General features: G+C 34.4%; 1 protein-coding gene across 4 annotated transcripts; it reads left to right on the top strand.

Moving 5' to 3' along the window:
* The first annotated feature begins 42,753 nt into the window (after positions 1-42,753).
* LOC126717943 (uncharacterized) lies at positions 42,754-62,732 on the top strand. 4 transcript variants are annotated; one of them, XR_007652789.1, is made up of 5 exons: positions 42,754-43,157; positions 44,010-44,198; positions 44,367-44,533; positions 46,248-46,318; positions 47,232-48,029. XR_007652789.1 is itself a non-coding variant. In XM_050419946.1 (5 exons), exons 3-5 carry the CDS (start codon positions 44,472-44,474, stop codon positions 62,621-62,623), a joined length of 753 nt encoding a protein of 250 aa, XP_050275903.1. In that variant the 5' UTR covers positions 42,754-43,148; positions 44,010-44,198; positions 44,367-44,471; the 3' UTR covers positions 62,624-62,732. The 4 variants fall into 4 exon arrangements, 2 of the variants coding, with proteins under 2 accessions (XP_050275903.1, XP_050275902.1); XM_050419946.1 differs by lacking the exon at positions 47,232-48,029 and adding an exon at positions 62,004-62,732 and having other exon boundaries at positions 42,754-43,148; XM_050419945.1 differs by lacking the exon at positions 47,232-48,029 and adding an exon at positions 62,004-62,732.
* Positions 62,733-72,089: the final 9,357 nt, after the last annotated feature.

Below are 72,089 nucleotides of genomic sequence, written 5' to 3'. Positions count from 1 at the left end.
GCTTTATTTTAAAGCTTTCAGTACTTTAGTTTAAAACTCAGTTTATCTTTAGTACTTTGTGTACCTTGGTTTTATAGCTGTTTCTTGATACTTTTAGTTATCTATTACTTTCTGCCTTAGTTTCTTTAATGCATCATGTGCTTGTTGGACATGCAATTAATTTTTGCGTTGCTCTTATTTGGTTACGTGTCCGGATGATCATTTACTAGTTAAATGCTCATTGTGGTCATTTCTTAATGACTGTTCCTGTTTGATCAAGTTATGCTATATGTTCTTATATCTCTTGTTTATCTTGATCACCTTTTGCTTGTTCTATATATGCCTTGTATTCTACTTGTCTCGTGCTTAATGAAGTTATTTGTTATGTGCAAGTGCTTCAGGATATAGGCGTATATGGTTCAAGAGCTTCACAGGTTTTAGATTTAGGTGTGAGTGAGTTTTGCCTCTGTTCCTAAATTCACGTTTAAGTCTAGAGTCTGTTTAGGGGTTTTGTCATAGAATAGCCAAGGGGGAGGTTGTAAAGTTGTGATTTCCAACTAGCCTTTGTTAGCTTTAATTCCATGCCAAATTTGGTTGTATTTCTGCCAATCATTTATATGTATTTATGTTGGTTTAATTGTAAGGGATAAGTGTGAGAGATTGGTGAAGAATCAAGCATGCAATGAAGATCAGTGCAGTTTCGTGACTAGCTCGCGAGTAAAGGTTCCCGCGAAAAGGTCACATGTGAAGCACATGATTAGAAGCTAAGAGTTATGCCAGCCTGTCATTTCGTGAGTACTTCGCGAGAAAGGCCATTTCGCAAGGTAGCCACGAATCTCTTTGTTTGGCAAAAAATAAAGAGTGCTTTCCTAAATTCTTTACATACACTATATATACCCTTAATACCCAAGAAATTGTACGGAGTGTTTTTCTAGAGAGAAAACCCTAGCAAAACACTTGAGAGTTAGAGATTGTCATACCCACAATCATCTACACAATTTCTCTTGGTTTTCCTCTACTCTTACCTCTCCATCTTCATATCCTTGAGGGGTTTTTAGCCCAAATACTTACCTCACCCATTCTGAGTATTGAGAGAAGTTTTGGTGCCTTTGGGAGGCGTTGGAAGAAGCCACTAAGTGGCAAATGTAATTTGGTAGAATTGTGGGATCCGGATAACTAGTGAAGAGAAGACTCTAAGAAGTCCATTGGTAGTAAGAGCTTGGAGGGCTCAAGTACATTGGGTAGATTAGGCTTGGAGGGTCTTTTTGATATTTGTGTACTCCAACTTATTCATTAGTGGCTTGATTTTGGCTTGGAGGGCCATGGAGAGGTTTTTCGCCGAGTACTGAGGTTTCCTCTTCGATAACATGTCTCGATGTTATCTTGTGTTTGCATCTCTCTTTCCTACTCTTTAAGTTTTACATTTATTGCATATTGTACTTGCTTATGGCTTAAAGTAGTGTTACCGGTTTATTGCATGAGCTTTACTTTTGTTCTGCACTTGGATAAGTTATGGTAAAAGCAATTAAGCTGTAATTTAAAATTTGGAGTCTAAACAAGCATTAGTGTTCTCACACCAATTGAGTTTTCAATTATCATTCTTAGAAGTTTTTAGAGAGTAAATACTGCTTTCAACAATGGGTTTCTAAAAAACTATCATAGTAAAATAGATATTCATATGATAAATTGCTATAAGTTTTTGGGTAATCATTCTCATAAAGGAGATTAACATTGTATGATATATATTTTTTTAGTACATAATTTCATACTTCTTTAAATAGAAGTTCTATTTTAATTTTCTTACTTAAATGCAGGGACGGAACCAAGATTCGAAGGGGGGGGGGGGGCAAAGTATAAATACAAAAAAGTTTATGAAAATCAAAACTAACATCTACTGAGAATTATGCATAATCATATCCCAGTGAATATTTTTAGTGAGCGTATTGTCTGTTTTTAATTTTCAAATATTTGCAATAACACCAGCCATTAAATCTCCATTTTCATATGACTACTAGCAATATGGGAATTCACTCCTTTCCCTCAGTTTTCTCCATTGAAAAAAATCACAACACTAAAACCCTAATTCTTCACAAATTTCAAGCAATTATTCAAAATTAGAAAAAACCCAAAAAGGATTTAAAAAAAAAAAAAGCACTGAAGATTTCTGAGACACGTATTATATTTATTTCTGGTACAGTGCTATATTTTTTTCAAAATATTTTTTTGGGGGGGGGGGGGGAAGTGGTGGTGGGGGGGCAATGGCCCCCCTCTGCCCTAACATGGGTTCGTCACTGCTTAAATGACAGCACAAGCCCTGTACGTACCCAAGCTAGGTTTTTTTTTTTTTTTGGGAGAAACAATCTACCCAAGCTAGTATATACAATTCTAAAAAAAAAAAAAGAAGAAAAAAGAAGAAGTTGGTATATACAAACAAGAGAGAATTTTTTTTTTTTTTTTTTAATTATCATATTTTAAATCGGCCCCCAAGAATAAATTTCAGGCTTCGCCTCTACCTGACTATCGTGTATAAGACCATAAGCTTACTATAAATCCAAAGCAAAGCCCAAAATGTGAAACTTGCGGATCGTACTAGTAAAACATTGAAGAGTTAGGTACTGTTAGAAAGAAACAGGCTTACGACAAGAATCTACCCCACTCCGATCTGGACTATAGTAATCAGGATTAAGACACAAATCTACTGCAATCCATGAATTCTTTGCTTTCAATTATCTAGATTTTGTAGACATCGTCAAGTGCTTGTTCAATTATGTTCGACTATTTTTCACTTGCATGCATATATGTTCCACCGAAGTCACATGCACAGGTGTATTTTTTTTTTTTTCCTTCTTTCTATTTATTGCTCAATGAAAACAGCCCTAATTAATGAGTTTACCGCGAATCTCGTCTCAAAAAAGAAAAAAAGAAAAGAAAAAGAGCTTGCTGGGAATGTGCTCCTCTTTGTTTGTTTTAAAAATAAATCAAATATATTATACGAGTATTAAAATGGAAGTTGAGAGAAAAGTTTAATACAAAAATCTAAATCAGATTCTAATTCAACTTCAATTTTGTGCCAAGTATCCTTTTAATTACCCACTAATTTGATGCCAAGCGTTTCTATATTTTAAATATGCTTCAATTTGTACTAGTTGTCATTAAACTCTTATTTTGTACCAAGTGTATCTAAATGTAGATTCATATTACCGCATATCCTTGGTGCGATGGTCATTTCACAAGTATAAGTGCTTGTGCGGTGTGGAGAGGGTAAGGACTGGGGTTCAAGTCTCTAGGAAGGAGCTTTACACATATATACACTAAGGGTACGTTTGATATACTAAATGAGAATTACGACATGAATTGTAATCTTTATCACTAGGAATAAAATGTGTTGTAATGTAATAACTAAACCTATTCATAAGTTTGGTTGTGAGTTATAACATTATAATAAAACTTAAGATTTATTTTAGGAAATATCTTACTCATACAATTATATTTACTTAAAAATTGTTATTTTTTAAATTTCAGAGAGATATATGTTATTTTTTATTTTTATAATTGTTAGATGTATATGGAAAGTTTGTTTATTTGGAAATATATTAAGTTTTGAAACTATTACACTTACTAAGGAATAGCTAATACAACATTTTTAAAGATGAATAGTATTCCTCATTTTGAAGAATAGCTATTCATAAGGAATGACTATTCCTTATGATGATACATAGAAAATCAGTAGGCTGAATGCTACGGGCTTCAATGATCAAGTAATTACTTGGAAGGCCTGAAAAGGAAAACACACGATCAAAGGTGACCGGGGCGGACCAGCCAAGAACCCTCCAATGCTTAAGTTAGTTTCTCTCTTAAACTCTGGAGTTCCAACTTTTTGGGAGTTGTCTAAAAACTTACCTTCATTTGATATAAATGAGTGTTTATATAGTGTGTACTTGAAGCGGGTTACTTGTCTCATAACTTCCCTTATTTTTGAGGAAGTCAGAAGGTTCAGGATTAACTTTCACAACCACTATAGGAGTTAGAATATTCAATTTTATCTTCCATAACCATCATTGGAAGTTAAGTACTTAGTAAGAAGTTGTAGCAATGAACTTGGATCTTACTCATGCCTTGGAATAGTAACACGTGATTCAATTCACTAACTCTTGTAGACAAACTTTTCTGGAATTCTCCCAAGTGTCTGGGTCATCCATGTGTTTTCCTCATGGATGACTCGTGTGCCTATGGACGACTGTCATACTAGGTAGAGCTATTCTTGCTTTCCTAACCTGGATGACTCTCATGGACGAAATGGAGTTTGGTTCGATTTTCAATTCACTATCAGTTGACCCCTTGTCCAAGGGTTGTCTAGAGCACTGTAAAATTTGCTGTTGTTCTTTGGACGTGTCCTTATGTTAGTTGTTAGATGTCATGCCACGTGTCACGACCTCATTGGTGATTAGAAGCGTCGATTTACCTTTTCGAGGAATATGCCACGTGTTGTTATCTGGTTGGTCATGTTGTTTCAGATGCCAAACTTCACTGCCTATAAATAGTGGAATTCCTCTCCTACCCTTCGCATTTCCTAAATTTTCTCCCTTGACATTCGTCGTCCAGTGCCTCGTCTAGAAGTATTCCCGCATCCTTAGTCCTTTTTCGTCTAGAGCCAGGTACTCTCTTCATCCTTCTTCTTAGGTTTTCCTTCAAATTTCAAGATTTATAAGATTGTCCTTTTTTCGTCTAGTAATAGCGTTGACAAGGCTATAGACGTGTACCATGATACTACTAGTTTTAGTGGCTCCAGTATTGATAGCAGTAGTGGTAGTAACAGTAGTAGTGGGGGGAACACTACAGACGAGGAATACACGTCTGGTATTCCTAGGATTCCCTTAGAGGTTTTTTAGGAGTAGCTTAGGACGAGGGCAACATCTGGGTTTTGGGCTGGTACCTTAAGTGCTCCTTCGTCCACTCTTCAAGACGAGGTTGAGACGGTATATAGTTGTGCTGTAGGAGTCCACTCTAAGATGGATGAAAAGAGGTTAACATCCCTTAATAGTTGGTACCAAATTCTAGATGACCTAAACCCTAGGTTAGCTGCTCGTGGGGAGTGGTGTTGTTAACCCCGTTTTGGCGTAGGTGTTTATGAGGCTTACCTTTTAGGGGGTCTTAGGTTGCCCCTTAATGCCTTTTCTAGGGAGTTACTCACCAGTTTAGGTTTAGGAATATGTCAGTTTAATCCTAATGCATGGAGGCTAGTCGTCTCTATGCAAGTTTTGTGGAGGGAGGTATTTGAAGGGAATCGTCGTCTTACTGTGGGCGAGTTCCTCTATTGCTACAAGCTCTCAGAAATTAACCAATCCCTTGGCTTTTACCAATTCATAGCCAGAGGGAAAGATTGTAGACTAATAAAATCCCTTGTCACATCAGATAGGAATTGGAAGACGGAGTTTTTCTTCGTCTTTGGTTTTTGGGCTGGACACCCTGTTGAGGTTGGTAGGGATCCATTTGCCCCCTATACTAGAGAGTTAAGGGCCTTGAAGGTATGTTTATTATTATCATTTTATTATTGTTATTTTATATATATATATATATATATTTTGTTTATAATTGTCTAAGAATTCTTTGTTTTTTTTTGTTTTTGTTTTTGTGTGTGTGTGTGCAGGTGTTAGACGACCATCTTTGAGCAGGTTCTATCTTGAATGCGTCCAGAAGGCTCGTCTATATATTGATAGGGCTTTTCACTCTTTAGTTACCCCTCTATGTCTTGCCATCTAGGGACTTGGTCTTGAGCCGTCTACAGAAGCTTTAGCTCACAGTAGACGTGAGTCTTCTTCTTTTTCCTCTCTCTCTCTCTCTCTCTCTCTCTCTCTTTAAGAGTTTATTTTAATATCACTTCTTGAGTGATTAACGTTTTTCTTTTTAGGGATGGCAACCATGAAAGAAAATAAAGGCAAGGAGGTGGTGGACGAGGCAACTAGGCAGGAGGTCTAATCTCAGCCTTGTCCTGCCATTGGGGATAAAATTTTTTTTTTTTATCAAAAGCAATTGACTTGGAAAATCTTCCAAGCCATTGCAAGGAGAAGAGGGCAAAGCATAGGTCGTCCAAGCTTGGCCTTCCTACTCTTCCTACCTCTCAGCAACCGTCCATTCAAATTCAAATATAGATTCGTCTGAACCTGCTAGAGTTCCTCCATCCAAAACTGCTGTGCCTGTCTATCTCAGCCTTCCCAGAGAGTTCCTATGAACCTTCTTGAAAACGAGGATTTGGCTTGGGAAAGGTTTGAGAAGGCTGTGACTAGTGAGGACGTGGCTGTGTGCTATGACATGTCCTTGAAAGAATTTGAGCTCTTTGCTGTTCATGATCTTTTCAAGGTATGTAATTACTTTTACCTCGTCCTGTCATAGTAATATATGTATATATATACATTTTCTAACAAAAATTTTAATCACTTGTGTAGGTAATGTCAAAGTTCATCACTACGTCCAAGTAGGCCACGGAGATGGAGAAGACGGGGATCTTGCTTGAGATGAGGATCTAGGAGGTCAAAAATGACTGCAAGGGGTGGGCTGAGGTGGCAGCCAAGGCCAAAGACAAGGCCAAGGAGTTGTAGAACCTGGTTGAAGAGCTCATAGCTGATATTGTAGAGAAGGATACTCATCTTGAACACCATCAAAAGTGGAATGGCGAGCTGAGTACCCTTCTTAATAAGGCAAAAGAAGACATGGTAGTGGAGTTCAGACCCTTTAAACAATTCACTGATTTGCTGGACACCAACTACACGGCTAGCTTTCAAGACTTTCGTATGGACGCTATGGAAAAATTCCCTGAAGTTGACTTTAGCTCCATCAAGCTCAACCATGGTGCTACAAGCTCTCTCCTCCAGACTAGTTTTGAAGATGTGAATATTGAAGATGATACCACCACTCAGTTTGTCCAGGATGACCCTAACGCTGGAGATGACCCCCCTCAGTGAAAGTTAAATTTTATTGTCTTAGTTTCTCTTTCTTTCTTTTTTTTTTTTTTTTTTTAATTTTTAAATTTTTTTTTTTTATGAGGTCCGTTGTTTTGGACTGTTTGAGTTATTCAAGTACATTTTACTTGTCCATAATATTTAGGATGAGCTTCTAAACAGTTGCCTTTTAGGCTTTATTTTATAAGGGTTTTTGGATGGTGGTCGTCTACACTTTTCTAAACTTTTATGAATAAATGTTTATTTCCATCACTTTTTCATTTACTATTGAACATGTTATTGTACTGACAAACTTTTCTTTATATACATCATCCATTATATTGGTTTCAAGTGTGGTTCGTCCACTCATGAAGGCATTTGGCTCGTCCATGACAAGAATTTACTCATGTTTAACATCTTTACCATTCTTTAAATTTTGCAAGTATAACTCATCTAACGAATGACATTGGTTTTACCACCTAAGACTTGATAACTAGTTCTATTTTTCGTCCATAGGACTCATCTCTTAGGCAAGACGTTTCCAGCTTTTTACTCGTCCAAAGATTGGATTGTTTTAGCTGGTTATACTTATCCATGGACTTTGAATATTCCTGCACGCGTGCATTTTCACGTCCATTAGTTGGATGAATATGCTTCAGGCTTTACCTCGTCCATTGTTTAGATGAGTGTGCCTTAAGTTTATTTTTCTTTGCTTTATCCTTATTTTAAGGAAAGCTTGATAGACATTATCTCCTTGCATCCAGGTATTTTACTCGTTTTAGGCCGTTAGCCTTCTTGTGGATGAAATCATGAAAATTAGAAATTCATATATCACATATATTGGAAATCCAAACTATATATATGTAACATAAACATCGTCCATAAGCATGGCACATGCTTTAGAAGCTAGTGCCTTTTAGGGAATTAAAAATACATATGAATCATCTATGACCTCATCCACAGCGCATAGTTTAAAAACTAATACACCTTTAGGGAATTAAAATACAACACATGGTGCTAATAAAGAACACATTTAATGGAAAGCAAACACATGTAACAGAAAGCAACAAACTTTATTTCGTCTAGAGTGACAACGTCTAGGATGATTTCGTCCATGATGCTTGTCTAGGTTGACCCCTTACTGATAATATCTTCTTAAATACTCGACATTCCAGGGGTGCTCTAGCTTTCTCCTGTTCAGGGCTTCCAAGTAATATGATCCTTGCCTTTTGCAATTAATAACCCTGTAGGGTCCTTCCTAATTAGGTCCCAGTTTCCCATGGGCTGGATTTCTAGTTGTCAAAGAAACCCTTTTTAGGATGAGGTCTCCAATGTTGAAGCGCTTGGGTTTGACCATTGCATCATATTGTCTAGCCATGAGGCTTTTATACCTCGCTGTCTTTTGCTCTGTGTTCATCCTTACCTCATCTATTAGATCAAGGTTGAGGCGAAGTTGCTCCTCGTTATCCTCGTCCTGATACTTTATCATCCTGTGGTTTGCCATATGCACTTCTGCAGGTATCACTGCTTCATTTCCATAGGCTAGTTTGAAAGGAGTTTCCCCTGTGGGGGTCCTCACAGTCGTCCTGTAAGCTTATAAAACTCTTGGTAGTTCATTTGACCATACTCCCTTTGCCCTCTCAAATCGAGTCTTAATGATTTTCAACAAGGATTGGTTTGCTACTTCTGCTTGTCCATTTACTTGTGGGTGGGAGGGTGAGGAATAATGATTCTTGATTCCAAATTGCTCACAGAAGTTCCTAAAAAGTGTGTTGTTAAACTGTCGTCCATTGTCTGACACTAGTACCCTAGGTACCCCAAACCTGCATACAATGCTCTTAAAAATGAAGTTTTTGACATTCTGTTGTTTGATCTTTGCTAGGGGCTCTACTTCCATCCACTTAGTGAAATAATCTATTCCTACTACTAAAAACTTCATCTGCCTGGTTCCAAGTGGAAAGGGGCTCAAGATATCTAAACCCCATTGCGCAAAAGGCCATGGGGCCATCATCGGGGTGAGATACTTCGATGGTCGTCTAAGGACATTGCTGAAGCGCTGACATTGGTCACACACTTTGATGTAGGCCTTAGCATCTACTTGAATAGTTGGCCAGTAGTAACCTGCATGGACGACTTTATGGATTAGTGCTCTTGCTCCTAAGTGGTTTCCACATGCTCTTTCACGAACTTCTCTCAACACATATTTTGATTCATTCGGAGCTAAGCACCTTAAGTAAGGCTGAGAGAAGCCCCTTTTATATAGTACTTCATCTATGAGGACATACTTGGCAGCTTTGATCCTCAATCTTTTAGCCTCATCCTTGTCCTTCGGAAGTCTTCCATCTTTGAGATAAATTACTATTGGAGTCATCCAATTTTCTTCGCCTTCAACCTGTTATATTTTTGGAAGATCTATGCTCGGCATGTATTGGACTTTGTCATACTCATCCATAGCTCCCTCTACAGAAGCTGCTTTTGCCAAAACGTTTGCTTCCATGTTTTCCTCCCTCGGGAGTTAAACAAAACTGGCTTCTTTAAATTTTTTGACAAGCTGCTTTACCCTGCTTAGATACTTCTTCATCCGATCCTCCTTAGCTTCACATATTCCATTCACTTGATTGATAATCAACTGTGAATCCCCTTGGACAACTACTGACTCCGCCCTTAAGGACTAAGCCAATTTCAATCCTTTAAGGAGAGCTTCATATTTAGCTTCATTATTGGTGGTTTGGTATTGTAGACGGGCTACATATTTCAGCTTATCTCTTTCCAGGGACTTGAGTATAATTCCAATTCCTCCTGTATATAACGTGGATGAGCCATCCCATTGACAACCCACCTTTGAGCTTTGTCCACCCCGTCTTGCTCACCTTGGTTGGGAGTGAATTCTACAATGAAATCCGCCAATACCTGTACTTTTATCGCGTTTCTTTGTTGGTACCTGACATCAAACTCGCTGAGTTCTATGGCCCATTGGATTAGTCGTCTTGCGGCTTCTAATTTGTTCATCGCCTTCTTTAGTGGATGATATGTCAAGACATTTATGACATGAGTCTGAAAGTAATGCCTTAACTTCCTAGAAGCCATGACCAAAGCAAAGACTAGCTTTTCCATCATTGGGTTCCATCCTTCTGCCCCTTTTAGCGCTTGGCTTGTATAATAAACTAGCTTTTGTATCTTCCCTTCTTCTCTAATCAACGCTGAGCTCACTACATGTGGGGACACCATTAAATACAAATATAATTCTTCACTCGGTATAGACAAGCTTAGTAGAGGAGTTGCTGTGAGGTAGGCCTTGAGGTCTTGAAAGGCTTTTTGACACTCATCCATCCATTCAAATGCCTTCTTAATAACCTTAAAAAATGTTAAGCACTTGTTAGTAGCTTTAGAGACAAACCTGTTAAGGGCAGCAACTCATTCGGTGAGAGAATGGACTTCTTTGATGTTCCTTGGTGGCTTCCTATTCAGTATTGCATGGATTTTATTGGGATTCGCCTCAATTTCCCTATATGAAACCATGAACCAAAGAAACTTACCAAACGAGACTCCAAAAACATACTTGCTCGGATTCAATTTCATGTTATATCGTCTAAGCGTATCAAAGGTCTCTTGAAGGTCGTCCAGATGCTTTTCCTCATCCAAACTCTTCACCAGCATATCATCTACATAAACTTCCACATTCTGTACAATTTGTGGACAAAACATATGGTTAACCAGCCTTTGATAAGTTCCTCCCGCGTTCTTCAAACCGAAGGGCATCACCTTGTAGCAAAATAAACCTTGGCTGGTAATGAAAGATGTCTTCTCTTGGTCTATCTCGTCCATCCTTATTTGATTATAGCCTGAGGTGTCCATAAAACTTAGCAATTTATGACCCACAGTTGAGTCCACTAGCTGGTCAATATGTGGCAATAGATAGCTATCCTTTAGGCAAGCTTTGTTCAAATCGGTGAAGTCAACACACATCCTCCACTTGCCATTAGCTTTCTTGACCATCACCACATTGGCCAACTAGTCCAGGTAATAAACTTCCTGGATAAATTTCACCATGGTTAACTTCTGGACTTCCTCTTTAATAGCATTATCTCGTTCGGGAGCAAAAACCCTCTTCTTTTGATGCAAGGGCTTAGAGGAAGGATATACGCTTAGACAGTGAGTGATTACACTTGGGTCAATACCCCGCATATCCTCGTGACTCTATGCGAACACATCCATGCTCTTCTTTAAAAAATGGATAAGGTCTTGCTTCGTCTTTATTTCCATGCTTGTTCCAATCCTTGTGAACTTGTCGGGGTTGCTTTTGTCCAAAGGAACATCTTCCAACGCTTTCGTGGGCTCTGTGGTAACCCTTCTCTCATCTATGCTCATCGTCTGCACATGCTCGTCCATGGCCAACATGGCTAGATAGCATTCTCTGGTGGCTAATTGGTCTCCTTGCACTTGACCCACTCCATAATCTATTGGGAACTTAACAGACAAATGGTAAGTAGATGTTACTACCTTCCAACTGTTTAAAGTTGGTCTTCCAATGATAGCGTTGTATGACGATGAACAGTCCACGACAAGAAAGTTTACTTCTTTGGTTATCTATTGTGGATACGCTCCTATTACTACAGGTAATGTAATGGTACCTACGGGCTGCACTTTCATCTCTTAAAATCCTACTAAGGGTAAATTTACTGGATGAAGTTGATCTCGTCCAAGCCTCATTTGCTAGAAAGCAGGGTAATATAAGATGTCCGTTGAACTTCCATTGTCCACCAACACCTTTCTAGTTGTATAATCAGCAATAAGCAAAGTGATGACGATCGCGTCGTCATGTGGGTGGTGAACCCTTTCAACATCCTCGTCCATGAACGTAATGGCTTGCTCGTCCCATTACCCTCGACCTTGGGGATCGTCCTAAAAGTTGGACATTTTGCACTACCTTCAAGTACATCTTTCTTGACTTGGAAGATTGTCCTGTTAAGGTCCTTCCAATGATAACTCATATTTCTCCAAGCGGGGGTTGTGACGACTCTTCTAGCTTTCCCTTCAACTTCTTGTCCTTGTGATCTCGTCCAAGGAAATTTCTCAATTTTCCTTGCTTAATGAGATTCTCTATCTACTGCTTCAAATCAAAACACTCGTCCGTGTCATGTCCATGATTTCTGTGGAAGCGGCAATACTTGTTCCTATTGCACTTGTTGGGATCTCCCTTCATCTTTTCTGGCCGCTTCAAGGTAGGATCATCCTTGATTTGCATAAGCACTTGTTCAAGCGGCATGTTCAAGGGCATGTATTACTGACTTTGTGCTGAAGAACTTGCCTTCTTGTTGTCTCGATCTTTCTTCTCTCCCATCTGTGCCTTCTTTGGACGAGGACCCTGTTTAGGGTGGAGCGAGAGATCTACTTCCATTCGCTTGGCTCTCTTCCTATTCTTAGCTATAATTGCGTCTTCTGCATTCATGAAGTTTTGGGCTGAATGGACAAGTTCAACCATGGTTTGAGGCTCTTACTCATAAAACTTATGGATGAATAAATCAGAGTTAACTCCATTATGGAAGGCTGTCAATAACCACTTGTCGTCCATCTCGTCCACCGTCAGGGCTTCCCTGTTGTAACGAGTAATGAAGGACCGCAAGCTTTCATTTTCCCCTTGCTCTATGCTTAACAGGTTGGACGAGGAACGTTTATGCCTTTGTCCTTCGATAAAATTGTTGACAAATAGCTTGTTCAATTCTTTGAAAGAACTCACAGTATTAAGAGGTATCTTGCTGAACCACACTCGTGTTGGCCCTTTGAGGGTGGTAGGGAAGGCCTTACACATAATCTTCTATGGAACCCCTTGAAGGTGCATCATAGTCTTGAAAGTAGCGATATGATGAAAAGGGTCACGCGTTCCATCATATGAGTCCAAGGAAGACATCTTGAACTTAGGAGGCAAGGGGTGACTATTGATGGAAGCTGTGAAAGAGGATTTTGTTCGATGAACTAAACCATCTACGAGATTTGCCCTTCTCATGTTCTCCCACATCTCGTCAATGACCTTCCTCATCTAATCCATCTTCCTCTCCAAGTGTGGTACCCTTCGTGAAGCGGTATCCCCTGGTTTTTGGGCTCAACATTTCCTCCTTTATCTTCTTGACTCTAGGCTTATCTTTCCGCGTATCTTTCATGGCGTTGCCTCCTTAGACTAATCTCCCTAATCAACTCTTGATTCTGACATGGCGGCTGCCATGGACTGTACATGTTGGATGGAAGGCGGTTGCATGACAGGTGCTGACTGTCGATCATGGTGGGGATTACCAGAAGCATCCCTACTCTCCTAGTGGCCTGGGCTAGTGGCCCTTGATCTTGTTCGAACCATATAGCCTTTTGTCGGAGAAAGATAAACTACAAAACACAAAATTAATCCTTCCCATAGACAGTACCAACTGATGATACATAGAAAATTAGTAGGCTAAACGCTCTAGGCTTCAATGATCAAGTAATTGCTTGGAAGGACTGAAAAAGAAAACACACAATCAACGGTGACTGGGGCGGGTCGGCCAACAACCCTTTGATGCTTAAGTTAGTTTCTCTCTTAAATTTTGGAGTTCCAACTTTTTGGGAGTTGTCTAAAAACTTACTTTCATTTGATATGAATGAGTGTTTATATAGTGTGCACTTGAAGCGGTTACTTGTCTCGTAACTTCCCCTATTTTTGAGGAAGTCAAAAGGTTTAGGGTTAACTTCCACAACTGCTATAGAAGTTAGAATATTCAATCTTATCTTCCATAACCGTCATTGGAAGTTAAGTACTTAGTAAGAAGTTGTAGCAATGAACTTGGATCGTACTCATGCCTTGGAATAGTAACACGTCGTTCAATTCACTAACTCTTGTAGACAAAATTTTTTGGAATTTTCCCGAGTGTTTGGGGTCATCCATGTGTTTTCCTCATGGATGACCTATGTGCCTATGGACGACTATCATACTAGGTAGAGCCATTCTTGCTTTCTTGACCTGGACGACTCTCATGGATGAATTGGAGTTGGTTCAATTTTCAGTTCACTATCACATTGTAATAAAAACATAACCAAACTAAAGAATAGCTAAACCATGAGAATAAATATTACATTATAGTGTTTATTGCAGTCTACCAAACATGCCCTTAGATTATTTTAGAATAGAATTTTTATTTTCTAAAAAAAAAAAAATGTAGATTCATGAATCTAAACTCAAAAAATATAGAAAGATTTAATTAAAAATTTATTATATTTTTATGTGAAATTTTGAATGTGTAATATTTCCAAATTATTTAAAACTATTTTAAGTACTGATTTTTTTAATTGACTAGGGTTATATTTAGAAAAGAAAAAAGAAAAAAGAAATAAACCGAAGGATAAAAAATAATAGTGCAAATTCCATTAGAGGAGCATGAGTTTAAATTTGGTGGGTGCCCTCCTAGATCTACAATTGCTGGTGGTTTGGGTTGGTTGTGGGTCATCATTTGCTGTGGAAGTGGGTGGTTGAGTCACCAATGGTGAGTTTGTTGGGGTTTATGCCCTAAAATCCAATTTATTGGCATGTCATAAATAATTAAATTGTTTAATTATATGAGATTATTTATAAATGAACTAATGGGACATTATCATAGTCCATGAGATGCATAGTATGTGATTTATGTGAAAAGTCACAGAAGATATAAATCAAAAATTCTTTGTAAACTCAAAATGTAGTTCGTAGTCGGTGATGAAATTGGGCGTTTCATCTGCGAAGACTATAACACATCAACTAAGATGATTTGTCTTGATCATGGAAGTGGAGTCTTCTAGTTGATGTGTCTTAAGAGCTAAGACATATTAAACTGGACCACTGTGAGATTAATTATTTAATCAACAACTGTCACCTGAATAATTAATCTCATGACTTCTAATTTTCATAGACTCTCAATCCTGAGAGGATAGTGAACCCGATCATGAAATGTAGGTTACTTTGATATATCAGGAGTGAAATCTAATATTCACGGTCAAAACCTCAGTATGTTGTTGAGTAACCACACGTAGTGTTGAGAGAACACATATTCTCAAGATGGAATCCATAATCTCTTTTTATAGAGACGCGAAATACTCCCTTGAGATAAGTTTAATGGAAACTGGTTATTTAGGGTGCCCACTTTAGTAAGGAGTTACTAAAGCTTATATTTATTGAAATTGGATTTCAATAAATGTGAATAACTAAAATATTAAACTGGGTACTTAAGGATAAAATAATTGTTTACAAAGTGACAGATATTTATGATTTTGTTCACTATGGATATTTCATGGAGGGGTCATATGATATCATTGGAGTCTTGGGATATAATTTATTAATAAGGCCTAGAGTGCAATTATATTTATATAGTGGTATTAAATATAATTAATGGTAACTTTGGAATTGTCAAGAGTTGACAGAAAAATCCAAGGCCCATTGGAGCTAGTGTCTTATTGGTCCCTTTTGGTCCCACTCCTAGCCACACACTAAAACCCAATTGGAAAGGTCCAATAGGCTAGCCTAATTAGATAATCAGTTAATTATAAAGGGAGAAACATACACAATTTATTTTAAGAGAGACATCATTGTGAAATGGTGTGTATGTGTGAGTGAAGACACTCGATTATTCTCCCTTGGAAACTGATTGAGAGACCACACTTCTTGGGCATAAAGTGGAATTGGAGTGAAGATTAAAAGTTTTCCCAAGTACTTTTAATATTTTGTTTTGAATTTCACCTCACCAAGGTATGCTATCTTGTTCTTAAATTCTGAAATTTACATAGTGCATGTTATCAATCATGAATGAAATAGATCCATGTTTGTTGCTTTCGCTGTGTGTTTTGTATGAGATACAAAACCAGATTTACCAACAGAGTTCTGGTTTTTTATGGGCTTTTTTTTGGATTTGGGTTTTTAGTGGTGGTGGGTTTGCTGTAAGTTTTTTGGGATACTTTGTTATATTAGAGTAGAATTTCTATCTTGTATATAAAAAAAAGAATGTATATTCATGAATCTAAACTCAACAAATATAGAAAGACTTAATTAAAAATTTATTATACTTTTATGTGAAATTTTGAATGTGTAATATTTCCAACTTATTTAAAACTATTTTAAGTACTAAATTTTTAATTGACTGGGGTTATATTTAGAAAAGAAAAAAGAAGAAAGAAATAAACCAAAGGTTCAAAAATAATAGTGTAAATTCCATTAATGGAGCATGGTTTTAAATTTGGTGGGTGCCCTCTTAGATCTACAATTGCTCGTTGTTTGGGTTGGTTGTGGGTCATCATTTGCAGTGGTTGTGGTTAGTTGTGAGTCAGTGGTGAGTTCTAGTTTTTTGTCGGTTTTTTTTTGGATTTGGGTTTTTACTATTTAGTGGTGTTGGATTTGTTGTCAGAGTGGTTGTGGTTTTACTGTAATGGTGGTGGTGGTGGGTTTGCTGTAAGTTTTTTGGGATACTATGTTAAATTAGAGTAGAATTTCTATCTTGTATATATATAAAAAAAAAATGTAGATTCATGAATCTAAAATCAAAAAATATTGAAAGACTTAATTAAAAATTATTAGACTAAATTTTGAATGTGTAATATTTCCAACTTGTTTAAAACTATTTTGAGTATTCAGTTTTTATTTTACTAGTGTTATATTTACAAAAGAAAAAAGAAATAAACCAAAGGTTCAAAAATAATAGTGTAAATTCCATTAGAGGAGCATGTGAATTTGGCGGGTGCCCTTTTAGATCTACAATTGCTGGTGGTTTGGGTTGGTTATGGGTCATTATTTGCTGTGGTTGTGGGTGGTTGTGAGTCACCAGTGGTGAGTTCTGGTTTTTTGTGGGTTTTTTTGGATTTGGGTTTTCAGTGGTGGTGGATTTGTTGTGAGAGTGGTTGTGGTTTTACTATAGTGGTGGTGGTGGTGGGTTTGCTATAAGTTTCCTGGGATACTATGTTTAAATTACAGATTGTCCCAAAAGTTTAAACTATTGGGATATAATAAATTTAGTCATTTAATCACACAATTTTGACAATATGAAAACTGTAATATGTATTTAATTATGTTAATTTTTAAATGAATCCATACATATGCATAAGTTATTACAAGCTAGTTATTATTATTATTATTATTTATATACGATAGTATTTTAAAATTAAAACTATAATTTTTGTTCCATAATAATTTGTGCTGTATCATCAAACTAAAACGTATTAATTAATTTTTGGAGTAGGGTGTGATTGAACTCTTGTTTAGGAAAATAAAAAAACTTTATCAATTGAATTAATTGAAATCCACTATAAACTAGTTGTTAGTTTAATAAAATGCATGTCTGCATTGCATAACTTCCTTTTCATGAAGTTGTATCCCATTCGATTTTTTAGATAAAATTATTTAAATCTACTTTATTCAATCACTTTTTATATGGAAGTATTATTGATTGCATAAGTGTGATTATGCATCGGCCTTTTCTTGCAACTAATTAGTTTTGTTTCAATCTTCTAGTTTTGTTGTTTTAAGAGAGTTTCAATTTATGGCGGCTGCTCTAGGAGGGAATTGAATCTTGGATCTCTTGTTCAGCATCAGAGATTTTACCAATTAAACCCCAGTTAGTTTTGTTAAATATTTAAACCATATAAGACATCTCTCTCTCTCTCTCAATACTTTTTGATCACTATTTGGGACCAAAAGTAAAGGTGTTTTTTTCTTTCTTAATAACACATTAACACTAATTAACTTTTTAGTTCAAAAATATTTGACATATAATTATATGATAAATATAATTTTTTTTATTTAATTGATAAATTATGAGAAACATCACTTGGTATATTTGATTTTTTTTTTTTAACAAAATTCAAAAAACGGTTTTTTGCATCCTTTTTTTTTTTAATGATTGGTCAAAGGAATTTATTTAGAATAATATCAAAACTATTATACATTTTATAACTTCGTATGGTTTACATGATCAATGGTGGTTCTAGGAATTATTTTTAGGGTGGTCACTAAGAAACTTAAATTATACAAAATTTAATAAAGAAATAACTTGAATATATCAATATCAAAACAACAAAAAATAAAAAATACAAGAAATGTTACCATTTTTTTTTATACTAACAAAGAGAGAGAGAAAAAAAAAAGGATTGATAAGAGATAAAGTAAGAATTGAGAATACTGAGATAAGAGTAATAAAGTAAGAGGATTGAAATGATAATAGAAAATAGAAAGAAAAATGGATAATGTTTGCTATAATTGTGAGCTGAATCGCTAAGGAAAGCAAAATTATTGCCACTGTAAAGTCAAAAAGAGCATAATTGCCGGCACTATCAAGGAGAACTCATGGCTACAGTATTTTTCTTGATGGGTCAGAATTATTTTTGGAGTAATGCTACATCTACAACATTTTAAAAACAAATCTTATACAAAAATTTGATATTAGTGGTTTAAAAAGTGATGTCAATATTGGACCTAAATTAAAATTAGTAACTAATTTCCACTTATTACATAAGATTTTTTATGAAATTATTGTAAAAATGTTGTGAAGGTAGCTTTATTCTTATTTTTATTGAATCAAAATTCTTGTAATTCTTAAATTAGAGTGGTCAAAATAGGTTAGTTTAGTATATGTGTGTGTGTGTGTGCGTATACATTTTTTGGCAAGTCAAGGTGGTCTTGTGACCATTGAGATACATGTAGAGCTGCCCTTGTACACATGATGTATCAATTTTCAAAGCACAACAAATAAAAATTAAGAAATTTATTTATTATATTGTTAATGTGGCACTAATAATATTTTTTAACAAATTTTTAACATTAACTTTGATATTTTTTATTTATTTATTTTGTTAGTAATAATTTTGATATTATTCATTTATTTATTTTGTTATTGATGCGTTATTGATTATGTTCATTATCCCATCAATTTATTAGTTTTAAGTAAAATAAGTAATATTTTTTAGCATTTTTCTCATTTATATATATTTTAATATTAAATAAATATTGGTTTGTATTTAATATATATATACACACACACGGTGGGCCCCCAAGTTAAAATCTTTTGGTAGCTTCCGTAGTCTCGACAAGAGAAGACCAGTATAATGAGTGCCCCACCCCATTCATCTTTTTCCCCATGAATATCATAATCTGGAACAGTAGAGGTGCGTTGAAACCAAACTTTTAGAGTCATGTTCGGGAACTAGCTCAGAGACATGATCTGGCTATTTTTATAATTATGGAAACCAAGTTGGGTGGGGATAGGGCAAGAGAGATTACTGATCGCTTGCCTTTTGATGGGGCTATCCACACTGACACCATTGGATATGCTGGTGGACTTTGGCTTTTGTGGAATTCAGACAAAGTGGATATTTAGAGTCTAGCGAACACGAAGCAAAAGATCCATGTCAAAGTTAAGGTACGCTCTTCAAACCTTAATTGAGTTCTGTCTGCTATTTATGCTAGTCCTAGGAGTGAGGAGAGGAAGATTTTATGGGAAAACCTTGCTAAAGTAGCTGAGCTTCACAATTTGCCATGGGTTATGGCTGGTGATTTTAATGAGCCTCTGGTTGATGAGGATAAATTTGGAGGCAGAGGAGTTAGTATAAATCAATCACTCCTTTTTAAGGAATGTCTTGACAGGTGTAGTATGGTGGACTTAGGTTTTTCGGGGCCAAGGTACACGTGGACCAATAAGAGGGATTTTAACAATCTGATTTTGGAGAGGATTGATAGGTTCTTTATGAATCCGGAGTGGTGTATGCTGTATCCGGAGATAAAAATCACACATTTACCTAGATGTCACTTTGACCACTGCCCGGTACAGCTTGAGACCAATTTAGGCAGAACGACGTCCTTTATCAGACCATTAGATTCCAAGAATTCTGGCTTTTGGACACATCTTTTCCTAGTATTATTTCTAAGGCTTGGAATACTAGTAGGGGCTTAGTTGAATCTATAGACTCTTTTTCCAAGGAGGCTACCTTATGGAATAAGAACCATTTTGGCAACATTCACTATAAGAAGAAACGGATTTTGGCTAGACTTTATGGCATTCAAAAGGCGTTGTCAAACAACCCTTGTGCAAGCCTTCTCACTCTTGAAAGTCAGCTTCAACAGGACCTTAATCATGTCCTGGATCAGGAGAGGGACCTCTGGCTGCTAAAGTCCAGGGTTAATTGGATGATACAAGGAGACCGAAACACCTCCTTCTACCACATGTCCACCTTAACTAGATGGAAATGAAACCACATTGCCTTGGTGCAGGATGATATGGGGGAGTGGATCACTAGTGAAAGAGAGGTCATGGAGTTTTTTCGGAGAGGGTTTATTTCCTTATATTCCACCTCACATGTGGCGGCCAACCGAGTCCCTCTTCAACCCACTCAGTGGTATGGCCGAATGTTAGAAGAGGTGAAATGCTCTATTAGTGACTTTGGTCCATGAAACCCTACAAAGCCCTAGGCCCAGATGGGCTTCATGGGGGCTTTTTCCAATGATTTTGGCTTATTACAGGAGATTTAGTTAGAAGGGAAGTGGAGAGGGCTTTCACTAGTGCAAGAGTGTCGGATTACCTCAATAAGACCCTTATTGCTCTTATTTCGAAGGTGCAAGGTCTAGAAACCTTAGGGAATTATAGACCTATAAGTCTTTGCAATTTGGTTTATAAAATCATTACTAAGGTGATTGTGGCCCGGATTAGACTTCACTTAGATAGCATGTTTTCTCCTTACCAAGCAGCCTTTATTCCGGGAAGAAAGGAAACGGACAACACCATTATAGTTCAAGAGATTATTCATTCCATGGGTAGATCCAAAGGGGTAAAAGGTCATATGGCCATCGAAATTGACCTTGGAAAGGCCTACGACAAGATCGAACGGGGCTTTATTAAAGAAATGCTCATCCACTTCAACTTTCCAGACAATATTATTAATCTCATTATGAGTTGCGTGACATCGGTGTCCACTTCACTCCTCTTTAATGGGGGCTGCCTGGAATCTTTCTTACCTTCTAGAGGTATTAGGCAGGGAGATCCCCTCTCCCCCTACCTCTTCATTCTTTGCATGGAGTACTTGGGCCACCTAATCGAAGAAAAATGTACAACCAAGCTATGGCACCTCGTAAAAGCCTCTAGAAGTGGTCCGGCTTTTTCTCACATTTTCTTTACGGATGACTAAGTCATCTTTGCTAGGGCTGACCAAGGAAATTGCCATACCATTAATGAGGTCCTCCAAGAGTTTTGTAGAAGATCCGGCCAGACTGTGAGTGAAGCAAAATCTCGAGTGTATTTTTCACCCAATGTTGATTTAGATCTAAGAGAAAATCTAGCTGATATTTTTGGTTTTAGGTCAACTCCTAACTTGGGCAAATATCTTGGTTTTCGCTTAAAACACTCTAGAAGCGGAGGGCAGGATTTTGGCTTTATGTTGGATACAGTTAAAAAGAAGCTTGCGGGTTGGAAAGCAAATTTACTCTCCATGGCGGGTAGAAGGGTCTTGATTCAAGCTTCCTCATCCACCATTCCCACTTATGTTATGCAGAGTGTTTAGCTCCCGGACAAAATTCTAAAGGGCATAGATAGGGTAAACAGGAACTTCCTGTGGGGGTCCACTGAAAACTCCAAGAAGATGCATTGGGTTGGCTAGGATAAAGTCACCATCCCAAAAGATAGGGGAGGTTTAGGGCTTCAATAAGCTAAAGGAAGGAATACGACGCTCTTAGCCAAGCTTAACTGGAGATTTCACTCGGAGGACAATACACCTTGGGTCAAGGTGCTCAAGCTGAAATACGGAACCAGGCAACGCCTAAGTTCTAGAAATGAAGCCAAGTTATCGGGGTCACCTATTTGGAAAGGTTTAAAGAATGGAGAACATGTGTTCAAGAAGGGGATGAAATGGATTCTGGGGCATGAAAGCAATTTAGATTTCTGGTTGGACAGCTGGTCAGATTTGGGTCCTCTTAGATCCATCATCCACGGCCCAATTCCTCTAGAATCCACTAACCTGAAAGTTAAGGATGTTTTTCTCCCCCATGGGTGGAATTGGTCGGCCATTCCTTTTGATTTGCCTTCAGACATCAAAGAGAGCATTAAAGCGGTTCCTCTTCCCATTGCATCTAGAAGTGAGGATAAGCTAGCTTGGAAAGGGTCCTCTAATGGTGATTTCAGCTCTAAAGGTGCATAGTTGCTAGCCACTAAGCCTTCAGAAGTTGTTCTTTTCCCGGGTGCATAGATATGGAAACTAACTACCCTCCCCAAAATCCAAATGTTTCTCTGGTAGTGTATGCACAAGAGTGTGGGGGTGAGGTGCTGCTTGGCAGAAAGAGGGCTGAACATACCCACAATCTACCCTTTATGTCACACGGAGCCCGAAACCATCAGTCATGCTCTTCGAGATTGCACAATTGTGAAATCTGTATGGCAGCACTTAGGCCAGCAGAGATTGAACCAACATTTTTATTCTCAGGAGCTGAGAGATTGGCTCATTTCAAACGCAAATCTCAAGGCTCCTTTCAATGCTAATGGAATCCCTTGGAATGTTGTTTTTTCTTTTGCTGTTTGGCTGATTTGGAAGCAATGAAATCAAGTGGTTTTTAACCACAAGAGTCCCAATCCGAATATTTGTAGGTTGATCAAGATGCAAGCCACTGAGTTTTTCCTTTGCATTAACAGACCAAAATGCAACCACCAAATGATCACAAAACTCATTAAATGGGAAAGGCCTGAATTGGGCTGGCTGAAGCTCAATACTGACAGGTCATTTGATGATTTGTTGGGGAATGCTGGAGGGGGTGGACTGATTAGAGATGAGCAAGGGCAATGGGTAGCGGGTTTCACCAAAAAATTTATGAAGATTAACAGTTTCATGGCAGAAGCTTGGGCTCTCCGAGATGGTCTTGTTCTATGCAATCAAATGAAGGTGTCTAAGGTCATTGTTGAATCAGATGCCAAAGCTATAGTAGATGCTCTGAATAACTGGGGCTCTAACAACTCAGCGTTCTCTCCTCTCTTCAATGACTGTAGACAGTTGGCCTCAAATATTCCCCAGGTAGTTTTTAGGCACATTTATCGCGAAGCTAACTCTTGTGCAGATCGGCTTGCCAACCCGGGTCGTTTGCAACAATTAGATTTTGTTTTACATTCCCGTCCGCCTGTGGACTTAGCTTCTTTTGTCTTGGCAGATTTCCAGGGAGTGTACTCTAAAAGGCTTGGACCTGCTCCTCTGTTTTCTTCTTAGTTCAATATAATGTTTCCTTTTCACCAAAAAAAAGAAAAAGAAAAAAAGAAGAAGAAGACCAGCCATCGACAAGTTGCAAATGAGAACATTGAGCCTTCGTATAGAAGTGAGGCGGTAAAACAAAAACATGTTCACATGGACACAGTGATAAGTGATAACGACTAGAGTCTAGAGGTCGTTAAACGCGTTGCATGCATAAACTTTGAATTTGAATTGAACTCTTTATATTAATCTTAATGGAGTATTTAGGTATGACTATATGTGGATTGGTACATAATAGTGACAACTGACTTGACTTTACCAAGAGAAAGAGAAGTATTCATGCCAACGATGCCATGGTCCAACGACAACGTAGTACATGCATCATCTTCCTCCTCCCTACGCGTCTCCTTCTTTGTATTTCCTCTCACAAAACCAAAGACACGCTCTTATAACAGCGCGTGTCTACCCATATATAACATATTTCAAAATAAATTTTATGTTATTTTTACAATAATTTTCGATGATAAACATGATATTAGTAGTTATGTGGGATAAGTGAAAAATGATAGATAAAAAAAGTGAAAAATAATATTAGTAGTTTTGTGGGTTCAAATTATAAAAATTAATAAAAACTTTCCAACTAAGCTTTTTATGGTAAAACGTAGCCATAGCACTATATCCACCATTAACAACAGAGGCAATCCAAAATAAATTATGATTTTTGCCTCACTCTTAGGAACCGAAAAATACATGCCACTGGATTTTTGCGCATTGGGTCGCCTATGTCAAGGGCGCGTGGGACAGTCTCTCACCAAAGGAGATAAGCTTCTTTAGACTTGCTCAAAGTCCTTAGAGAAGGACAAGTTCAAAAAAGCAGTGTAAAGTAGAGTGTGCCTGATTCTCACTAGTCATAAAGATGGCAAAAGGCACCTTACTTACTTTAAGCTTCACTTCCAGCTTCTTTCCTAAACATAATTCACACATGGTCTATAAATTTATGACGAGCTTTTCACAATATAGCAAAAAGTTATTACTTTAAGCTTCACTTCCAGCTAACTTCTCGAATACGAGGTCTATAAATATATTCGTCCCATTTTGCTTCTGGAATTACCAAACCAGAGCAGAAGTTATTTAGTTTTTCTTAGAATATTAGCAAACATGAGCATGTTGCCAGCTTTCTCTATTCCTATACTATTTTCCCTCCTAATTTTCACCTTCTCTATTGTACGTAACCAATTTTCTAAACTCATTCGTCCATCAATCATGTATAATAGCGTAATTTTGATTGCTTTCCATCTGAAATGGACTTGCAATTACCTCCTTTACCGATCATTCCCCATGCATTATCAGCATGCGATCCCAAAGATCAGTGAAGAAGCAAGCATAGCCCGGTTCAAGTGCAAGCCGGGGGATACCGAAGAAATAGAATGTGCAGTTTGTTTGTGCAAGATTGAGGAAGGAGAAGAGATTAGGGAGCTGAGATGTGAGCACCTTTTTCATAGAGATTGCTTAGATAGATGGGTTGGATGCAAGCGTGCAACCTGTCCCCTTTGTCGTGGCTCTCTAGTTCCACGTAAAATTGTCACTGAGCTTGGAGTAGAAGTGCTTCATTTCAATTTTTGTTCTTTCAGTTCCAATGAACATCACCGAGAGACATGGTGGCTACGATAAATCATTGCTAAAGCCAGTTATGCTAAATTAATGCATATTGTAATTTAATGCTAGTTTGAGTTCATGATTATTAATTCCTAATTCTAGTAATCTAATACAGACAACCTAATTCTTCTAGCATTTTATATATATGTTCTAATCCAATTCCTGAAGTATTTTCAGATGATCAGTTCACAACTGTACTAGTAACCTCCGAGTTATATATATGTGCGCGCGCAGTAGCTAGTTTAAGAGAGCAAATATCAATTGATAATTTGATAAATAATATAACCCCTTGTTTGTTACTGTTTTGGGCAATTGTATTGCTGTTCCAAACTAGTTATTTATATTGCAGTAACTTCATTACACCGACCTGTCTTTCTTTCTTTCTTTCTTTCTTTCTTTATTTCCCTCCAATGCTAATTATTATACGTCTACGGAATGGCAGAGCGCGGTTCTATTTTAGCATAAATACTTGAGATAGCCTAGCTAAATCATATTTGTTTAACCCTCTCTCTCTCTCTCTCTCTCTCTCTCTCTCTCTTCAGAATGTCCCAAAAATGTATATATACTTGCATGAAGTATTTAGTACGTATGAAGCTCTCTATTTTTATTTTTACAATAATCCTCATATACACACATCACACACCATCCAATAATAATATTTTCAAATAAGATTTTTCAAAATAAAAAATAGAGAAAGTTGCACTATATTATCCTAACATATACAACTATTAATTAGTTACCCAACTCTCTCTCTCTCTCTATATATATATATATATATATATATTTTTGGTTGATAAAGTTACACTACTATGTTTAAATGTATGGAAGTTTTGAGGGAGATGAGAGGAGAATAGAAAAGAAGACCATAATAATAAAAGGCAGAAGAGAGGAGGGGACTAGAATAGGGACAATGGCAAAGCAAAGAATTTTTTCTATGGAGGGCCAAGCTAAATATAATAATTTACAAAATTCTTAAGTTAAATAAAATATTATTATATAAGTTAGCTTTAATTAATTCAATAAAGTTGTGTTCTAGGTTTTTTCATGGAACTAAAACTATTTATAATACCATTAACTACCCAGGAGAGAGCACAGCAGTAATATGGAAGCATAAACAATGATAAAATAGTTGATAAAGAAGAAAATAGAAAAATAGATATAGTCAAAATAAATTAAAACAGGATATGGAATATGAAAACTGAAACAAATAAAATTTTACTTGAAAATACTTCTGTCTTTGATTAAAACTGAAAACTTCTGTCTTTCTTACAAGCTTTGAAAATAAACACTGTCTGAAGAGTTACAAGATTACAAAGTAAAATTTGTAAAGGGTTATAAGATTATATCTGTCTAGAAGGGAAAGGTTACAAGATTACAAAAGAGAAAGGATTACAAAAGTCTTTCTGAGGGAGAGGGAGAGAGAGAGCTATCTTGGACCTAAGCTGGACCTTAGGATTGAATTGGAAATTTGGACATGCCTTCTGTCTTCGAAGTCTGTCCTTTTATAGATGGAGTAAACCATGGTAAGTCTTTAAAAGTAACCTGAGTTAAGCAAAGTGAACTCAAGTTAATCTGTCGGTAGAATCTTGAACAGTAAAAGTCTTCAAAAAGTAACCTGAGTTAAATAAAGTGAACTCAAGTTAATCTGTCGGTAGAATCTTAAACAGTAGTCTATCTAGCACTTTGTCCGGGTACGCAAGCTTGTGAATAGTAGTAACTTTAAATGCTTGTCTGTACTTTATTGGGTCTATCTGAGAATCTTCGTACGAACTGGCAATAACTTTGGAATTCTGGAATAGTTGTGACTTTTAAAATTTGTTTTGTCCTTGTCTGAATTCTTTTTACACATGCTTATGAATAGTAGAAATGACTTGGGAACATATGTTTGTGTCTGTTGGAAACTAAACTGGCTCAAGGGGATAGTGACCTGGCTTAGTTGTCTATCTTGTCTGTTAAACCTTTCTGATCACCACTTGAATACACTGTTATTTTTGACCTTGTATCCTGAAGGGATATTGTCTCTATTGAGACGCCTTCATGCTCCAACCGAAATTTTAAAAATTTCTATTTTGGCAGAATTTGGTCTGAGATCTTAGCCTTAGAATGGCTATCTTGCTTGCCAGGCAATTGACCATTAATTTTAAAATTAACTAATTAAAGGCCATTATGAAAGTGACAATGAAATGGGAATAAATATATGATGAGAAAGGACAACAAAGAACTAAAAGTTATGATCCTATAGTACAAGACAAAGATCCTGGCTAAGAGATAGGAAAAATAATGGAAAGATACGTAAGAACAAAAGAAAGACTAGAATAGTCAACAAAAGTAGGAAAATAATTAATTTTTTTTTAATATATATATATATACCTATATATATACACATACTCAAGTATATACATACTTAAGTACTGCTACTGGGTAGAATAGTATTATCTACCATTGTAGGAGGAATCTCATCATCATCTATCACTAAGTCTGCCATTGTAGGAATCTCATCATCACTTTTATCCTTTGAGATGGAAATTTCTTTTAATAAGTGTATATCCTTGGGGAATGGGGGTAGGAGGAACTTAAAGAACACTTCTGTCTCCAAAATATTAGTACATATTCCATTATCTGTCGTGAAGAAAGGGTAGATTAAAGCCAAAAAAGGATTTCCTAATATAACTTTAGAGGACAACTTATCTATTAAGAAGAAAGGTGTTCTGAACTTGATTCCATTATTATATATGTATATCTTAGTTAGTTTATTACTTATTTTAAGTCTATCACCATTAGCTTGAGTTAATCTGTCAGTTGTTGATTCATAATACTTAGAGGGTATTAATCCTTCTTGTATGCAATTCATATCAGCACCTGAATCAACAAGGGCAATAACTGTTAATGAAAATTCTTTATGAACTACCAAAGTTATCTCCATGTACCACTTTTGAAATATAATTCTGTCAATTATATTTAAATAATCATCTTTATCCTCTTCTTCTTTATGAGAACTTTCACCAGTATAATTATGTCTGTCAAGAAAAGAGGAGTCTATCAGAGGTTCATTACAATATTTAATTCTATCTTTTATGCCAATTATTTTGCGTAGTTATCTATTCAACCATGCCTTTTAATATGAAATTTTATGATTTTAAATTTTTCAGTTCATTTTTTAGGTTATTAATATCTATTTGTAGGTCTGTCACAGTTATGGGTTTATTGGGTTTAAATCTATCAGTAATTTTAGTAAAATTATAAGTTGACTTATAATCTTTTAGAGATATTTCGAATCTATCAGCTTCAGTTAAAGATTCTTTTAATTTAGATAAATAATCTTTTTTAGACTGTAGATCTGGAAGTTTATCTATTAAATCCATTATTATGTCTTCTTGTTTTGTTAAGACATATATTTTTAATTTTCTTTGACAATAACAATTATCAGGATTATTACAGTTACATAATTTAACTTTTTCATCATGTGAAGAAACATCTGTAGAGGATGATGAAGTGCTATTACTATTATCTATCTGGTAAATTTCATTATCTGTTTCATCACTATCTATCAGTTCTATTATACTCATTAATTTATCCTTTAATTTTCCTGATATATTAAGTTTATTTATCTTTCTTTGAAAGTTACAATATCTGCTAATGTGTCCTTTTTTCCCACATTTGAAGCAAGTAATGTTACTTTCCCTACGTCTATCATTCTTTCTTTTGGATTCTTCTTTCTTGTCTTTAGACTTATCTTTATAATATCTTCTATTATTGTTCTTATATCTATCACTTCTGTCATCTTTCTTGTCTTTTCTTCTTTTTCTAGAGGGAGCAATTAATGGATCAAAACCATATTGCTCACAAAAAGTTCCTAGCTCTTTTTTAGCAAATCTTTTTTCTTTTTCTATTTGGATTTTTAGCCTTAAGTCATTACATAGCCATAGACCTGTTTTATTAATTGAAGATATTATGTCTCCATATGTTAGGCTAGGATAGTCTATAGTTCCGTCATTATTAACTATATCAAGTCTAACTTTCTGAGCAAAGAAATAAGGTAAACCAGCAATGAATTTTTCTTTCTAGTAGGACTGTTGACAATCATTCCTACTTAAAACTTTTGAAATAAAAACATCTTTATACCATCTAAAATCTAAAAGTTGCAGACATCTTAAATTAATTAAAACATCTAAAGCTCTTTCTTTATATTGATTGGGATCACCAACAAAATGTTTAGTTATAGTAAAAATTAAAGTGTTAACTGCATCTTGTGAAGGCTGTCTATCTGTCATTATAACACTTCCATCTGTTTCTCTTTTAACAGCTGTTAATATTCTATTTTTGTCATCATTATTTAAATAATGATCCCACCAGCCTTTCAACTGGCCAGTAAAACCAGTGACAATTAAATGAGCTATCTGATGGCCCCGTTTTCCATGATTCTTATAAACATTAGTGAGCAAAGTCATTTCATGTAAAAGGTTTATTATTTCATATTCTGACATACCATCAATATTCCATTCATAAATTAAATCTGGCGAATAAGACGAATTGACATAAGTATGTCTTTCTTCAAATTGTAAATCAGGGGGAGTAGGTTTAGGATACCAATTCTTTCTGGGGTATAAATCTTCAATTCTTCCTTTTTTACGATCTTACGATGAAGATGCTAAAGTAAATTTATTAATTTGTAATTTATTTGTGAATTGTGATTCCAAATTATTTATGTTTGTCAAATCTGTCAATTGATTTTCTTCTGATTCTTCATCCTCTGAAGAGTCAGTTCTTCCTATTGTATTTAATGTTATAATATTCTTATTTTTTAATGACTCCATATCCTTTAATGATTCTAATTTCATTAAGTCTAATTTTTTATTTATTTCATTAAGTAAATTATCAGTTTTCTCTGTCATGGGTTTCTTTAAAGGTGCTCTAAGGTGAGGAGGTATTTCATGAGGGATAAACAAAGGGGTATTAGACGTTTTTTTTTTTTTTTTTTTTTTAATTTTATTTTATAGAAGTGGAAGGGGGTATTATTCTGTCCTCTATGTCTTGTAGCTTTTGACCAATAGTTCTCAGATAGGTATTGGTGTAATTGTTCTGTTGAATTATACTATCTAGGTTCTTATTATCATCACTTAGGCTAGGTCTTTTGATGGGTGTAGCCAATACTTGGACTCCACTATTTTAACTCAATATAATTGATTCAAATGGTGGATAAGTCTGATACACTTTCTCATGATTTTCTGTCTTTGTCCCTGACAATATTTTTTCTATTACACTTATCTTTTTGTTATGATAGTCCAAAAAATCAAAGAAACTAAAGTGTGTCTGTAAGTCAGTCATCATTCCAAAATACTTAGTTCTTAAATTATTTCTTTCTTGTTCATTATATTCTTCAAAAAATTGATTCTTTCTGTCATTATTTTCAGGTTTTAAATAATCATATTTTAGTAGTTCTTTATCTAAAACAAATTCTTTAGATAAAATATTAATTTGTCTATCATCTATAAATCCTAATATATCTGTGTGGGTAGGAGAATCAGGTTGAGGTTGAGGCTGATAAAGAGGTTGGTGAACATTAGGGGTAGTTTGTATGGTATCTGTCGGATAATAAGCTGTTTCTATCTGGACAGGGGTTTTCTTAGTGTTTATAGGGGGAAGGTGTATAACTGGAGGAAGATTCTGGGGAGGTAAAGGTCTGGAATCAGAGAAAGGTGTCCTAGAGGAAAAGGAGCTTCTAGGGGTAAACATCATAGGGGTCTTTCTGCCTGTAGAACTATTAGGTCTTATGAGACTATCAGTATGTCTGTCATTATTATTAAAAGAAATAACAACTGTACCATCTGTATTTTGGGCTATGAAATCTGGTTCAGTGTTTTCTATATTTGGTGTGGGGGCAATAGCCTCAAGCTGCCATCTTTCAGGAAGGGTTATATCTTTCCACTATATTTGTTGAGGTACCCGTAATCTAGTATATATTCCGGGTTGAGGCTTGCAGAAGAAGAGTTTGACCTTTAGGGGAAGGATCAACTATGGATTGGGGGTCTAAAGTGGTTTTCATCAGTTTATAATAAATCTTGTAAATAATAGCTAAAGGTTCTGAGCCTTCCTTCATGTAATAGCCATTTGTTTTTATATTCAAAGTTAAAGCATCCATAATATTTTTGTCAGATAGGCTTAAAGCAAAGTTAGGATAACAATTAAAATATACTGGTCCTTTATGTAAACTTGTCTCCATCATTCCTAGGAGTGAGTCATTAAATCTTAAATGTCTATCATCTCTTAAGCAAAGTAAAACATTTGCATTTAAAGCTTCTCTTGTTAATGGTTTAACAGCTACTTGAACCAAACCAACATGTAAAAATGCATATTTTTCTCTATGTCTGTCAATTGAATCTATTGAGAATAACTGAATTGTTTCATATTCATTAAATAAAGAGTAAGTTCTTTCAACAGTTTTAATGGTGTAATCTGTCAAGAAAGATAATTTAGAAAAAGTAGTCTGTCTGTAGATTTTATCAATTCTTTCAGTTGGTATATTCCATTTATTCCATTCTAGTAAATTTCTGTCTATATCTTTCATGCTAAATTCTTTAGAATTAACTATCTTATCACTTTCCATGTTCAAATTAGTGTGTGCCTGTCCTAAGTGTGTCCTAGCAACAGATAATAAGCGACTAAACATATTCATTCTATTTCTGAGCAATTAATAATTACTGGCGGAACTATTACTAACCACTGGTATCCTTGCTATTGGGACCACCTCCTCGGGAAACTCCATTGCGGGACCACTCAAACAACGCCTGTCCGTCGGCTACAACAAAGGGGCTGACCAACGCGAAACTATGGTTTGCCAACGAGTCTTTAGGTTGACCAACGCTAACAAGGAGCAAGTAGTGGCTATGTAGTAATAAAATTCCTAGTAACTTCTTAATTGCAAAGAAATAAAACTCATACACCTACCATCCATGGCTCTGATACCATTAACTACCCAGGAGAGAGCACAGCAGTAATATGGAAGCATAAACAATGATAAAATAGTTGATAAATAAGAAAATAGCAAAATAGATATAGTCAAAATAAATTAAAACAGGGTATGGAATATGAAAACTGAAACAAATAAAATCTTACTTGAAAATACTTCTGTCTTTGATTAAAACTGAAAACTTCTGTCTTTCTTACAAGCTTTGAAAATAAACACTGTCTGAAGAGTTACAAGATTACAAAGTAAAATCTGTAAAGGGTTACAAGATTATATCTGTCTAGAAGGGAAAGGTTACAAGATTACAAAAGAGAAAGGATTACAAAAGTCTTTCTGAGGGAGAGGGAGAGAGAGAGCTATCTTGGACCTAAGCTGGACCTTAGGATTGAACTGGAAATTTGGACCTGTCTTCTGTCTTCGGAGTCTGTCTATTTATAGATAAAGTGAACCATGGTAAGTCTTCAAAAGTAACTTGAGTTAAGTAAAGTGAACTCAAGTTAATCTGTCGATAGAATCTTGAACAGTAAAAATTTCATGAACAGTAGTCTATCTGGCATTCTGTCCGGGTACGCATGCTAGTGAATAGTAATGGCTTAAAACCTGTTTGTATCTGTCTGGACTGTAATGGATCTGTCTAGAAGCTATTCATGCATGTTGGTGAATAGTGATCTGTCTTCTGTGAATAGTGATCTGTCGCTGTTATTTGTTCGGAAGAGTATTCTGTCTGTCTGTGCTTTCTGTCTATTTGTTTATCAATTTGTATCCACGTAGTTATCATAATCTAGCGGATTAGAGTTATCCTCATACTGCTCATGCTCGTGGAGCACTCTATAATCATTATATAGGGCACAATATGAAATAAGAAGGAAAACAGGAACATGATCCTTAGCTGTCATCAATCTGGGATCCTTGACAATCCTTCTTTTCCCAATAAGCCTTCCTACTGAAGGTCTTGGACCATACACAACTATCCTGTTGGTATAACCATATAAATGGAAACCTCTGTCTAATTCTTTTTGTACTTCATAGATCTTGTTACACATGAAATTAGACCATTCTTTAGCTAGAGCATCTGGATCATCCAGTGATAAATAAGTATCTCCTATATACCAGTTGTATTCAGGGATACCACCCCAATCATGGATAAGGACTAAAATGTGTGCTGGCTGAGCTTCCATATAATAGCTAGTATCCCAAACTGGAAGAGTACTCCAGATTTCCATCTTCATATAATTAAGTCCTCCAATCTGTGCTGCTACTTCTTGGATGACTTTGGGGAATAAACTAATCTGAATTGCAGAAGTTAGAATTAATTTGCTAATAAACCCTGCTTCTAGCATTTCAAATAACTATAAGGGATCACAAATTACTAGATCCTCTGTCTCTGTGTTGATAAGTAATCCCGGGTAGGGATTAAATATATCTCCTGTTCATTCATAAAATCTGTCTGAATTTCCAAAGTTCTCATACCATTTAGCTTTATGAGATAACCATATATCACCTGTCATGTCTTCTGTTCTGATAAATGCTGCAGAGACTAATACTTTAAAAAGATACATCCATCTATCATAAGAACTTGTTATAGCTTTATGAGTTAATATATTCTGTTGGATTTCAGGGGGTAAGGTTCTAATAGCAAGTCTTGTTTTTTGCTGAATCTTAGGGTGGAGATTTGAAAAGCTTGTTCCCATAAGATAGCTTTTTAGAGACTGTATATCTGTCTTTGTGGAGCTTGAATCTCCATCCTCCTTGCCAGGGAGTTGACAACCGAGTGCTTCAATAAATGCCCCGGTGCTAACAAGATGTAATTCCAAAGCCTGAAGGGTCATTTGGAATAAGGGTTTCTGTCTAAGGGTGAATGCTTCCTGTAAATTATCAAGTAGTTTAATATGAAGAGGAAGGTCTATAAATTCTCCATCTTGAAACATAAGGTCAGTGTCGAGCACTTTTTGCAGAATTACACTTTTATCACCACATGAATACATTGCCTCTGCTAGCAACGTATCCTGAAGGGATATTGTCTCTAATGAGATGCCTTCATGCATATCCGAAATTTTTACTGAAGGCTTTCGGATACCTCTGGGTTGCATCGCTGGTGCCTTGCCCTTGTCTTTTTGAGAAGATCTTTTATTCATAGTAGTCTGCAAATGGGTTTTGGGAAAAGGATTACGTCTTGAAAAATGATTTTGAAAATAAATATTTTCTTTTGAAATTCTTTTGCCAATGTCTTTCTATGAAATTCTTTTAAAATATTTTATAAGAAACGCAAGAAAAGCATTTATAAAACAAACAACATTTATAAAACAAACTTTTCTTTGTACACTTTTGTGCTCTTGCTGAGTAGCAACAGTATTAGAGTAGTCATGATGGGGTCTGTCAAGGTAAGTGAGATTCAGAATATTTCTTAAATCTAGTATGATTCTATTCATACATGTACTACTATATATCTCATCTTGTGAGAATATGTGAAATAAAGTTTCTTCGTAAATTCTTTCATTAATAGGAAAATCTATCAAGGGATTATAATTAATTTTGTTTGTCAGGAAATTAAATCTGTCATTATTCAAGAAATTATCACAATTAATGTTTTCTTTAATGATTAATAAAGGAGAGTTTGTCAAAGCTTCTTTTATTAAAATATCTGTTGTATGACTATTTAAAGATACTATAAAGGGTGTAAATATGTCATTTATTATAATTTTGTTTGGTACTTCTATCATACTGTCAATCCATATATTATTAGTCCATGCATATTGATTATAAAAGATTGTGTCCATATTTCCATCTTTTATGCCTTTTCTACTAAGTACTCCTGTAGATTGGACTTTATGTTGGTACTTATGCAAAAAAGCAATAGGAGAATAAGAACATATCTTTGTCTCTTTGTCTTGTTTATCTTTCTTTTTGTCATTTTCTGTCAATTGATTAACAAGTAATATTTCTGTTTTTAAAGATGACAAACTTGTTTCAGCTTTATTAATTCCTCTTTCGTTGATATCTGTTAAAATAGTAACTTTTTTGAAAAAGTGTTTTTCTTTCAAAACAGGTGGTACAATGAATCTAAAGAATATATCTTTTCCTAATACATTAGTTTTAATTCCTTCATCTGTCACTAAAAATGGATAAATTAAAGCCATAAAAGGAAGATCTTTAATTAAATCAAAGGTTGTTTCAAAATATGCTCCATCTGGTATTTTGTAGTTAATTATGAGGATTTTACCATTAACCTGTGTTAATCTTTCAGATGATTTTTCATAATACTTTAAGGGTATACAATTCATGTTAGCACCTATGTCTATTAAAGTAATTTTTGTCAAGGAAAACTCTTTAGTAATTACCAAAGTAATTTCTGTATGCCATTTTTGAAAAATTACTTTGTCAATTAAACTTAAGAAATTCTGTCTATTGGCATCATCATTATCATCAAATTTTCTATCTATGGGATTAGAAAATTCTTTTAAATTTATTATTTCCGCAATATTTTGCTCATTTATGTCTATGGAATTTTCTTCTTTAATTTCCTTAATTTCATATTTTACCATTTTTGCTTCTGTCATTAAGTCTTGTAAAGCTACTGGTTTTACCATTTTTATTTTTTCTTTCTTGTCTTTTCCGTTCTTTCTACAATCTGTAACATGGTGTCCATATTTCTTACACCTAGTACAAGCAATAGGTATTTCTATAGAATCTTTCAATGTTGATAAATATTCTTTCTTGTCTTTATGGTGATTAGGTAGATTTTCTATCAGTTTTATTATTATATCTTTTCGTTTAATCTTAAGTGGGTTGGTTGATTTTAACTCTTTCTTTACTTGATCTATTTCTTTTTGACTAACATTAAATATTTCCATTAATTCATTTGTTATATCTTTCTCAAATTCTAATTTATTTATTTGTTTAACAATTTTATTATGTCTGTCACATTGTTTTTTAGTATGCCCATATTCCTTGCATTTATGACAAATAGTATTACTAACATGTCTGTCAGTTTTCTCATTATCTGATAACTCAGTAGTATTTAAAACTGTTATATCCTTTTCTATTTCTCTTGTCTCTATTGGTAAATTTAAAATTTCTATCTTTTTAGCCAATTCTATTAAACTGTTTTTTTTAGTTCTATCAATTGTTTTAAGTCTCTCATCAATTTCTTCTTTAAAACTATTACTCTTTTTGGAACTATCTTTTCTTTCTTTGTTGACTACTTTTACTACAATATCTCTTTCTATCTCTTTTGTATCTAACTTCCTATGTATTATCTCATTATTTTGTCTTTCATACAATTCTTTTGAACTATCATCATTATTTCTAGGACTATCTTTTGTCTTTTCTAGACTATCATCTTTTTTCTCTTTCTTTGTCATGTTTCTTTGTTTTACTATGTCTTTTCCTATATCTAATCTTTTACGTAGAGTTCCATCTTTTGAATTGGTTTATTGACTTTCTATTCTTTCTAACATTTCTTTTACTATACCTTTCTTTATTATTCCTTTTTCTTTGTCTCCTTCTAGCTTCATCTTTTGTATTGTATCTATTATGTCATCTTTCCCATCATTATTTTCTTGGCTTTCTATTGTTTCTATTGAACTTCTAACTTTTATTACATCTATCATCTTTTGCATTTCTTGGCTATAGTCTCTTCTATTACTATTTATGTATCTGTCGGTGCTTACAATTAAGCTATTATGCCAATTATTTGTCACTAAAGATTATCTTTGATGGGGTTCAAATTCTATTTCTTTTTTCAAAGGTGAATTTAAAGCTTTCATTCTTTCATAGAGGTCCAAAAAACTATCACTTTTCTTTTCAACTTAAGTATATATAGTGGATCTGTCAATATTTTCTAAAGATTCTAATTTTCTATTAATTCTGTCTAAAAAACTATTATTGTGTTTATTAGTCTGTCGGTTGAACCAACATTTTTATTCTCAGGAGCTCAGAGATTGGCTCATTTCAAATGCAAATCTCAAGGCCTTTTCAATGCTAATGGAATCCCTTGGAATGTTGTTTTTCCTTTTGCTGTTTGGCTTATTTGGAAGCAATGAAATCAAGTGGTTTTTAACCACAAGAGTCCCAATCCGAATATTTGTAGGTTGATCAAGATGCAAGCCACTGAGTTTTTCCTTTGCATTAACAGACCAAAATCATTACAAGAAAACTGAGCAATTGCGGCGGGCGTATTGTGGCGCTTTATTGGCCCGCTGCTGTACATGAGACCTATTGTGGCGTTCTATATGTCCGCCGCAATAGCTCTAGTATTTTGCGGCGTTCTACAGCGGCGGGCCAATGACCCGCCGCAATAAACCTGTTTTAGCGGCATTCATCTTAGATATAGCAGCGGGTCAATGAACCGCTACAATAACTCAAGTAATTTGCGGCGGACTACAGCGGCGGGCGAATGACCCGCCACAATAGACCTGTTTTAGCGGCATTAATCTTAGATATAGCAGCGGGTCATATGTACTCCTTTTTGCGGCGGGTTGGACTGCCGCAATAAACATTTAAATTTCCCTCTATTTTTTTGTCTTCCCATTTAAAGATCAAATAGTAAATTACACCCGATTGACATGAAAATTGGCATGCATGTTAAGAACATATAGAAAATGTGATCCAACGGTTGGATTTTCAAAATTTGAATTCAACAATAAGTTATTAGTTTGTGTAACATTTTTTAGAGTTACATCAAGTGTAACTAGAACCCAACGATATATTTCTTAATTCGATGTGAATTTTGACAAATGTACTGTTAGATTACATTATCTTCATATATTTTTCATGCATACAAAATTTCAAGTTGATCAAAGATTAATAGTCATGTCATCAATTAATTATTTAAATTCAAGTTTTTGTAATTTAAAATAATGCATAAAAGATGAGTTTAAAGATCAAATGGTAAATTACACCCGATTGGCATGAAAATTGGTATGCATGTTAAAAAAAAATAGAAAATGTGATCCAACGGTTGGATTTTCAAAATATGAATTCAACAATAAGTTATTGGTTGGTGTAACATTTTTTAGAGTTACATCAAGTGTAACTTGAATCCAACGCTATATTTCTTAATTCGATGTGAATTTTCACAAATCTACCGTTAGATTACATTATCTTCATATATTTTTCAAGCATACAAAATTTCAAAGTGATAAAAAATTAATAGTCATGTCATGAATAAATTGTTTAAATTCAAGTTTTTATAATTTAAAATAACGCATAAAAGATGAGTTTAAAGATTAATGGTAAATTACACTCGATTGGCATGAAAATTGGCATGCATATTAAGAACATATAGAAAATGTGATCAAACGGTTTGATTTTCAAAATATGAATTCAACAATAAGTTATTGGTTGGTGTAACATTTTTTAAAGTTACATCAAGTGTAACTTGAACCCAACGCTATATTTCTTAATTCGATGTGAATTTTGACAAATCTACCGTTAGATTACATTATCTACATATATTTTTTACGTATAAAAAATTTCAAGGTGATCAAAGATTAATAATTATGTCATCAATCAATTGTTTAAATTCAAGTTTTTGTAATTTAAAATAACGCATAAAAGATAAGTTTAAAGATCAAATGGTAAATTACACCCGATAGGCATGAAAATTGGCATGCATGTTAAGAACAAATATAAAATGTGATCCAACGGTTGGATTTTAAAAATATGAATTCAACAATAAGATATTAGTTGGTGTAATATTTTTTAGAGTTACATCAAGTATAACTTGAACTCAACCCTATATTTCTTAATTCGATGTGAATTTTGACAAATCTACCGTCAGATTACATTATCTTCATATATTTTTTACGCATAAAAAATTTCAAGGTGATCAAAGATTAATAGTTATGTCATCAATCAATTGTTTAAATTCAAATTTTTGTAATTTAAAATAACGCATAAAAGATAAGTTTAAAGATCAAATGGTAAATTACACCCGATAGGCATGAAAATTGGCATGCATGTTAAGAACAAATATAAAATGTGATCCAATGGTTGGATTTTAAAAATATGAATTCAACAATAAGATATTAGTTTGTGTAAAAATTTTTAGAGTTACATCAAGTATAACTTGAACCCAACCCTATATTTATTAATTCAATGTGAATTTTGAAAAATCTACCGTCAGATTACATTATCTTCATATATTTTTCAAGCATAAAAAATTTCAAGGTGATCAAAGATTAATATTCATGTCATCAATCAATTATTTAAATTCAAGTTTTTGTAATTTAAAATAACGCATAAAATATGAGTTTAAATATCAAATGGTAAATTACACCTGATTGGAATGAAAATTGGCATGCATGTTAAGAAAAAAATAGAAAATGTGATCCAACGGTTAGATTTTTAAAATATGAATTCAACAATAAGTTATTGGTTGGTGTAACATTTTTTAGAGTTACATCAAGTGTAACTTGAACCCAACCCTATATTTCTTAATTCGATGTGAATTTTAACAAATCTATCGTTAGATTACATTATCTTCATATATTTTTCATGCTTACAAAATTTCAATGTGATCAGAGATTTATAGCTATGCCATCAATCAATTGTTTAAATTCAAATTTTCGTAGTTTAAAATAACGCATAAAAGATGAGTTTAAAGATCAAAGGGTAAATTACATCCAATTGGCAAGAAAATTAGCACGCATGTTAAAAACATATAGAAAATGTGATCCAACAGTTGTATTTTCAAAATATGAATTCAACAATAAGTTATTGGTTGGTGTGACATTTTTTAGAGTTATATCAAGTGTAACTTGAACCCAACCCTATATTTCTTAATTCGATGTGAATTTTAACAAATCTATCGTTAGATTACATTATCTTCATATATTTTTCATACTTACAAAATTTCAATGTGATCAAAGATTTATAGCTATATCATCAATCAATTGTTTAAATTCAAGTTTTCGTAGTTTAAAATAACGCATAAAAGATGAGTATAAAAATCAAAGGGTAAATTACATCCGATTGGTAAGAAAATTGGCATGCATGTTAAAAACATATAGAAAATGTAATCCAATAGTTGGATTTTCAAAATATGAATTCAACAATAAGTTATTGGTTGGTGTGACATTTTTTAGAGTTACATCAAGTGTAATTTGAACCCAACCCTATATTTCTTAATTCGATGTGAATTTTGACAAATCTACCGTTAGATTACATTATCTTCATATATTTTTCATGCTTACAAAATTTCAATGTGATCAGAGATTTATAACTATGTCATCAATTAATTGTTTAAATTCAAATTTTCGTAGTTTAAAACAACGCATAAAAGATGAGTTTAAAGATCAAAGGGTAAATTACATCCGATTGGCAAGAAAATTGGCATTCATGTTAAAAATATATAGAAAATGTGATCCAACAGTTAGATTTTCAAAATATGAATTCAACAATAAGTTATTGGTTGGTGTGACATTTTTTAAAGTTACATCAAGTGTAACTTGAACCCAACCCTATATTTCTTAATTCAATGTGAATTTTGAGAAATCTACCGTTAGATTACATTATCTTCATATATTTTTCATGTGTACAAAATTTTAATGTGATAAGAGATTTATAGCTATGTCATCAATCAATTGTTTAAATTCAAATTTTCGTAGTTTAAAATAACACATAAAAGATGAGTTTAAATATCAAAGGGTAAATTACATCCGATTAGCAAGAAAATTGGCATGCATGTTAAAAACATATAGAAAATGTGATCCAACAGTTGGATTTTCAAAATATGAATTCAACAATAAGTTATTGGTTGGTGTGACATTTTTTAAAGTTACATCAAGTGTAACTTGAACCCAACTCTATATTTCTTAATTCAATGTGAATTTTGACAAATCTACTGTTAGATTACATTATCCTCATATATTTTTCAAGCACACAAAATTTCAAGGTGATCAAAGATTAATAGTCATGTTATTAATCAATTATTTAAATTCAAGTTTTTGTAATTTAAAATAACACATAAAAGATGAGTTTAAAAATTAAATGGTAAATTACACCTGATTGGCATGAAAATTGGCATGCATGTTAAAAACATATAGAAAATGTGATTCAATGGTTGGATTTTCAAAATATGAATTCAACAATAAGTTATTGGTTGGTGTGACATTTTTTAGAGTTACATAAAGTGTAACTTGAACCCAACCCTATATTTCTTAATTCGATGTGAATTTTGAACAAATCTACCGTTAGATTACATTATCTTCATATATTTTTCATGCTTACAAAATTTCAAGGTGATCAGAGATTTATAGCCATGTCATCAATCAATTGTTTAAATTCAAGTTTTTGTAGTTGAAAATAACGCATAAAAGATGAGTTTAAAGATCAAACGGTAAATTACACCCGATTGACATGAAAATTGGTATGCATGTTAAGAGCAAATAGAAAATGTGATCAAACGGTTAGATTTTTAAAATATGAATTCAACAATAAGTTATTGGTTCATGTGACATTTTTTAGAGTTACATCAAGTGTAACTTGAACCCAACCTTGTATTTCTTAATTTGATGTGAATTTTGACAAATCTACCGTTAGATTACATTATCTTCACATATTTTTCATGCTTAAAAAATTTCAAGGTGATCAAAGATTAATAGTTATGTCATCAATCAATTGTTTAAATTCAAGTTTTCATAATTTAAAATAACGTATAAAAGATGATTTTAAAGATCAAAGGGTAAATTACATCTGATTGGCAAGAAAATTGACATAAATGTTAAAAACATATAGAAAATGTGATCCAACGGTTGGATTTTCAAAATATGAATTCAAAAATAAGTTATTGGTTGGTGTGACATTTTTTAGAGTTACATCAAGTGTAATTTGAACCCAACGCTATATTTCTTAATTCGATGTGAATTTTGACAAATCTACCGTTAGATTACATTATCTTCATATATTTTTCATGCTTACAAAATTTCAAGGTGATCAGAGATTTATAACCATGTTATCAATCAATTGTTTAAATTCAAGTTTTTGTAGTTTGAAATAACACATAAAATATGAGTGTAAAGATCAAACGGTAAATTACATTCGATTGGCATGAAAATTCGCATGCACGTTAAAAACATATAAAAAATGTGATCCAATGGTTGTATTTTCAAAATATGAATTCAACAATAAGTTATTGGTTGGTGTGATATTTTTTAGAGTTAGATCAAGTGTAACTTGAACCCAATCCTATATTTTTTAATTCAATGTGAATTTTGACAAATCAACCGTTAGATTACATTATTTTCATATATTTTTCATACTCACAAAATTTTAAGGTGATCAAATATTAATAGCCATGTCATCAATTAATTATTTAAATTCAAGTGTTTGTAGTTTAAAATAACGCATAAAAGATTAGTTTTAAGATCAAACGGTAAATTATATCCGATTAGCATGAAAATTGGCATACATGTTAAGTTGCCCTTTTTTTTTGTTATTAATTATTAAATTATATTTTTCTAATTTGTAGTACTAAATTATATTTTATTAATTTGTAGTATTAATTAAAATATATTATATTAATTTTGAAGTATTAATTTAAATATATTATATTAATTTGAAATATTAATTTATATTATTTTTTTATATTGAATTATTAAAATATATTTTATTAATTTGAAGTATTATATTAGATTTATTAATTTTTAATATTGAATTATATTTTATTAATTTTTAATATTAAATTATATTTAAATAATTGGAAATATTAAATTATATTGGAATTATTATTATTTTGCGTGGCTACTCATCACTTAACGCATTTAGACTTAGGAAAAAAAAAAAAAAAAAAACAAAGGAAGAAAATGTAAAATCGTGCCCAGTACCAATACAAAAGAAAAAAGTTTTCTTTAAAAAAATAAAATATCCAATTAAAACTTTTTTTTAAAACTTTGAACAATAGAAAAATCTAGTTAAAATTAAAAAAAAAAAAAAAAAAAAGCATGTCACGCCCATGAAAGAAAAAGGAAAAAATATGTAAAAAGAAAACTTAACAAAAAGGGCTTATTAACAATAAAGGAAAGACAAAGACAAAAAAAAAAAACAATAAGCTTTGGTTAGGGTTTTAATTTTCTCTCTTCTTACCCATTGCACTAGCCGTCACTCTCTTTCTCCCTCACCCTTACCCTCACCTTCGCCTCTCTCTCTCTCTCTCTCTCCCTCTCTCCTTGCCTCCCTCACCTGTTCGAATCCGTACTCACAGTTCAGAACAACGAACTCGTGGAGCTATAGTCATGGAAAGTGTTCGTTGGGTTTCAACACAACGAGTTCTTGGTTTTGGCCACTAACGCCGTGATTGGTAACGGAGGGACTGGCTTGCCGGCGAGTGTGGGGAACGGCACCGTTTGGTCGGGTACCTGATGACGGATCTGAAGACGGCAATCGAAACAGCTAGGGACTTGACCCAGATGCGAGTTCAGGTCAGCATGGTCGGGACTCAATTCGGTGCCTTCTAACATTTCCCTATATCTTTTGTTGTAGGATTCCTATGAAGATGAGAAAGTTGGCTTTTTGAGCCATATGATTGTGCTGGAAATACTTGAGAGTTGACTTCTCATTATCTAGGAACCATTATTATGTTCTTTTGGTGTCATTCAGTTTCTCTGCAACTAAAAAGTGCTATTGCTGTATATTTGTTTTAGTGACATATTTGTTTAATTTTATTGTGCTGGAACTTATCAAAAGAAAAACTTTAGGTGTATTAACGATTGAAGTTCATTATATGTATAAAAACTATACTTAGAATGCACGCTTTGTTTCCCTTGTGTGTGCACCTTTTTGACGTCTCATGCCTTGAGCAATACAAGGTCTTGGCACCTTAAAGTTGCCTTTTGCCTTTGACCACATTGGTAGTAATAGCTGCTTCACACATCACCCATATTAAAGTTCTTTTCTTTTTTATTCTTGTTTTTTTCTCGATAATTTTAGATCAGTTTTCGATATTTAAATTATTCTAAAAAAAAAGTGTTAAATTAAGATGAGAATGTTTTTACTCAAAACTGTTTTGATAATTCTGAAAAAAAAAAAAAAAAAATTTCTAGTTTACATTTGGATCTGTATTTTTCTCCATCTCTAAAGCATTTTATTTTATGTGTTCTGTTTATAGTCTTTTAATTTCTTTGAATTGAACTATATGCTTTTGATAATTACAATACCCTTGAGAAATAAATTTATGTTATTTTTAGTTATATATATATCTTAGGAATTGAATGGGAGCCATATGTTCTATTGACACTTGATTCTTTTTCAAAATCAATCAAGTGTTTAACTAATTGTTGCAGGAAATCAACTAAGGGTGGTGGTGTCAGTTTTGAGCAAGTGGGGGTGTCTCTGGCTTTGGAATTATATATGTTCGAGAGAGAGATTGCTGGCTGTGTCTCCTAAGCTGACCTCTTTGCCTGGACTCCTTGGGTTTTGTTACCAATCTAGGAAGCAACCATGTCTTTTGGGGTCTCTTCAAGTGAAAAGGGGTTTGTAAAAAAATCACACAACTCCCATTTCCATTCACACACACACACACACTCTCTCTCTGGCCTTGTTTTATGGGAAAGATTCGGTCATACTAAGAAATACTAAATATTTTCTTTTGATCCATCCTTCCTTACCCTTAATAACATCATAAAGTTGGCCACATTCAGGTGTTAAACCTCTGCTTGGACTTGCTTCTTATTGTTTGAAGAAGTTTGGATTTTATTGGTGGTGCTTCTGCTTCTGTGATTCTCTTCCTATAACATTTTAGCAAAATGAAGTTCCTGAAACTTGGATCTAAGCCTGACTCTTTTCAGATTGATGGAGACAATATTAGGTGAGTATGATGTACTCTTTCAAGATCCACTTGCAATATATATGCTGAAAATTTATTAAAGTTACATGCTTGCTAACCTTCATCTTACCCACTTTCTGGTTTTTCAAAAGATTTTCTCTGATCTTCTTGTTCTCTGTTTGCCTTATGTGTTAAAGCAGATATTCTCTTAAGCTAATTACTCCTCCAAAAATTCAGTTTTTAAAAACCCTTGACTGCTTTAAGGCATGGCTTCCTTGAAAAACTATGTATTAAGTCATCGTGAGCTTCATAGTAAATTGCTTGATTGATAGAGGGTTTTTTCCTTCCCTTGTACTTCTCAAGATTTATGGGGTTTTACTCAACAAAAAATTTAAATAAAAAAAAAAATTAAAAGACACTACACCCAAATATAATATTATTATAGGCTTTACTGTTTTGTTTATCATATGAAGATAAGTAAATCATTTTTTGGAAATTAAAGAATTTACCCTTTTTTTTTTTTTTTTTTTCGCGTAATCATATAAGATGGCGATTCAATCCTTCGGTAATGATTCCCATATTTTCATTGTTATCATCTCAGTTGTCCACTTGGTAATGAGATGCCACTCCAATTTATATTTGGAATAAGTGGGCCTCTTTGATCAAATAAGAAGTTCTTTTGAATGGTTTCAAATGTTCTATGATTCCTGTATAATTTCATTTTCACTTGGTAATGAAATGCCACACCAATGTTTTGCTGTTTGTGGTCCTGGAAAGTTATATAATTTCATTTCCACTGGGTAATGAAATGCCCCTCCAATTTCTACTTGGAATTAGTGAACCTGTTTGATTGGCTTAAAAGTTATGAGAATGCTTTCAAACATTCTATGATTTTTCCCTATGGCAATAGGTTGTAAATATTTCAAACATCTTATTCAATTTATGGAACTATAAATGTTGTTTTAAAATAAATATATGTCATAGTAGAATTTTGTAGTCTAAGATTTTTGCTACAAACTTTAGGATTTTGAATCCACGATATCCACTCCATACTGGCTATGCATTACCACTAGGTTGTCTAAGTTCAGCCTTCCAAAAGTAGAGGGAAATGGACATTTTTGAGAATAGTGGGTAGTTCCCTAGTTGGGTTCATAATTAAAATTGCATCTAGGTTTATTTTGACTGTTGAAGAAAATAAATTTTGTATTTAAAACATAATAACATCAGGACAATTTGGTTGGTGAACATCAAGCTTTCCACCCTGTAATGTGTCTTTTTGGGGTTGTGTCCTCCTTTACTGTTATTATTAAATCATCCAGCATGTTATTTCCTTCTTTTGATGAGATAACTAATGAATTAAGAGTTCTCTGAATTGTAAATTTTGTTAGATTAGTAGAGACTGTAATAGTACAGCTCATGCTTCTACTAAGTTGGCTTGTAGTTTTAAAAGGTCATTTTCTTGTGATAAGTCCATATGTTCTATTATGGTCAACTTAATATTGAAGGAGATTTCCTTCTGTAATTATTCATTTTGACCTTTCAGTAGTGCCCTTTATTTATTTATTTTTAAATAATTGGTTATTAATTGAAGTTAATGAAAAGCATTATGTTGAAATTTCTATCTTTTCTTAAATTTCCTTCTCCATCTGTAATTAATGGGTCTCAAGGAAAAGTCAAAGTCCTCTAAAGTTAAAATCTTTGCTATTGGCTGCTCTATATCAACTTTTCTGATGGTTTTTAAATGATGAATCTATAGGTCTACTTGCTTCTTTTGTAGCTTGGATCAGCCAAATGCCACAGTTCGTGCTAGAGTCGGAAATCCCAAAGGTATTGATATGAAATCCAATCTTTATCTTCTTTTTACAAGAATGCTTGATTTTTTTATTTACCACTTTATTGGCATACACTTTCACAACTCAAAAAATTGTGTAAAGAAAAACTATACTGGTTTTGTAGTGAGAAAAAGTGATGAGAATAATTGCATGCACCCTTTTTTTTTTTTGTTTGAATCTTATCTTAATTCTTATCATTGGTTTGTGAGTAGTGATAAGAATATAATGTTAGTTTGGAGACATTTGTGGTGTTATCTAGTTACTTTTGTGGTAATGTCTTAGTGGAGCTAAAATTATTATAGGTTATTTGCAATAGAAATGTGATTTTAAGACTTAGAAGGAAAAAAAAAAAAAAAAAAAGAAGAACCTTTGCCCGCTGCTGAAGGACTAAAATTATGAAATAATTGAAGACCTATAGTGGCGTTTATCGCCCACTGCTAAAGCTTCAAACATATAGCGGTGGGCGAAACCGCCGCTAAAAGGTATATTGGGTATGTTGTTCATAAAGCCCTATAGCGGCGCTTATTGACCGCCGCTAAAAGGCCAATTGACCCGGATGGCAACCTCATATGGCGGCGGTTTTTGGACCGCCGCAATAGACCACAAGCGCCGCTAAATGACAGATCTATTGCGGCGCTTTTTGCGATCGCCGCAATTGACCTATAGCGGCATTGCAGCATTGGCGGGATGGCCCGCCGCAATAGCACCTGCCACTATAGGTTAAATGAACCTTTAGTGGCGCTTTTTTGGGCTTTAGCGGCGCTTTTGGCCCGCCGCAATAGCCCTTTTTCTTGTAGTGAATGCAACCACCAAATGATCACAAAACTCATTAAATGGGAAAGGCCTGAATTGGGCTGGCTGAAGCTCAATACTGACGGGTCATTTGATGATTTGTTGGGGAATGCTAGAGGGGGTGGACTGATTAGAGATGAGCAAGGGCAATGGGTAGGGGTTTCACCAGAAAAATTGGGAAGATTAACAGTTTCATGGCAGATGCTTGGGCTCTCCGAGATGGTCTTGTTCTATGCAATCAAATGAAGGTGTCTAAGGTCATTGTTGAATCAGACGCCAAAGCTGTAGTAGATGCTCTGAATAACCGGGGCTCTCACAACTCAGCGTTCTCTCCTCTCTTCAATGATTGTAGACAGTTGGCCTCAAATATTCCCTAGGTAGTTTTTAGGCACATTTATCGCGAAGCTAACTCTTGTGTGGATTGGCTTGCCAACTTGGGTCGTTTGCAACAATTAGATTTTGTTTTACATTCCAGTCCGCCTGTGGACTTAGTTTCTTTTGTCTTGGCAGATTGCCAGGGAGTGTACTCTAAAAGGCTTGGACCTGCTCCTCTATTTTCTTCTTAGTGATTGTTTGGATAGCATTGCGTTTCTGCGTTTTTGCGTTTTCCTTTTTTTTTTTTTTTTTTTTTTTTCCACAAGCGGCTACTGTTCATGCAATAGTAGCCGCAACTTTTGACTGGTCTGCTATGAACAGTGCATGGATGCACTGTTCATGGACCCACAAATTTCATTTTTTATCAATTTTTTCATTAAAAATGGGTCCCACAACACTATTCACACATTTAAAAATTATTTTGCTATAGTGTTTTCAGTTTTCAGTTTCAGCAAAATAAGTTCTATTCAAACACACCCTTAGTTTAATATAATGTTTCCTTTTCACCAAAAAAAAAAAAAAAAAGAAAAAAAAAAGAAGAAGACCAGCCATCGACAAGTTGCAAATGAGAACATTGAGCCTTCGTATAGAAGTGAGGCGGTAAAACAAAAACATGTTCACATGGACACAGTGATAAGTGATAACGACTACAGTCTAGAGGTCGTTAAAAACGTTGCATGCATAAACTTTGAATTTGAATTGAACTCTTTATATTAATCTTAATGGAGTATTTATGTATGACTATATGTGGATTGGTACATGATAGTGACAACTGACTTGACTTTACCAAGAGAAAGAGAAGTATTCATGCCAATGATGCCATGGTCTAACGACAACGTAGCACATGCATCTTCCTCCTCCCTACACGTCTCCTCCTTTGAATTTCCTCTCACAAAACCAAAGACACGCTCTTATAACAGCGCCTGTCTACCCGTATATAACATATATCAAAATAAATTTTATGTTATTTCTACAATAATTTTAAGATAAATTTTAGATGATAAACTGTATTAATAATGATAGGTAAAAGAAAGTGAAAAATGATATTAGTAGTTATGTGGGTTCAAATTATAAAAATTAATAAAAAGTTTCCAATTAAGCTTTTTAGGGTCCGTTTGGATTGAACTTATTGTTGCTGAAACTGAAAACTCAAAATTGAAAACATTGTAGCAAAATAATTTTTAAATGTGTAAATAGTACCGTGGGATCCATTTTTAATATTTTTTAATATATGAACAGTGTATGCACAGTGCGTGAACAGTGCATATACTATTCATAACAGTAAAATTTGTCTCCCAAAGTCAACAAATGCGGGCCAAAAAAAAAAAAAGAAAGGAGAAAACGCGCTTTGAGAAAACGCAGACGTGAAACGCAGAGCCCAAACGCCGTCTTATTGTAAAATGTAGCCATAGCACTATATCCACCATTAACAACATAGGCAATTAATCCAAAATAAATTATAATTTTTGCCTCACTCTTAGCAACCGAAAAATACATGCCATTGGATTTTTGCGCATTGGGTCGCCTATGTCAAGGGCACGTGGGACAGTCTCTCACCAAAGGAGATAAGCTTCTTTAGACTTGCTCAAAGTCCTTAGAGAAGTCCAAGTTCAAAAAAGCAGTGTAAAGTAGAGTATGCCTGATTCTCACTAGTCATAAAGATGGCAAAAGGCACCTTACTTACTTTAAGCTTCACTTCCAGCTTCTTTCCTAAACATAATTCACACATGGTCTATAAATTTATGACGAGCTTTTCACAATATAGCAAAAGGTTATTACTTTAAGCTTCACTTCCAGCTAACTTCTCGAATACGAGGTCTATAAATATATTCGTCCCATTTTGCTTCTGGAATTACCAAACCAGAGCAGAAGTCATTTAGTTTTTCTTAGAATATTAGCAAACATGAGCATGTTGCCAGCTTTCTCTATTCCTATACTATTTTCCCTCCTAATTTTCACCTTCTCTATTGTACGTAACCAATTTTCTAAACTCATTCGTCCATCAATCATGTATAATAGCGTAATTTTGATTGCTTTCCATCTGAAATGGACTTGCAATTACCTCCTTTACCGATCATTCCCCATGCATTATCAGCATGCCATCCCAGAGATCAGTGAAGAAGCAAGCATAGGCCGGTTCAAGTGCAAGCTGGGGGATACCGAAGAAATAGAATGTGCAGTTTGTTTGTGCAAGATTGAGGAAGGAGAAGAGATTAGGGAGCTGAGATGTGAGCACCTTTTTCATAGAGATTGCTTAGATAGATGGGTTGGATGCAAGCGTGCAACCTGTCCCCTTTGTCGTGACTCTCTAGTTCCACGTAAAATTGTCACTGAGCTTGGAGTAGAAGTGCTTCATTTCAATTTTTGTTCTTTCAGTTCCAATGAACATCACCGAGAGACATGGTGGCTACGATAAATGATGTAGGACACAATTTACTATTTAATTATTTTAATTTATTATTTTTGGTATTTTTATGTAAAAAACGTTATTTTAGGTTTAGGTGATTTATTTCCTTGTTTTTAGGTACATTTAATGCTTTTTAGGTCAAACTTTATTCCTGATATGGTTAGGTATCAATTAGGAGTTATTTTAGAATATATTTTCTTGTCTGTCAAGTTTTATGGAGCCCTTAAATAGTCATCTAAGTCTGTAAACGTTTTTCATATATTATTGAATAAAAATCAGAAAAGGTGAGGCTTTGCTCTTCTTTTGGTTCTTCAAGAACTGTGAACTTATCAGAAATTCTTCCTTGTGGCGTTCAAACTTTATATCTTTGGTTCGTGATTCAATTATAATCATTGGGTTAAGGTGTTACTTATACATTTGGTTCGCGTTTCACTTATAAACGTTGGGTCAGGGTTTTCTATCAAAATCTGAATTTTAGTTTTCTTGGGAAAGTATTCCAATATTTTTGTTGGGTCTCAAAGCGTATCGATTGAGGTTCGCAACATATTTCAATATTTTTGTTGGGTCTCAAAGTATGTCTATTGAGGTTCGCATCATTTGGTATCAGAGCACATGTTCTAAAATCAGTTTTCTATCCCTTTATCTTTTATTTCCTGCTATCATCCTATCTTGTTCCTTTTGTGTTCTTTATTCCTTGTTCTTATTTTGTGATGTGCACTAGGTCAAAATCGTGCACCAAGCTCAAAAAAAAAAAAAAAGGTGAAAAAAAAAAAAAAAAGAGATGGTAATTATTGAGAACATTGTGGAAGATTCAATTGAGATCAAATATGAGGATGAGTCCACAACTTACAATCCTCAAGTCTCAGTTGATTTGTTGAAGATGACTATACAATATGTTGATTTTCTTGGAGTAGAAAATTTTAATTTTATTATCAACCCTTTGTTGATTGATGTTGCAAGTAAATTGAAAGTAGATGAGAAGAAATTTTATGATACACTTTATGAAGGATTCAAGTTTCAGAACCGGATCAAGTTATTAAAGCATTTGAAGTATTTGTTTATTTGGAGCGGAATATTTCGGATTTCAAAGATGAACTTGAGGACGAGTTTGTTTCAAGAGGAGGGGTCTAATGTAGGACACAATTTACTATTTAATTATTGTAATTTATTATTTTTGGTATTTTTATGTAAAAAACGTTATTTTAGGTTTAGGTGATTTATTTCCTTGTTTTTAGGTACATTTAATGTTTTTTAGGTCAAACTTTATTCCTGATATGGTTAGGTATCAATTAGGAGTTATTTTAGAATATATTTTCTTGTCTGTCAAGTTTTATGGAGCCCTTAAATAATCATCTAAGTCTGTAAACGTTTTTCATATATTATTGAATAAAAATCTGAAAAGGTGAGGCTTTGCTCTTCTTTTGGTTCTTCAAGAACTGTGAACTTATCAGAGATTCTTCCTTGTGGCGTTCAAACTTTATATCTTTGGTTCGTGATTCAATTATAATCATTGGGTCAAGGTGTTACTTATACCTTTGGTTCGCGTTTCACTTATATAAACGTTGGGTCAGAGTTTTCTATCAAAATCTGAATTTTAGTTTTCTTGGGCAAGTATTCCAATATTTTTGTTGGGTCTCAAAGCGTGTCGATTGAGGTTCGCAACATATTCCAATATTTTTGTTGGGTCTCAAAGTGTGTCTATTGAGGTTCGCATCAATAAATCATTGCTAAAGCCAGTTATGCTAAATTAATGCATATTGTAATTTAATGCTAGTTTGAGTTCATGATTATTAATTCCTAATTCTAGTAACCTAATATAGACAACCTAATTCTTCTAGCATTTTATATATATGTTCTAATCCAATTCCTGAAGTATTTTCAGATGATCAGTTCACAACTGTACTAGTAACCTCCGAGTTATATATATGTACGCGCGCAGTAGCTAGTTTAAGAGAGCAAATATCAATTGATAATTTGATAAATAATGTAATCCCCTTGTTTGTTACTGTTTTGGGAAATTGTATTGCTGTTCCAAACTAGTTATTTATATTGCAGTAACTTCATTACACCCACCTGTCTTTCTTTCTTTCTTTCTTTCTTTCTTTCTTTCTTTCTTCTTCTTCTTCTTCTTCTTCTTCTTTATTTCCCTCCAATGCTAATTATTATACGTCTACGGAACGGCAGAGCGCGGTTCTATTTTAGCATAAATACTTGAGATAGCCTAGCTAAATCATATTTGTTTAACTCTCTCTCTTCAGAATGTCCCAAAAATGTATATATACTTGCATGAAGTATTTAGTACGTATGAAGCTCTCTATTTTTATTTTTACAATAATCCTGATATACACACATCACACCCCATCCAATAATAATATTTTCAAATAAGATTTTTCAAAATAAAAAATAGAGAAAGTTGCACTATATTATCCTAACATATACAACTATTAATTAGTTACAAAACTCTCTCTCTCTCTCTCTCTCTCTCTATATATATATATATATATATATATTTTGTTGATAAAGTTACACTACTATGTTTTAATGTATGGAAGTTTTGAGGGAGATGAGAGAGGAGAATAGAAAAGAAGACCATAATAATAAAAGGCAGAAGAGAGGAGGGGACTAGAATAGGGACAATGGCAAAGCAAATTTTTTTTTCTATGGAGGGCCAAGCTAAATATAATAATTTACAAAATTCTTAAGTTAAATAAAATATTATTATACAAGTTAGCTTTAATTAATTCAATAAAGTTGTGTTCTAGGTTTTTTCATGGAACTAAAACTATTTATAATTGATCTTGAACTAAATTTTATAGTAGCCTGTTTGTTTTATACAAAGTTAAACAATCACTCAAAAACTCATTACCTTATTGGTTTTCCTAATTTAGGATCATGTTTGAAGAAATAAACATTTATTTAGTTTACATATTTGAATTAGGGTTCAGCATCTAAAGTTTCAATATTACGTATAGAGGATTGAGCAATACCCTCCAAACTTGAACACTTTTTCTTTTAAAATATGCAATAATTGCAAATGGCTTCTCCCATTAAAATACTCATACATAAAAAAAAAAAAAAATAAATTTTATATACTAATTATATAGCCATTTTTTCACTTTAAAAAGTGTAAAATATTGTTTATGTACAATCAGTAAAAGCAAACAACTTATGAGTAAATTTGTTTTTATATTAACGCCTCTGAAAGCTCGAAAATGTGTTAAAAACACGAGTTGTTTAGACCCCCCAAATAAAAGTTACAGCTTGATAGATTTTACACTAACTTAATTTAAGTGTAGAATAGTGTAAATGCGAGCTGAAAAACAAACAAGCTACTCTAATACATATTCATATAGTCACAGCAGTAAAATGAAATGCAAAAGAGTAGGTAAGAAGAAAGCAAACATAGATAACACGCCGATGTGTTATCGAAGAGGAAACCAAAGAACTCGGCGAAAAACCTTTCCGTCGCCCTCCAAGCGGTAATCGATCCACTAGACAATCAGTTGGGATACATGGGTCAGCAAGAGACTCTACAAGCCTAATCTACCTGCTGTATCTAAGCCCTCCAAGCTCCTACTCCAACAAGGCTTCTCGGAACCGTGTCTTGTCTAGCTCTCCGGATCCCGCAACAAGCTCCATGTTGCATCTGCCATCCTTGGCTTCTTCCAATACTTCCCAACAACACCAAAACCTCACTTGAAACTCTGAAAGGGTATGGTAAGTGTTTGGGCTATCAACCTCTCAATGGTATGGAAATGGAGATGTAGGAGTTAAGGAAATTCACAAGCTTATGTGTAGAGATATATGGGTATGATAATCTCTAACTCTCAAGGTGTTTGGCTGGGGTTTTCTCTCAGAAGCACTCTCTCAACATTTGTGGATAATGTGGATATATATAGTGTGGGTACAGAAAGTGTGTATCAGATAGTACAGTCTGGCAGAACAGAATATTTTGCGGATGTCTCATGGAAATGCCTTACTTGCGAGCTACTCGCGAAACACAGCTGTCCCCATCTGTACTGACTCTTCGCATTCTAGTCATGTGTAAGGCATATGCTTCACTTCGCGGGATGCTTAGTTGCGAGCTACCCGCGAGCAATCTTCTGGCTTCAATTGCTTGAGTCTTCACACACTCTCTCTATCACACAACTCTTACAATCAAATCCCACAATAAATACAGGGTACAAAAGATTGAATAAAATTACAATCAAATTTGGCACGGAATAAAAGCCAACAGAATACATATTTGTAAAATCACAACTTTACAATCTCCCCCTTTGGCTATTCCGTGACAAAACCCCTAAAATATACTCTAGACTTAAACGTGAGTTTGGGAACAATGGCAAAACTTACTCACACCTAATCTTAAAGCACTTGCACGTTTATACCTGTAACCTGAAACACTCGCACACAAACAAAATTTTCATTAAGCTTATGACAAGTTGAATACAAGTTATGAACATGAGCAAGCATAGTGCGATCAAATATCTAAACATTAGATATCATGTAAACAAAAACTTGATCAAACAAGTTTAGTCATTAAAGAATGACTACAATGAACATTTAGCATGTAAGTGTTCATCCAGACATGCAAACAAAGAGTAATCACTTATGATCACTAGTATGTCTAACACATGACCAATGCAAAATATGTGAAGTATATGCATCTAGGAACAAGATCCTACTAGGGCACAAGTGTAAAGTACTTAAGACATATGGGCAATATCTTAAAAGCACAAAAAAAAAAAAAAAATGCTACAAAGCATTGAGATAATCACAAACTGAAAATAAACACAAAGTGTACTGAAGTTTTAAATGAAAACAATAAAAGCATAAACATAAACCAGTTGTTATAAAAGCTAAAAGTAAACACAAGTAAGCTGTTTGTGAACTAATAACCAATGTTTCTAAGCCTAAACCTATGCTCCCCCTAACACTATGCAAGCTCTTCCTCAGCTCCCCCTCAAAATTTTCTCCCCCTCAAAATTTTCTCCCCCTTTTTGACCGGAATGGCCAAAGAGGCTAGAACTGATTAGACTCTAAATCTGATCCTTGCGCCGTGACAAGTCCTCGATCTGTAAAGACAATGCAGTGATCTGTCCTTGGACATATGCAAACTGGGTCGCAGTGTGCTGCACATGGGAGTCTAGCATGGTGAACATCTGATCCACTCTAGCTAGGAGGCGATCAAGTCTGTCTAGTCCTCGTGCTAGCGCAGAAGAGGATGGCTGTGCTGAAGTCTCTAGAGCAGAAGTGAATCTATCAATCTCCTCCTCTATATCTCCACCCTAGTCCTCAACACGTGCCTGAGGTATGGTATGCACACCTGTCTTGGAACCCTTGATGTGAGTTGTGCTCCTAGTCACTATGTGTGCACCAATGGGACAGTCCCTCTAAACTACTATCAAACCAATCGAGAGTTTGAGCCTTGTCTTTGCAATTAGGCCCATAATCAGTGAGGGAAAAGGCAAAACTGTTCTAGAATTTTGCTTCTCAATGCTTTTCTTTAACAGATGGAAGATTTGTCCATATATATCAATCTCCTTGTGAGTAAAGAGATCATACAAAAACTTTGTCCTTGGAGCTGACGGTGTAGTGAGGTTGGTGACCGGATACAAGTTATGGATCATCACATATGCCAAAGCCCTCATCTCTGGTGAAAATGGGATTGTATTTAAGGATGACTTCTTTGATGTACCACTAAGTATTTCCACCATCTCCTCAGTTGATCCCAATCTGTCTTCGTATTGGACTGAGATTGGTTGAGAGGGAGGACGAATTTCCAAAAATTCTTGAATGCTATCCTTTGTTATCACAAATTCTTTGTGCCTCACCTAGTAGTCTATATGGTCTCCTTCCACAGTAGCATTTGAGAAAAATTCTCTTATGATCTCTAAGTAGACAACCCTAACCGGGTTCAACAGCTTGGTCCAAGTCCTTTCTTTGAACACCTCAAGGATGAAGGTGTCCTCAAGAGTTTCTAGCTGGACCACCCTCTCCATAATAATGGTTGCTCTTTTGTAGCAGTCATTATATTTCATATCAGTCTCAGCAGACTTGAAATTGTCAGAATCAGTGCGAGAATGTTTTAAGGATTTCTTGGTTGCAGAATGTTTGGTAGGAGACATCTGCACAAATATCACAGAGAACAAGAAACAAAAACAAGTGCACAGACACAAAGACAAAACACAAAACTTGATTAGATTTAAGTTAGTTCAAAACAAAAGTAAAACAACCTAAAAAAAACAGAGCATAACCAACTCAAAACAGAGCAAATAGACACAAACCAACATGCTATAAGTGTTTAACCATGTAAACAAAAGCAAAATGCATGAAGTGAATCACTGTGCATGTGTGTGTCTGTGCTGAGCATGTGCTGATGCATGTGAGTGCAACATGAGATGCATGAGGTGTTCAGCATAAGATGCATGTGATGTGCCTAGAGTGTGCCTAGTGTGTACAACATAGGCAAAGTGTGTGAAACATATAGGCAGTGACTAAAACAGGTGAGACAAAGTCAAACAAGTGTAAACACATAAATTGGAATTCACTTGAATCCAATGTAGCACAAAAATGTCACTAGGACATTTTGTTAATCACTTGACATGCTACAATGCACAACTGATGTGAAGAATGCATGAATAGATTTAAAAATGCCTCAATACACACTTAAAATGCCTCAAGGGGCCAACACAGATGCACAAACAATAAATGGGACTCAGCCAATCACAATATTGGAAAACTTTTCACAAAATTGAGAAACCCGACCCTTTTTCGAAAAAATCCCCAATTTTGAAAACCCTAAGCTAAAATCTGCAAAATTGAAGGAAAAATGAAAGCAATGTTTAGAAAAACATACCTTGAAGTGATTTTGCAGAGATTTATGCTTGAAAATGATGGGGTATGAGTGAAAAATGATTTTGGGTTGAGAAGGGTTCGAAGAGAGGCAGTGCGAGGAAAAATCTAAGTGTTTGAAAAACTGTTATATTTGCATTATAAAACTGAAAACACGCGTTTTTCGAGGGTTAGGCAGTAGCGAGACAATCGTGAGAAAGTCGTGAGACATACTGAAGCTTTTGCGAGAAGCTCTTAGTTGCGAACCAGTCACAATAACTTCTGTATGAAATTTGGAAATTTCTAGTTTTTGCCTAAAAAAAAACATTTCGTGAAAAGAGTTTAGTTGCGAAATACTCGCGAGGTAGTAGGGAGACTTTCTGTATGAAAATGTGACTTTTTAATTTCCCTTAAGCACATTTTGCAGGAAGCTCTCAGTCACGAGCTTCTCGCGAAAAGACCTCTGAACCAGTTTTTGAAGAAAAACACAAAAATGCATTTTGAAAAAAAACTAAAAGCACGAAAGTATAAAATCACTTTCAAAAACATATAAAACACTCAAAAATATTTTTGGGTTTGATTAGCAAGTATTTGAGCATACACATCACATTTGAACATGTACAATCACACAAATGAGATAAGTATTATCTGAACAAAGTCTTGTGTGTTATGTGTGAATATCAAATGTGGAATAGTTCATAGACCAGAGTGAATCTTCAGTGATCAATTCAATTAAGTCATACACAATTAGTATGAAATCAAGTGGTCAATCTCAATTATAGAAATGAACATATATGACCTCCCACAATAGAATGATTACAAAACTTAGAAGTTTTTCATTTGGCTTCTGCATAAATCATAACATTTGATCCTTTTTGGATTATACATCTCTTTTTGAGATCGGTGCTTGAAATTTTTGATATTTCAACATATAGATTTAGCATTTGGCTTTTTGAGCACCATACACTTTAATACAAAAATTGCTTTCCCTTTTTTCTAGTCAAATACTAGTATGTGCGATAGGTTTTTGCAGCTCATTATCTCTTTTCATTTTGAGATCTACATTTGGAGAGCTCTATAGCAAAAACATAAAAATAAAGTGGGAAGAGATGTAGGCACAGGTCTATGCAAGTATCAAGACCATCAAGACTATTGACTAATCATTCATGACAAGCTTGAAGATCTATTTACAATAATCACACATAGATTTCTAGATTTCTCCCACACAGATAAATGTGCATACATAACAAGCTAGGCTCGTACATGCATTACGCTATTAGTACGAAGATACTAGGCCAAACTCACATGTGATACACACAAAAACAAGTGATCAAACTTTTTGGAGATTTTTCAATTTTTATGGGTTTTTGAATTTTTGAACACACTCAAAAATAGAATAGGAAAAGTAAGATCAACAACAACAAGGAAAAGCAAAACTTGTAAAAGAAAACATGCAATAAACAAAAAGCAATGCATGATGTGATGCATGAACTTATGATCCTAAGCATTGGAATTATTGATGCATGGACATAGGAGATAATCATGCATGAGTAACCCTCTTCACCCACATGTCACGTGTGTTTGGGGTGATATCCCTATAGGATTGGTTACGTGAATTGTGACCTTCAAACCTGCTATTGAAGTTTGCCAAACATGTGGTGAATGCCTCAATCATCTTCATTACATCCATCACACCAGAATCTCTATTTTGATTTCTTGGTTGCCCACCAGCCCAATTTCTCTTGTCATCTCCTGGTCCTTTTGACCTTTGATCCCTACCATTATTCAATGCTCTCAGCTTATGACAATTAGGTTTGGTGTGTCCTTGAAGTCCACAATGATGGCATACGTGGTTCATTCTTGGACCTCTTTGTGATTTTGGAGGTGATATCCCTTTGGCTTCAGACCTGACCATTGATTGGTTGCGAGGCTTATTCAACACTCGTTGGTCGGCCAGATTCTTCTTCTTTTGCACATTTGCTTTCTCAATAGTAGGGACAACTTCTTTTGATTCTTTGGCCTTTACAAACTTTACTTCCTTGGTTATCTTGACACCCGAACTACTTTCTTCAGTATATCCCAACCTAGTTTTGTCGGAGAAAGTTTTTTAAGAAGAGATGACATCATCAAACTTCTTGGTAGAGACTTGGTCTACTTTGGCATTTGCTTGAATCACCTCAAGTTCAAGAAATTTCACCTTTGAGTAAGTCTCGGTTAGCTCACCATTTAACATCTCAATCTCACACTTGGCCTCCTTATATCTTACCAGGAGACTTCTATAGTCCTCCTCTGCTTTCTTCAAGTTCTTTACAGTCGCCTTGGCCACCCTTGCATACTCTCTTGACTTCTTTAGGAGAGAGCTGTAGTTTTCTCGAAGACCAGCTGTATCTTCATCTACTTCAGCATCCAATTCTTCTACAATTCCCATGGATTCCCCATCACTATGCTCCCTAAGTTCTTGCACAAGCAAATTCAAGTCTTTTGAAGATTCAACATGAGCAATAGTCATAAATGCTAAAAAATTCCATTCTTCATCACAACTATCCTCTAAATTTGAATTGGAAGAATTCGAATCACTGAGAGTTGTGGCATATGCCTTGCCCTTCATTCTCAAATAATTAGGATATTCTTTCTTGACATGTCCATGTCCATTGCACTCGAAGCAAGTGATTCCTTGAGTAGATTGAGGCTCCTTCTCATCTTTCTTCTTGAATTCCTTCCTATCACCCTTGTAAGATGAAAACTTCCCTTTGTTGAAAGGCTTCCCATTGTTCTTCATCTTTAGAAAATTTCGGAAGTCCTTTGCAAGGAATGATACTTCCTTCTCCATATCATCCTTTTCGAAGGAGTTGTCCATTCTCTCGATGATGGTTTTAAGAGCAAATGATTTGCTCGATTTATGAGAAGGCAGTCCTAACTTATATGTTTGGAGAGATCCAATTAGCTCTTGGATTTTGATCTCATCCAAGTCTTTACTCTCTTCTATAGTTGTGACTTTTGCTCGGAAACTCTCCGGTAAAGACCTTAAAATCTTTCTCACCACTTTAGAATCTTCAATCTTCTCTCCGAGATTGAGTTTGGCAATTACAATCTCATTGAGCTTTCCATAGAAAGAATCGAAAGCCTCATCATCTCCCATCTTAAGTTCTTCAAATTTGGTGGTAAGCATTTAAAGCTTCGTGTCCTTGACTTTCTTGGTACCCTCATAGATTGTTTCAAGGATCGTCCAAGCTTCCTTAGCTATCTTCACGTGCGATATCCTATGAAACTCATCAGGGGACACACCACAAAATGTAACATTAATGGCTTTACTATTCGTATTAGCTAATGTAAGAGCTGCCTTGTCCCATTCGGACTTGGCAGTTGTGGGTTTAACATACCCATTCTCAACAGAATCCCATACGGACTCATCTATAGCACATAAGAAAGCCCTCATTTGGACCTTCCAAAAAGCATAGTTGCCTCCATCAAAGAATGGTGGGGCATTAAGAGATTGTGACCAGTCCATCACAAAGGGTCAAAGAACACACTCAGGTATTTAAACCATAGCGAGTGTACCCGCTCTGATACCAATTGAAAGCTCGAAAATGTGTTAAAAACACAAGAGCTGTTTAGACCGCCCAAATAAAAGTTTAGTTGCCTCCATCAATGAATGGTGGGGCATTAAGAGATTGTGACCGGTCCATCACAAAGGGTCAAGGAACACACTCAGGTATTTAAACCACAGCGAATGTACCCACTCTGATACCAATTGAAAGCTAAAAAATGTGTTAAAAACACAAGAGCTGTTTAGACCCCCCAAATAAAAGTTACAACTCGATAGATTTTACACTAACTTAATTCTAAGTGCGGAATAGTGTAAATGCAAGCGAAAAAACAAACAAGCTACTCTAACACATATTCATATAGTCACAACAGTAAAATGAAATGCAAAAGAGTAGGGAAGAAGAAAGCAAACACAAATAACACACCGATGTGTTATTGAAAAGGAAACCGAATAACTCAACGAAAAACCTCTCCGCCGCCCTCCAAGCGGTAATCGATCCACTAGAAAATCAATTGGGATACATGGGTTAGCAAGAGACCCTCCAAGCCTAATCTACCCGCTGTACCTAAGCCCTCCAAGCTCCTACTCCAACAAGGCTTTTCGGAACCGTGTCTTGTCTAGCTCTCCGGATCCTGCAACAAGTTCCATGTTGCATCTACAATCCTTGGCTTCTTCCAATACTTCCTAGCAGTACCAAAACCTCACTTGACACTCTGAAAGGGTGTGATAAGTGTTTGGGCTATCAACCTCTCAATGGTATGGAAATGGAGAGGTAGGAGTTAAGGAAATCCATAAGCTTATGTGTAGAGATATATGGGTATGATAATCTCTAACTCTCAAGGTGTTTGGCTAGGGTTTTCTCTCAGAAGCACTCCATCAACATTTGTGGGTAATGTGGATATATATAGTGTGGGTATAGCAAGTGTGTATTAGATAGTACAGTTTGGCAAAACAGAATGTTACGTGGGTGTCTCGTGGGAAGGCCTTACCCGTGAGCTACTCCAAAACACAGCTATCCCCATCTGTACTGACTCTTCGCATTCTAGTCATGTGCAAGGCACATACTTCACTTCGTGGGATGCTTAGTCGCGAGCTACCCGCGAGAAATCTTCTGGTTTCAATTGCTTGAGTCTTCACACTTTCTCTCTCTATCACATAACCCTTACAATCAAATCCCACAATAAATATAGGGTACAAAAGATTGAATAAAATTACAATCAAATTTGGCACGGAATAAAAGCCAATAGAATACATATTTATAAATCACAACTTTAGAGCCTCAATAGAAATAATTACACAAACTATCGCGCATCCTTAGCGCGATAATCATTCTACAAGTATAAGTACTTGTGGGGTGTGGGGGGTAAAAGTCAGGGTTTAAGTCTCTAGGACGAAACTTCACACACATATACACATAGATTAGATTAGAGTAAAATTTCTATCTTATATAAAATAATAATAATAATTACACATACTATTTTGTCAAATAAAAAAATATTTTTGAGAGGATCAAACATAAATATGTAATAAACAAACATATAACAATAACACAATTTAATTATTTAAACTACTGTCAAAGAAACAGACAAATCATAACCATTGTTTGGTCAAAGTGGAGTGATGGCCCGGGAAATATTTTGGAGAGCAGGGGTGATATTTCTGATCTGGCTCTCACAATAATAAGCTAGGGAACCCAACGTGACCTGGAAATCTTTTTTGGTGTAGCCTGGATGATCTGGTACCACAAAAACCAATTGATCTTTGAAGCTAGCACAACTATAGCAGATCAGGTGTGGGGGACAGCAACTAGTATGGTGGAAGATTTTAAGACTGCAAATAATTCCTTAGCAACAAGGAAAGAGAAGCAGCCTAGAGTTTGGAGGCCTCCACCGGAAGGTTTTTTTCTTATAAATGTGGATGGAGCAATCCCAGCTGAGGATGGTCATTTTGGAATTGGTATTGTCATTTGGGACTGGAAGAGTCAGATTATTGCAGCTGTTAGCATGCCTCTTTCCGGGAAATTTGCAGTGGAAGAAACAGAAGCACTAGCTATGGAAAAGGGTGCTGTCCTAGCTATGGAGCTGGGCTTGGAGAATGTCATTTTGGAAGGGGATTCTATGCAAACTGTCCAAGCAGTAAAAGACAAAGATTGTAAAGGTTTGGCTGGCAACATCATTTCTGGTATAATCCTTGAAATGTCCAAATTTAGGATGGTAGAAGTTAGACACATAAGTAGGAATGGAAACAAGATAGCCCATGAACTTGCTCAACAGGCTAAGAGAGGTGGAGAGTTGAAGAGCTGGACTGGTACAACACCAGATATTGTAGCTGATTTCTTGGTATAGATAGGTTCAACTAATGGATTTTGTTTTGTGGGCTGGTCTGTTTGTGGTCTGTCTTGTTTCTTTTTCTTTGCTGTCTTGTTCTGTCAGTTCTGAGCTTTGTATTGGCTGTTCTGCCTGTTTCTTGTTTGAAATATATATTTCAGTTTCCAAAAAAAAAAAAAAAAAAAATCGTAACCATTATTATCAAATTAAATATAACGTAAAATATTCAGTCAAAAAAATATAACATAAAATATTCGAAAATGGTGCCAGCCATAAGTCACAATTAAACACTGTAGACGAAGTGGCGTCATTTACAAGCATTAAAAAACTATTATGTAAAGTATAATAAACATTGCTTCAAAAAAATAGGAGAGAGACTTTACCAAATAGTAGGGGATATCTCAGTAGAAAACAAAGCAAAAACACTGAGAAAGGGGAGAGAGATGTTCTGGAGGTTGGAGCGGAGTGGACGCCAACATTTAACCAAAGCAAATTGTTGAGACGTTGAAGCGTGTAGAAGGGATTTTTTTTTTTTTTTTTTTCAAGTTTTTTTCTTTCAAATAAACAACTGATAAATTTCTACTATTGAGAATTTGTAATAGATATTTTTGGTGTTTGGATTTGAGGGGCTGTTTTTCCCAAAAATAAATAAATAACAATGGAGGAGCTATATATTGATCAAGCAAAGGAATGAGCTAGGTTTTTTATTTCCTTTGTATCATTTTTTCTGGAAAATGTTTTTTTTTTCCCAAACTAATTTAGAAAAAAAATTCTTTTAAACTCCCATTATATCTTTTTATTGAATGTGAATTTTGAAAATTTAAACCGTTGGATTGTATATTCTTTAAACTAGTTTAGAGAGAAACACTTCACACTCCCTTTATATCTTTTTATTGAATGTGAAAATATAAACTGTTGGATTGCATGTTCTTTATGTTCTTAAAACATATGTAAAATTTAATTCAACCGCATGTTATTTTCTATTCAATTAATAAACTTATTTTTTATGCATAATTTTAGAGCACAAAAACTTGAAATTTAAACATTTGATTGGTAATATAGCTAATGATTTGTGATCTTCTTGAATTTTTGCAAGCATGGAGGATATATTAAAAACATGCAACCCAATAATTTAGATTTTCAAATTTCATATTCAATAAAAATATATATGGGGAGTTTGAAAGGTTTCTCTCTAAATTAGTTTGGAAAGAAACATTTTCCATTTTTCCCCCTTAAATTCTAGGGGGAGCCAAAAACTGAATTTACATAAATTTTTTTTTTAATAATTTATCATTTTATTAGGGTTGTAATTGGAATTTTCAAAAAGTTAGGGGGGCCATGGCATCCTTGGCCCCAATGTGGCTCCACCATTGAATAGAGAGTAGATACCTCTTTCCTTGGTTTGAATGTTTTAAAAATGAGTCATGTTAACAAGTACTTTTAGTGTAATTGTTAATAAATTATATTAAAAAAGTTTTGACATTACTTTCATAGAAAATAAAAAAGTTATAAAAAAATTAATTGTTTAATCATTTTCCCATATAATGTTTCTAAATATATATAGTTCCTAAATCAATGCCTTTAAGGTATCCGTTAACATTACCTTTTAAAAATGAGTAGAAAGATTATGGAAAATAAATCACGAGATAGTTATCAACACCGTCTATGGCAATTATTATGCTTTTCTTTTCAATAAATACCAACAAATGAAACTTATGGTGTCTGTCTTATAATGATTGTTATTTACTTCTAGGCCATTACACCTAGAGGTGGAGGCAACAGAGGCAATTGCCCTTTCTAACATACTCTCTATATATATGGGTAAATTTTATTAACTTACTTTGAAGTTTGGACTATTGCCATGGCAAGTCCAAGATATTTCAAAACTCACCAATTTGGTGCCTAAAGCTAATTTAGTCCCTAAAGATTGTTAGGCCTATTAGTCATTTTCTCTTCTCTGTCTTAGAGACCAAGTTGAGTTTAGAGACCAAGTGATTATTTTTTAAAATGTCTTAGACTTGGTTGGCATTAGCCCAAGTTAGGGTAAGTTAATGGAATTTACACTATATATATATATATATATATATTAGAAAGTAGCTTCTAGCTTGCAACAGTCTTTTAGTTTTTACATTCACATGGAAGTAATTTGTTAAATTTCTTTACCAGATACGACATTATAAAAAAACTACAACTACAAAAATAACCTATTTTTATCTCCATTGTAGGTTGTACCACAAATAGAGCCTCTAGTCCATTGATGAGGATAGAGTTTGGTTTCAAACTTGGTTTTAACCTAAAGCTACCCACAACTTCATTTAATATATGTACAAGCACTAAGCCCAAAAGTGGGGCATATTGGATTTGCTTCATAACGAGCCAATCCGCCATCACTACGTGTCCAAGGCATAGCATAATAATAAGAAAAGAGAGACAAAAAGATATGTATATAAAAGAAAGCATGTAACCATTAGTTATTGTCCATGTGTCTATGATAGCAGGTAAAAGTAATGGTAAAATTAGTCAAAGACTATTACGACTGCAACAACAAATCCCAGCCATATGCTACAAGTTTTGGCCATATTACAGTAGAGGGCCATATTGTCGAAGCATTATTGCATGCAGTATAAACACAAGCACACCTGTCAAAGAAGCACCAATGCATGTGGTTTTGTTTTGACAAGACTCTACCTTGTTCTTCTCTAATGGGAAGGCAACACCTTAACCATTAGGAAAGTGACACATGCCCACTTCCACCACTATTAGAGAATGAAGGACTCATGGAAGAAAAGGAGAAGATGAATGAAAAGTGATAACTTTTTCGGAAGCAATATAAAACAAAAATCATATTTTCATTTAAAGATCGTTGTACCACACAACCATAGATTCTAAATAGAACAAAATTGTGTACCTCTTTTAGCAACCCAAGCGTGTTGCCTCCCAAGGTATTCACGTCTCTCTCTCTATTTCTTTTAAGTTTTCAAAAGACTGCAGTATCACATAGTAGTTCTGATGGCCAACCACTGAATATGATATTATAAAATTTTATTTTACAGTAGACTTCTAAAACCCTAGAGAGAGATTGGACGTTGGATCCTTAGGGACCCTAATCTTCAGCCGTAGGATTTTATCAATAACTTTTTGAATGTTATTGACTTATCTTGAAACTCTTTCCAAAATTATTTCTTAATTTTCTCAACCATATCAAGAAAATATCTAAACTTCTACATATTGCAATAATGTCCATCAACACATTGCAATTGACCCCTGAAGATTAGAGAATTACAAATGAGGTCCCATTTCATACAATTTTATATCTATGTCCTTCCACCATACTATATTCCCACAAGCCACTAGGACTGGATAAATATTATTGTCATGTCCCTAGCTTATGTGACCCTTAATTTCATAATTTCTATTGGACTCCAAAATATCTTTAAAAAACTCTTTAAATATATATATATATATATATATATATACAATATTATATATATGAAAAACATTTTTGAAAAATGTCATCGGCCGGTTATGTTTTGAGTCCAACTTCAATATGAAAATCAACTGAATATACTATCTTCTTTAGAGACTGGTGGATTCATTATTGAGCATTTATATATTTTACTCATTACACACATAACCCAACGTGTCTGTATATAGCCTTTAAAATTGGCATCACTAGTTGACATTGTCAAAGTTATGTGCATAATAAATAAATATACACAAATCCCTCATGTTTGAGGACAATAGAAAAATTGTGATAGAACAATCTTTTAATTAACAGTGATCACTCCATAAGGTGTCCTTGATCGGATCCAATTCAGTGTATGTACTTGTTACATTATATCCACTTGTTTGCTTAAAGTCACTACTTTAATGATGGAGTAAATCATCTTATCATATAGCAACACAACAAGTGTAGGCTTCAGTGGTAATATTCAATTAATATCCACAGCCTAAAACAATTTAATAATATATGAAAAATCATTACTCCCTGTCTTTGGTTTCTTAACCATTAACATGATTTTTTCTACAGAGGTGACATCACATGCCACATTTAAACAATGAAATATACCTATAAAAGTTATGAATGTGAAAATAAAATTTTATCATCAAATAAAAATGCATAGTATTGTTTTTGAGGGCACATAATTCTAACAAAAAGCTCCCTCACTCTGACACTAAGGTGGAAGCCCTCTTCCCACCTCTTCTATCTCTCTTGCATTCATTGTTTCTTCTCTTCATTGTAACATAATACCCCATTGTAACTATTTTCAAAAAATAGTGGAATATTTGACTGGTTTGTAATTGTGGTTTCTCCCTCTCCAAACATAGAGGGTTTCCACATTAAAAAAACCTATGTATATTTCTCATGCAACTTTACTCTCATGTTCTTCCTTTTCTTACAAGCACAAAAACATCATTTTTATAATTTTTAACAAATATGATTTTTAAATGTACTCTTGTTGAGGTTTAGAGATATTTACAAAATAATCTCTAAAATCCAACTTGCACGTATGTATAATATCTTTTTACCGAATGTGAATTTTGACAAATCCACCATTGGTTACATTTTTTTTTTCTTATATCTTTCATACTCGCAAAATTTCCAAAATATCAAAGACTAATAGTTATATCATCAATCAATTGTTAAAATTGTAAGTTTTTGTAATCTAAAATTATTCATAAAAAATAAATTTATGGATCATATAGTAAATAACATCTGATTTGTACAAAATTTGAGAGTATAAAAAACATGCAATCCAATAGTTAGATTTTCAAAATATGTAGTAATGTTAGTTTTTTTAAAGGAAGTTGTAGACTTAGGCTACAAAAAGTTTGTAACTAAACTTTGTCCTTTTTCCAAACACTTTCAGTCTCAAGCATGAGTTTTGGCTATAACTATATCTACAAATTTTAGCTAAAGGTTCAACTCTAGGTAATCTTTTAAAAGCATTAAAGGCATGTATACAACTTTACAAGCATATATCTTCTCAAAAAAAAAAAAAAGTACAAGGATATTGCTATATTTTAAAATTTTTTACAATAATTTATTTTCTCATTTGTTTAAGGAATCAAATCATGTTTATAATATATGTGGTTGCCCAACATATTGAGGCTTTGACTATACAAGATCTCATTCAGGTAAACATCAAAGCAACTAACAATTCACGTTTGAGTTCACATTTCTCTCAAGATTGAGAGTTTATGCAAATATAAGTTGTGAGAATTATTTGTTCAAGTGATGGTAGTCGGTAGGATAAGAAATCTCATAGTGGTCCAATTCAGTGTTTCAATTAGGACTCTTAACTTCCACAATCAAAACATACTATCAATTTTGATATGTTATATAGTCTTCACAAATCATGAAATACCTAATTTCATCACCAACTACGAACTAGGATTTATAAGTTTACAAGAAATTTGTAATTTATATCTTCTGTTATGTGAATTTCATTCTCATACATAAACCACATAAAATACATCTCATGGACTATAATATATAATGTCATAATATCCATGCAATAAAAAAAGTTAGAAATAGAAAAACTTATTATTATTATTATTAATTAGAAGGATAATGTCATATAATTGGGTTTTAGGGCACTACTTCTAACTGTATATTAGAACTTGTAATCGAAGTGCGGAAGTGAGAAAAAAAAAATTGAAATTTAATTCATTCACAATTTTACTTCTGATATGCTTAAGTTTATTAAATTCAAATAGCTATACTCAATTTAAAGCAATATCGTAATGCGAATATTGTCAACTCCAAGATGTATATTGACTAAAGTGATGTAAAGGACACTGAAGGAAAGAAATTAAGAGAAAAAAAAAGTTGAAATTGGTAAGCATATTGTCCATGTGTATTTTGACAAAATTTATAAGTGATGCACAGATTTTCATGAGTGTTACTTGAGACCAATCTTAAGAATAGACATGAATAACATAATAGATAATATTATCATTGCTCATAAAGTTTTTGAGTTGCTGGAAAAGAAAAGGGGTAGGAAGACTAGTTTTGGAGCTTTGAAAATAGACATGAGTAACGCTTATGATAGGGTGGATTGGACCATTCTAAAAGCTGTGCTAATGTCTATGAATTTTAGCTCAAAGTGGGTTAAGTGGATCATGGAATGTGTTTCTTTTGTTCATTACACTTTGTGAGAGTGCTTTTCTCTTAGCACACAGGCCCAAGTAGAAACAAGGATCCTGGGTCCTTTAACAAGGATCTGGGCCCTTTACTTGTTGCTTGGTGGATTGGGCTTGGTTCATCGCAGCTAAATGGGGGCTGATTACGAACCAAGTTGTGCGCAAGTCACATAAAACTCCTCAAGGCAAAATGCGGTTCCTCCTAAGCAATAAAATACCATTATAAGTGTTTTAGTGTCATAAAATGACCCTTTACACTTATGAAACAAGTAAAATAATTATTCATAATATTCACAATGAGAAAGAGATTGAAATAGAGTATTTGAGGCTTATCTTTTATTGTGTAAATTCATCATTTTTCTTTCTCTTCTCTTTTCTTTTGTTGTCTCTTTCTTCTCATTTTTTTTAAAATCTCCCATTCTCATCTTCTCACCATTTCTTTTTCTCTTCTCATCTTGTTTTTTTTTCTTTCTCTCTCTCATCTTCTTTTCTTTTATGCTCTCTCTTCTCATCTCCATCTTCATCCTCTCTTTTTCTTCTCTCATTTTCCAATTCCTCGTTTTCTTTTTGAATCTTCATCTTTCATTTTTTTCTTTATTTTCAATATCACACCCCCCCCCTTTTTTTTCAATTTTTTTTTTGGACTTCTAAAAAAATGTATTTTCTATTTATAGCATTAGCAAGGAAGAATCGATTAGGCCATGGGTTCATTGCATTATTTTCTTTTTATGGGGGTAGATATTTATTCAACAAATCATTCATTCACTTCATTGTTATTATCATGCACCTTTTGCCTTTGGATGACTATCAATTCCCTAGAATTTCTAACACTTCTAGATTAAGATCAAAGGTAGTTGAAAGAGACTCTAGACCAATGAAGTTTCAAACATGACACAAGTTTTGAGATAAATGAATATTTATGAACACAACAAGTTGGAAGAGACTCTAGAACAAAGAAGTTTCAAACACAATACGAGTGTAGAGATAGTAGAGCTCAACATGATTTGAATATAAAAAGGACCTTGAAGAAAATTTGGAGAAGTTGAAGAAAGGAGGTGAAAACAAGGGATCACGGATCCAGATGACTTTGCACATCAATGTGTATTTTCTTTGAACTAGTTTTGCATGAATCACCTTCCATCTTCATTGCTTCATTGATTAGTCCAAGTATGAATTTAGAATTTGATCATCTTTGGTCAACTTGATCATTGTCCTTGTTTGGTCAAGCATGAACAACACACTTCTCTCACCTCTCTCTTATTGTATTCTCCTTAATCAACTCGTCTCTCATGTATGGTCACTTTTCTCCTCATCATGGTTGCCCTAGCTTAGAGCTAGTCTCATCTTCCCTTGTATGATCATAACTTTGTCATTCTCATTCATGGACTGCCCCTACCTTGGAATAAGTTCACCATTTTCCTTGTTGATCTTCTTCACTTCTTTTCAAGTTGCCTTAACTTTTGACTAGGCTGCCTTTTCAGGTTTTCAACCTAGCTGGCCTTTATTTATTTATTTTTCATTTCACAACTAAGGCTAGGCTTTTCAAAATTTGTAGGGCTAAACAATCTCAACTGATCAGAGAGGACTTGTTTATGGATCATAATGAGGTTGAGATTCTAAGGCTTAAGAAAGAAAGGGTATTTGAGGCTCAAATTCAATTTTATTCTCAGGGTATCCTAATTGCCAAGGATTACTACTCATCTTGTGCTTGCATTGTTTTCTTCATTTTCATCCATTTTTCCTTGTCCATTTTGATTCTCACTTTTATTTCCTTTTCCTTTATTCTTTTTTGGTATCTCCCCATTTTCTTTTCTTTTTTTCTTTTTTCTTTGTTTTTCTTTCTCTCTTTCCATGCCCCTTGTTAGAAAAAAGGTATGCTTTCACTTATAAATCATCCTATCATTAATCCACACAATTTGCCCCTAGTATAGATTTGATCCTTTCCAATATTAGAGTATGCCCCTAGTGTTAAGGGTAACCCTTTCAAATCACCATCTTTTAAGAATATGCCCCTAGTATAGGGGGTAATCTCTTGGCATGGGTATAAAGAAAGAATTCTTCTAGGCTCAACGGGGTTAACAAGTGGAAATAATCTCTCATTGTAAAAAAGGGTACTAGAAAGATGGCCTCTTTTACTTTCAATCTTGATTGTTTAGCCTTTCCAAACCTAGGTTAGCCTCTTCATCTCATTAAGTTCTCTTCATTGTAGTGTCATCCATGTAAAACAACACATTATTTATTCAATTTCTATTTCCCATATTTGAACTCACTCATGTCTTGTGTTTCAAGGAATCTCTCATCGCTCATCCTTCTCATTCTTGTGTACTCTCTCACTTAATTGATGTCTTTTTTATTTATCTCTATCTCTAACCCTCTTTCTCACTTTCATGCTTGCTCTTTATGATCGAATGAACAAAGACAATCTCATCTTTTGATTCTTTATTTGGATTAACCAATGTGTTAGGTTTAAGGATTCATTCATTTCAAAACTAGCCAAAAGAGATCACATGATACATGGCATATTTGAATGACCATCTTTATTGAAAGTGAAACAACATTGATTTGAAAATTCAAAGTAGCATGACTCAACAACAAAACATATGGAAAGACTCAACAACACAACAAGGGAAAGACTCAAATAGACTTGACAAATTGAAGACACGACAATTAAAAAGACTGAACAGAATTGAAATGGCTCATCCTCTAGCAAAGGTATTCTCATGGATCAAATCTCTTAAGCACATCCCTTTATTTGATCTTGCTTCATCTCTAGAATCTTGGCTTGATGATCACCCCACCATCAATCAAATCTTGAATCTCATGCTTTAACCTAAAGCAATTATTTTTCTTGAGTCCTAGCTTTTGGTGAAAAGCACAGTACTCATTCATGTTCCAAGTGCTTGGGATTGGAATTGGAGGACGAGTAGGTTCAAGCGGCTTGAGGTAATCCTTCTTAGATAAGATTTCAAGGGCCTCTGACAACGATATGTGAATGTCATCAAATTCCCCTCTCTTTTTGTGGGTGTCATTGGCAATAACTTTCTTTCTTTCTTTTGGCTTGCTAAAAACATCCTCAGCTTATGGGCCATGTATTTCTTCAAGCCTTTGTAGTTGAGTGCTTACATCCTTCATTAGTTCCTCCATGTGTACAAGTGTCTTGTTCATGATGTTGATACTTTCATTCATGCTCTTTATTGCTTCTTAGTATCCTCCTTAGTGAGCAAATCTTGACAAGATTAAGGATGTGCTTTGAGATTATCTTAAGTGTCCCTGAAAATGAATTTGATCAAATAAACATTTGCTCCCAATGTCATATAGTTTTGGACCCAATGTCTTA

Source organism: Quercus robur, chromosome 3 (genome assembly GCF_932294415.1).
Source record: "Quercus robur chromosome 3, dhQueRobu3.1, whole genome shotgun sequence".
NCBI lineage: Eukaryota > Viridiplantae > Streptophyta > Magnoliopsida > Fagales > Fagaceae > Quercus > Quercus robur.
Note: the sequence above shows the minus strand (reverse complement) of the source record. Positions and strands in the feature narration are given on the sequence as shown.

Coding starts and splice junctions, on each gene's coding strand:
- LOC126717943 (XM_050419946.1), top strand. CDS start 44,472: ATGAAGTTCCTGAAACTTGGATCTAAGCCTGACTCTTTTCAGATTGAT. Junction 44,534..46,247: donor ATTGATGGAGACAATATTAG/GTGAGTATGATG, acceptor ATGAATCTATAG/GTCTACTTGCTTCTTTTGTA. Junction 46,319..62,003: donor TAGAGTCGGAAATCCCAAAG/GTATTGATATGA, acceptor TTTTTGGTGTAG/CCTGGATGATCTGGTACCAC.